At 36.8% G+C, this 72,089-nt stretch overlaps 2 protein-coding genes across 4 annotated transcripts; both read left to right on the forward strand.

Annotated features, from left to right (window-relative positions):
* Positions 1-8,054: 8,054 nt before the first annotated feature.
* chrnb5a (cholinergic receptor, nicotinic, beta 5a) lies at positions 8,055-30,635 on the forward strand. Of its 3 annotated transcripts, none has more exons than XM_055205480.2 (7): positions 8,055-8,671; positions 15,435-15,580; positions 17,597-17,641; positions 17,926-18,035; positions 21,287-22,247; positions 23,195-23,337; positions 30,054-30,635. In XM_055205480.2, the coding sequence occupies exons 1-7, from the start codon at positions 8,620-8,622 to the stop codon at positions 30,061-30,063; spliced, it is 1,467 nt and encodes a 488-aa protein (XP_055061455.1). In that variant the 5' UTR covers positions 8,055-8,619; the 3' UTR covers positions 30,064-30,635. The 3 variants fall into 3 exon arrangements, with proteins under 3 accessions (XP_055061455.1, XP_055061453.2, XP_055061454.1); XM_055205478.2 differs by lacking the exon at positions 30,054-30,635 and adding an exon at positions 25,778-26,167; XM_055205479.2 differs by lacking the exon at positions 30,054-30,635 and adding an exon at positions 23,569-24,108.
* Positions 30,636-40,924: 10,289 nt separating this feature from the next.
* Positions 40,925-59,891, forward strand: chrna6 (cholinergic receptor, nicotinic, alpha 6). The gene is made up of 6 exons (XM_055205482.2): positions 40,925-41,168; positions 48,608-48,747; positions 50,851-50,895; positions 51,474-51,583; positions 52,134-53,187; positions 59,706-59,891. Exons 1-6 carry the CDS (start codon positions 41,111-41,113, stop codon positions 59,829-59,831), a joined length of 1,533 nt encoding a protein of 510 aa, XP_055061457.1. The 5' UTR covers positions 40,925-41,110; the 3' UTR covers positions 59,832-59,891.
* Positions 59,892-72,089: the final 12,198 nt, after the last annotated feature.

The following is a 72,089-nucleotide window of genomic DNA, read 5'->3' on the forward strand; positions in this document are numbered from 1 at the left end:
CCTAGGAAGTGCACTTGAGTTTGGTGGAACTGACATTTTTCTTCCTTGAGAAAAAGGTTGAACTCGTGGAGCTCGTCAAAGTATCTCGGTAACCTGACAGAGATGGTCTGCCATACTCCAGGAGTAGATCAAGATGTCATCAATATACACAAAATAAACAAGTGGTGGAGAAAATCCCGGAGCACCCCGTAAATAGAATCCTGGAATATGGAAGGGGGCATTTGGGAGACCATAAGGCATGACCAAATATTCAAAATGGCCGGTAGGGGTGATAGATTTCCATTCATCCCCCTCACATATTCAGATGAGGTTGTAGATGCTGCGGAGGTCCAGCTTGGTGAAGTAGACAGCTCTGTGCAGATGTTCTAAAGCTGCTGGAGCTAGAAGAAGGGGATAACGAAACTTGAAAGTGATATTGTTAAGAGCATAATAATAAATACATGGTCTCAAACCTCCAGCTTTCTTTATGACAAAGAAGAAACTGGATGCAGTAGGGGACAAAGATGGTCTGAGGTAAGTCTTGTTAAGAGCCTCCCATATTACTCCTCTATGGCCTCTTGTTTAGGGATAGTGAGGATATATATTTTCCTTGGGTACTGGTTCACTCTGAATTAGGTCAGTGGCACAGTCTCATGGCTGATGAGGTGGTACTTGGGATGCTCTCTTGGGGCAGAACACATCCTGAAACTTAGAGTAACATCAGAGATATCCGTTGTTTGATTTATAAGACTTTCTATAGAGGTCTAGCATAAAGGAACATGGAGAGCAGTGAAATGTATTTGCAATGAAAGCATTGGAAAACAAAACTTAAAACAATGTTCTCCCCACATGAGGATTTCTCCAGACTCCCAAGAGAGTTTTAAATTATGTTGGGTAAGCCACGGTCTCCTAATATAATGTCAGCAGTTGTGTTCTGTAGAACCAGAAGACTAATGGTCTCTCAATGCAGACAACTCATTTGTAACTGCAATGATCCAACTTGATGTATTATAAGAACATGGTTAAGAGGCTTCCTGGTTACAGACTTGGCTTGATATAAATTTTCGGTGCTGACCATGGAAATTTGGACTTTGTTGCCAGAGATAAGCTTTTTCATCCCAGCAGCTGGCTGCTGCTAGTGTGCGAAACTTAAGAGCATAATAGTTAATACACATTTTTCCCTGTTTCAGATAAAATAATTGGTTATTGATAGATATATCCCCAGCGTTTCTACCAAAAACAATGGTTTTGTGGTAAAATGATGGTAGGTATAGAAGCAGTGATCGGTGCAGTGACACGTGTGGGGGTGATGATGAGGGATTGCTGAACCGTGTTGACCAGTTCTTAAAAAGGGTCCAGGGATGATGAACTCATGCTGGACTTCTGTCAGGGAAAAAAAGAATGCAAAACAGGAAATGTTGAAGATGTGGGTTTATTGCACACAATGAGTCAAATCACACACAGTGATTACGTGATGCAGTGAGGGTGGTAATGATTAAAACTCATGTGATGGTGAACTTGGTGCTTGAGTAAGGGTGAAGCCTGGCATTTCTGTGACAGAAAGCTATCCATAAGCATTACTATTGATCACAATTAAGAGTTGCTTGAATGCTTAAGGACACGAATCACACAATTGATGTTTGGCTCAAAAAAAGATGCATCTAAATGCATGTAAAGTTATGTCATGACAGTGCTGATTGGCTAATGGTTTCTACAAAAACTCTATATTTCAGTTATTCTCATTGTTTGAAACATTACGTTTTTGACAGAGCTGCCACATTTGAATACCGTAGTGTGTATTGTTTAATTCTTGTACTTTCTTGTACCGGGATCTGTGCATTTCTTTTAAAGGGCACCTATTTCATTGCTAAAAACAACATTATTTTGTGTATTTGGTGTAATCCATTGCGTTTGCGTGGTTTATGGTAAAAAACACATTATTTTCCACATACCGTACATTTTTGTAGCTCCAGATTTCACTCTCTTCCTAAAAACGCACTGATTTGAAAAGCTCTGTGTCCCTGATCTGTAGCTAATCTGTATGTTATGATTGGTATGAATACCGCTGACGTCAGCCAGAAATGTGATTCTCCTTACCATGTTTGAAAGATTCAGTCGCAATGCTAACAGGAGATAACTTACAGGCTGAGTCCGAAAGCGGGAGGAATTATGATAATGTCGGTCTTGTCTACATCACCAATCCCAGGAAGTAAACTGTTGCCTACAATCACTGTGTTTGTTGTAGTCCATAGAAAGAGATTTACGTTGGAGATGATAACTAAAGTCATCGTTCACATTGGGATATGTACCTTTTGCATATCGTTAACATGTAGTAATTAATACACATTTAAACACGAAAGGAAATGAAAAACCGCAAATCGGACAATAGGTGCTCTTTAACTTTTAGAATTCCTTTAAATCTGAAAATAAGAATTGTTTTAGACATACTTGTTGTTGTTATTTAAATGCTAAAATGAAGGAAATTGGGTTAAGTGAGACTGTAACGACAGACACAGAACACCACCTAATTGGATTAATGGGCAATTACTTTTATTTCCTTGGGCAAAGTATTAAAAGACAGTTGCATTAGCTAACATGAACAAAAAATGAACAAGCAAGAATGTACAGCATTTATTAATCTTAGTTCATGTTATATTCAGCATTTACTAATACATTATTTAAATGAAAAGTTATAAAGCATTAACAATGATTAATAAATGATAATAAACTTTATTGTTCATTTTATGTGACGATTCTGTACCATTCGTTTATTTAAATTGTAAAAAAAAAAGAGTATGGAGAGAGACGCTTACAATGTACCATACAACCACCTTGGCCAAATGTTACATTTAGTCAATTGTAAAGCAAAGCACTGCAAAATCTGCATGTGTAAAAACCTGAGGGTGTATATTTGTGTCTGTATGACAGATGTTGTCAGACAGTCCCAGTTAGCCTCATCTCAGCTCTGCGTAGCCCCTAAAATGACCAATGACCTTTAGCAGAGTGGTTGGTCAAGACTGAAACTGACAGGCTTTCCCCTCTCTGTACTCATGCAATCCTGCAGCTATAAACAATAATACTCCTAAACATGTGCAGCATTATTTTTGTTCCATATATTCTATTATTGTTTGCATGTCAGGAATTATATCCTCAAATGGATGGCACACTGTAAAAAGTGTTTCTGTGCCTTAGTAGATTTAACTAAATAAAATGAGTAAACTGTGTTACAATTTTTATTTTTTAATCAATAACATAATAATTTGAATAATTTGAGTAATTCTAAATGAACACATCATTGAGTAAATTCAACTTCATTTCATCATGTATAATCCACTTAAATTTGTAAGAAGGAAATAAACTTAATAATTTTGTGTTGAAACTATGTGATGTTATTATTAAAAATAACTAACTAGGCAGTGGACTCTTAGTTCCCAGCATGCTTTGCACGGGATTGCATTTGGAGAGTATAATTTGAATTTAAACTCTATTTTATGTGTTTTTAACTAAAAACAAAGACTTGTTAGTTTTTAATGTTCATTTATCTTCGAGATTTGGATGAGTTTTTGTTTCATCTTTGAGTTTTGTAGTTTCCATTGTTCAGAAGGCTGGTGCTTGTGCATAGACTGCTGAAGTATGTCGCGCTTACCAGCTGCCCAAAACGAAATTGGGTGGGCGCATTGATTGAATAAACAATTCGTGCCCTCATCTCACAGAAATATGAAGTCTAAATCAATGTTTATGGAAACAACAACAAACCATAAAAAAGCTACAGTACCTGTACCAAGAAAAGTAAATTAAACCAACAGAGTAAAACTAGAACTATTAGTTTACTAAACTTAATTTTGTTGCATTTGTATTAAGTAATATTACAGTGTTTATTATACTTTAAAAAAGGTTGCAAGTTGACTCAACCTAAAACTTCCCATGCAATCACTTGCCTCACTTTTTATAAGTTAGATCTAGGTATTACTTTTTACAGTGTAAAAATTTTGGTTTATAAATAATAGTTTATAGTATTATAAGTATTTGTGCCCTTATTATATTACTAGAACACTCAAGCATGTGCTGTATTGTCAATACAGTCTTGGCTGAAGGGTTCAAGGCTTGTCATTTGGCTATAAATATATTCACTAAAAAAATCATGGCTTTTTATATTTTATTACTTAAATACTCCACTTCTCAATAGTTGTTTAGACAAACCGAAAGTTAACTTATGCAGTCATGCATAATGACTTTTTTAAAAAATCTCTGCCATCTGATTTTCACCAGCTGCTATTTACAAATGTGTGAAAATTCATTCTAAAACCTCATAATTGAGAGATTAGGAACAAGATTAATTTCAGTCATTGATTTCAATCTCTGACATGAATGTTCTTTACAATAAGTAGAGTGATCTTATGTAGAAAACAGTAAATCACAAAAGAAATGACTTTAGGTGGGTTTTCACATTTTTGTAACTACATTATCTTGAAAAAATAAAACTGATGTTGTATGAAAAATCAGTTGCATAACATATCAATCCTAAGTATCACAGACACCCAGAGGTAATGTTTTATAACCCAGGGTCAACTGGGATACCAACCTGATTTCAAATGATATAGGTGAAACAATATATAGGTGAACAACAAAGCAAGGCTAAATAAGATCTTGGTATGCCTTGAAAAACACATTCAACAGGTGTTGTTTTCAGGTCAAAAGGATAAAAAACGGCATGTCTAATGAAACATCTCTTACCCTGTTTGACATCTGCTGTACCTATTCCCCAGATATTACAGATATCTATCTCTGACACACATTGCCCATCAATCTCTTTTACTGTATAGGCCACACACAGGGAAGAGGTGATCCAAGTACATTATGACAGATTGGAATCTCCATCATCCGGTAAATGGTAGTGTGTGTGCGTGTGCGAGAGAGAGAGAGAGAGAGAGAGAGAGAGAGAGAGAGAGAGAGAGAGAGTTCACCCAAAAATGAAAATTCTGTCATCATACTCACTCTCATGTTGTTACAAACCCTATACATTTCTTTGTTCTGATGAACACAAAGGAAGATATTTTGATATATGTTTGTTTGTGGACCCCATTCAATTCCATAGTAGGAAAAAAAGAATACTATAGAAGTAAAAGGGGTCCACAAATGGTTTGGTTCATGCATCAAAGTATCACATCTCTGTGTAGATTTTTAGCACCATCTAGCAGTGAAATTGTGAATTGCAACCAACGGTTCAGTCCACAGCTCACACCTACCTTTCAAAACGCATAGAGAAGCTACAGTAGCCGCCACAGGACAAACATGTCATCGTCTGAGACAACACAGTGACAAAATGCTCTATAATAACAGTTTGTCCATTTAGGGTTACTGTAGAAACATAAATGCAAATAATTTGATCTTTATGCTCCTGAGGCACTAGAAATGCAGTGCATTATTTTCAAATAACTCAGGACCGGATTCAATTATTGGGCTTATACCACAGACGTTGCTAATATATTGCTCTGGTGGTTATTTTAAGACATTTGGCAGTGTGTTTATCGAAAAAATAATGCATACCTGTGGAACATTTCTCAACCAATCAGAATAAAGCATTCAACAGCTATGTGGTATAAATATGTATATGGTACATGGAGCTAGCAATGGCCATACTGTTTCATGGGTTATTCCCAGTGAATGTACGCATGGACGGATAAAATGTATACTTTTAATCCATAATATTTAGCTTTGGATAAAAGTGCCTGCCAAGTGCATACATGTAAATATATGCAGAGAAATTTTCTTCATATAATATACATTTTTAATCCTGTTAATCCATGCATGTTTGTGGATTATTTCTATCTTAAATCTCTCAGTCCCTGTGCAATTCCAGCACATAATACCCAAAAACACCAGCAATATGGTTTCCTGCTAAAATGGTTGTCTTAAGACAGGTGTTCAAAGAGACATCTTCAGACTTAATGAGCATTTATTTATGTGAGTGTATGACAGAGAGAGAGAGAGAGAGAGAGAGAGAGAGAGAGAGAGAGAGAGAGAGAGAGAGAGAGTGTCTCAAATGTACAGGTTTTGTACATGCTGTGAACAAGATTTTGCTTTTAACAGTGGGAATATTTTCTGCTCGTGTAGAAAACAGATCATGGCCTTTAAAATCCCTATCATAAATTTTTTATTTGATAAAAATGTGTGAAGTTTGTATTATATAATATAATGTAGTATAATATAGTTAAAATATAAGCATAGTTATATCATACCTAATACAGTTTACTATAGTAAATAGTGCTCTCTCTATTTGTCTTTAACTATCTGAAGAGATGTGCTGTTTAACATAAAAATGTTTTTAAGGGGACATATCATTAAAATTGGACTTTTTCCATGTTTAAGTGCTATAATTGGGTCCCCAGCAGTGTTGTTTTTTGGCAGCCCTTTTAGTTTTAGTCTTTTGGACGGAAATGCTTTTTAGTTTTAGTCACATTTTAGTCACTTATAAACTAAATAGTTTTAGTCAAGTTTTAGTCGATGAAAACACAAAAAGGTTTTAGTAGATGAAAACGCAAAAAGGTTTCAGTCAAGTTTAAGTCAATTTTAGTAAAGTAGTCTTTAACAAATTATTTTAGGTTAAAAGGTGTGGTGTATTTAATACTATTTAAATGTGCATTAAGGTTGTCCCTCAGGGCTTACCGTTGTTTTAGTCGGTGTGCCTTCTGCGCATGTCATAACCAAAAAGTTAAGCCTGATATACCCTCATGTTGAGTTTGTATACGCTGAGACCTCGCTTATAAAGTTGAGAAACGCATCCCTTGCCGTTTTATTTAAATACACCACAAAAAGTATTGGAAATGGGCTTAGGTTTGACAAGTAGATTCATGTAAAAGCTTACCATGAAATGTGTCACAAGTAAAATTGAATATATATATGATATGTTAACAGCGTGACTTGTTAGTTACCTTTAAAAAATATTAACGTGATGAGCCTTCAGGTGCCGCTTGAGGTTGGTGGTATTCTACCCACCTAGTTTGTGGCCACATTTACCGTCATCTGCCAATATGCATTCCGTTTTTCTTTCTGATGGATTATACTGAAAGTACATCCATAAATCATGTCGTCGTTTCCGTTTATTGGCAGCCAGGTGGTGGGCGTACCCAAAACAAGGAAAGGGGCAACGTTGCCGATACTTTTTTGAGCTAAAAACACAGATTTCACGCAAAATATGCATAAATGACATGCATTGTGAACGTCAGACTTATAATCATTTTCGTTCCGTCTCGTCAACGAAAACTCAAAAGCGTCTTGTCATGTTTTCGTAACCTTAGAGCGTTAGCGTCATAAAAAAAAGGTGCGTCAACAAAATCATTTCGTTATCGTCATCGGTGAAGAAAACAACACTGGTCCCCAGTGCTTCTATCAACCTAGAAAATGTGAAAAAGACCCACACAGTAAACCATTCTCTTCAAGCATGTGAAAAAATAGGTCATTGAATTTTGTCTCCCCTTGTGATGTCAGAAGGGGATAATACAGCCCCTTAATCTGCACTATCCAACCACAGCACTGCCATTTAGTGCAGAGATCAGCTCATTTGCATTTATGGACACACCCAAAATGGCACATTTTTGCTCACCTTCACAAAGTGGGAATTTTAAACATGCTATAATAAATGATATATGAGGTATTTTGTGCTAGACCGTCACATATGTACTTTGGGGACACCAAAGAATTATTTTACATTTTTTAAAAAGTCTTGTAAAATGTGATGTCCCCTTTAATAATTTTGTCATTTTGTATGTAGAACACTATATTGTTAAAAATGCTGTATAAAACATTTCCAAGTTTGTGCTATGTGAAACATTTCCAAGTGTGTTCTCCCGTTTGTAGTCTATATTGTTAAATTCTTTGTACTGTTCTAAAATGTAAGAAACATTAAGAAGCTGTGGAGAAAAGTATTTAACAAAATATGTGCTTGCTTAGATAAAAGCCGCCAATTCAGTCTTCAGTTCTTGCCACAGCACTTAACAGGGCTCAACTCCAGCCCGTAACGATGCGGTTCGTCACGTGGTTCTTCCCGGAGCCGCGTCCCATAGGGGGCATCCACCGCTCCTCACACACGAGACATTGCATCCGCAGCTCTTTCTGCCTGAAAAATTCTTAAAAAAGTGCAATAACATTGGCAATACCTTGTTAACTATGCGAGCTTTAAATATAGCAGATGTCTGGGGTGGATTAAACCGTTCCGACTGAGTATTAAAGCGCACCAGTCATCGTTTAAAAGTTTACGCGGCGCCGGTATATTGGCTTGTCTATTTCCTCGGTGTCGGCAGACAGGAGAAAATGTTTGCAGGGGAACAGCGTAATGTTTTGTAAAGCATGCGTACTTGTGACGACTGTATGAATGGCTCGAGTCTGCTTTAAACTTAAGCGCGCGTATTTGGCTGAAATCCCTGGGCGAACAACTGCCTCTCATACAAAACTTAAACATCTGAGGAAAAAATCTGTCGATAGCTGAATTCTGAGAAAAGAAGAGCACAGAGAAAATCCTCGTATAGCGTTTACCTGACGCGCGCAGACCTTTAACGGACCGAGGTGTGACTGGACTAGAAATCAGCGTGAACCTTCACCTTGGACAGAGAGAGAGAGAGGGAGAGGGTGCTGGGGTCCGAGATGACATCAAATTGGATCTTATGTTTCTGTCTCCTGTTGCTGTATGTGGCAAGTAAGAATTGTTTTTAAATTACACGAGTTTCTAGTTGGTCTTGTAGGTAATTATATTGCTTTCGTAAAGTGGAAAATATGCAATACACTAATTTTATAGCAGAAAATGTGCTGAATGATGGTTTATTTAGATAAAGTAGGACGCTTTTCTATTCAGCTTAATGACATGCCCATCTTAATTTCCCCTTCTCTCTCTCTCTCTCTCTCTCTCTCTCTCTCTCTCTCTCTCTCTCTCTCTCTCTCTCTCTCTCTCTCTAAACTAAAATTTTACTGGTGAAAAGACATACACTTTCCATTGCCAAAGCATATACATATATGTACAATATATATAGACACAAACACTTGAGAAAAGAAAATATATTATGTAATGAAAATGCTATGCTGTATAATGTTATACTTTAGTCGTGGTGGTCTTGTTTCAAAGATTGCTTTTTTGATGGCAGCAGCATTTGACACACCTTGCAGCCAGGTTTGAAATTGTTATCTCTCTTTTTCCCTTCTAATGATTCCCGGCATCATAAATCATGTCTGTGATTGTTTTACAATTATCTATACCGTTTCATGTTTCTACTGTATGTTCCTAAAGTTGTGAACTAGATGTCGACCGATAGTGGATTTTACCGATACTGTTAACTAGGTTGGTCTATACTTGCTGATAACCGATCAATCGACCGATAGTTAAAAAAAACAAACACTCAAAGTAAAACAGTGCTGAAAAGTAATAAAACAACAGTACTGAACTAGCCTGGGTGCCAGCCGATCTTAGCCCCGCCCACAACATTTTGAGAACGGGAAGATCGGTCTGGGGTTTCTGCGTTGAGGAGCTACTATGCTAGACCCAAAGCTGGTCGAACCAATCAAATTGTCAGGGCGGGCTTTATACGATGATGGACAGATGATCAACAGTAACGTAATGAACCACGTCACCAAAGAGCGCGTGTGTTGAATCTGTTTACAACGAAATGGCTGCCACTTTAGAATTCAGATGTGTGGATTCTGACATCGAGTCTGTTCTAAAAGATATCGACAGAGCATTGATTTTAAAAGAGGAACAGAGAAACGCGAGAAAGGCATTTGTTGATGTTTTTGCCGTCCTTCCTACGGGATTCGGCAAAAGTTGGTCGCAACTGAAACTGGTATCAAGGCGATGCAACTCGGTGTGCATGACGAGATGGATATAATTAGCGGTCGTTGCCAGCTTCTTCTTCTTCTGCTCCACACACACAACTCTGATAAGAACTCAGATTACAACTCCCAACTCCTCAGAACTCCATCTCGTATAAGAACTCAGAACATCTCCCAACTCCTAAGAACTCGGGGTGTGTTCTTAGGCAGGGGTCCTAAGATGTAAAGAGGTCATACCTTGAAGAGGTGTCTGACCCAATCAGAGGTCATACTTTTAAAGGGAAAATTAACCTATGGAATTCAATTGGATGTTGAGGTGGAAATGTTACAGAGTTTCATAATATTATTATGAAGAAGAGTTTCCAAAACATAGTGCATATTATCATTTGGGAAATCAAAAATGGAACACATAGATACCAAACAAGGTCTAGAAATGATTGAATAATAATTTTTATTTATATAGCGCCTTTCAACACCCAAGGTCGCTTTACAAGGATAGGACAGGATAATCATATACAAACATGAAAGTCAACAATATTACCAGTCACTTACAAGGATAATGTAAAGGACAGAGAGAGAGAAAAAAAATGTATTAAGTAAGTAATACTAAATATTCATTTAAACTAGTTTGGGTTAATATACTGATACAACATAAACACCAAGAACATAATCCATGATGAGATTAGAAATAGTTGATTAAGACATTTCCCTTATACATTTATAAGTGAATACATGCATGACTAAATGGAAAGTTTCTTTGTCTTTCTCAAAATCTCCCACATTCTTTTGTGGTCATAAAACTCTAATCTTGATATGTGGCCATAGTCACGAGAGATCTGTTCTGCTTTACAGACCCCGGTGCCTAGCCTGCTTGTTGGGTTGAGGGTCTGCAGTTATATTTATGAAATATAAGAAATTACTGTGTGTCTGATCAGGCTCAGTCGTTACAAAATACATGTTTAGGGATGTTTTTGGTTCTTCAAAGACAATTTAGTCAAAGGAACCATTTCTTTATTATCTTTTCATTGTCTAAAGATTTTTCCCCTTAGAAAGGTTCAGTGGATATTAAAGGTTCTTTATGGAACCATACAGCCAAAAATGGTGGTTCTATGGCATTGTGTATCTTCATCCAAATATTTAGCTGCAATAAAGTAGAGGCATTGATATATACAATTGTGTTTATTTTACAAAATTATTATGGTTCCAATCTTTGTGATTTTTAGTATTTAAAACCAGAGAGACTATAGACGTTTCAGCAGGAACATTAAGAAACGGCTTATGTGGACTAAACGCAACTTCCGGTAGACTTCCACATAGAATGAATAACAACTTTTACAAAAAAAGAAAAGTAAATTACCTTTGTTCTTATATCATATCTAACCTTTTCAACCATTACACTGAGCTAACGTTACTGTGTAAAATTAATGTATACAATGTTAGCTACAGGTCCTTGAACTCTGCCAAACCTCTCTGCACAGTTGTGATCCATGCTTGTTGTCTCCCCTCTTCTTTAGCAAACCAAAACATTTTATTTTCAACAAGTTTTTTAAAAAAGATTTTAGAATTTCTCATCTTGCAAAACCGTTTTTGTCACTAACCCAACTACACAGATGATTCAGATATAATAATGTAATGATGACCATAGCAAATCATTTATTTACAGTATCTGTACGTGGATATAATAAGGTTGTTCATTTAGTAATACTTGGATAATACATGATCATAAGACAGTAGTAAAAAACATTATGCAAAATCGATAGAATGAAGGATATAGAAAATGTCCAAGATTTCCATTAAGCTTAGAGTAAAGAGTATAAATAGCCTACAGTCCAGACAGATATAATCGATTCATGTAATCAATGAAATCAGTTCTGTGTTTGTATGTTGTGTCTGCTTCATAGAGATGTTTACCTTCTCAGTACTTCACCTCAGGACTGACCTGGTAAGAACATATCAGTAATTTGTAGAGTATCTCATTGTGTGCCATGGTTATGGTTGTGTGATGTTGTTGTTATACTGTGAGGCAGATCCATTACGTGAGGATGAGAGCACTTAACCCCTACTAACACCCATTAACACCTGGCCAAGCATGACAGAACTGCACAACATTTGACACAACATAGGTAATATAATACTTAGCTTCCGGTAACGACAGCATGATGGACAGACGCCATTAACCGTTTGAGAAAATATATAATAAATAAATAATAAAAATAAATTTATTTCATTTGAAATAAAAAGGTCAACCACACTGAACTAATATAAGTACCCAGAGCAGTACTCATAAGGGGTTTTGGCAACTGTGTATTTTAATCCGTTGCAACCCATATAGACATTGAAAGACTGGCAGATAGAATCGATAAAATGGTGATTACATTTTGAGTTAGATGCTGCTGGATCTGATGTAAGAGGTAAGAGGTCAGACACACATACACATTCACAGATAAGATCATTGATTGGCTTTCCAGAGTTATCACTCTTTACAGATGGAGCTTCTATAGGGTTTCTGTATAGCACTCTAGTTACACACACAAACTGAGATGAAGTGGATCTGAACCCTACATTGCTTAAGGGGACAAGCTATCCAAAATGACTAAGACTCAGCATAGCCACAAAAGCTCAAAGGTGTGCGAGTGTCTTTCTGTGTGGAACAGATCATACCAATTGAATCTGACACAATGTTGGATTCATGACAGTGTGTTGGTCAGTGTTCTGGTTGGAGAGGCAGAGCACAGTCACTAGAGATCTCACTCCACACACGGAGGCTAGCGGTGGGGAATCGCATGTGCATTTTGCTACTGTCTTGGCAAGTCTGTTTTAGCATGTCATTGGCATTGTTTCTCCACATGGTTGGTGGGCTTATGAGTTATGATGGGATGAGATGCAGGGAAAAATGATTCTGACATGTTTGTTTTTTGCTCTGCAGTGAAAGCAGATTACATTCAGCTTAAAAGACATGTTTGGCCTTTTCATGCTTTTTTCTAGAACTTCAATACCTTGAAAAACTGTAGGGGTTCTGCAAGTATAAAGCTTTTCCTTTTTCTTCTTTTTTTTAGCAAGATCACATAATAACATAACTTCGGTGTTGCAGTACTGTATTAATTACATTATTTTGACTACATCCAATATAAGGAATTTTCAAGGAAAGGATATATCTTGAGAGGGGCTTGAAAACATTTTTCTGTACAAAAGGGAGGCCCGGTGGAAAAAGTTTGGGAACCACTGGCTTAAGGTAAAACCAAGACCTTAATTTTTTTCAGAGAATGATTTTGTATCATTTTGAATAAGACAATGGGCACTTTTGTATTTTTTAAACCAATTTTTTTTTCTTAAAACAAACTTTAACAATTTTGTGTTAAGCAGTTCAAAATAAAGTAAACCTGGTTTATATAAGTCTAACTTAATTCTATATACTTAATATTACTGTTGTGCAATTCAAATTATAAAACGGGCAGTTCTGGTCCTTCATTCTGATTGGTTGAAACGCGTTCTAAGCCGTGATAAAATACCCCGGTAACCCCACGGTTCAGACCGCATTACATAAACACTGCGCCAATATTGCCATGTTCTGATTTATGAAAATAAACACCACAGTCTTTAATCATTTTTAAATTTTTCTACATTTGTACAATTAAGGCGATATCCAGATAAATGTCAATACATATTGTTGAGTCATCTCGTCAATAAAGAGAAAACGCTTTCCTGAGGAATTCTTTAACCTCAAATTCATAGGTCCGCTATTATCCACTGGGTGGCGATCTTACCCAACTTAAACACTGACGCATTCACTCAACACTAAAAACATTGTGTTAGTTTTGATCAGGCTCTGAATCTGATCTCTTACAAAAGTTCTTCACAAAAATGGAATTATCTCCGCTTCTAGCTGAAAATTTGAGAGGTGATAAGAGAACAATTATTATTGCTTTTTTATAAAAGCAATAAGCCCCAAGAAGCGTGGGTTACAGTGCATTTTATAACAGCTAAGGGGGTTTTAGGCACTCCACTTCAAGTAATGCCTAACAACGCCCCTTAGCTGTTTTAAAATGCACTGGTAACCCACTGCTTCTTGGGGCTTATTGCTTTATTAAAAACCTTAGGCAATGTTGGGGCATGGGGGCCCAGGTCCTTGGACTTTGCTTAGGGCCCCCAAAATGGTAAACATGCCACTGAATGTATGTTCATGCCATCATACTGCTTCCACTATGTTTTATGGATGATGTTGTATGCTTTGGATCATGAGTTGTTTCAAGCCTTCTCCATTCTTTTTTGTTCCCGTCATTTTGGTACAGATTGAGAAATGGTCCTGAACATATTTGGCTTTTTAGATGTTCTTTGGTAAAGTTTTCGTCCTTTATTTTTGGGGTTTATGAACAGTTTTTTACCTTGTTGTGAACACTTTAAATTTGTTCTCATGAAGTCCAAGCTAGGGCTGCTCAATTATGGGAAAAATCTTTATCCCGATTATTTTGGTCAATATCCTAATCCCGATTATTTAACACGATTACTTAATGACTTTAAAAACATGCACGCGCGCACACACACACAATGCATTTTAAGTGTTGTTGCAGAAGGCAATCGCAATGTGCAAAAATCGAAATTAAAATTAAAAAAACTCTAGTCCAGCTCTAGTCCAAGCTGATAGCGAAAATAAAAGCTTCACAAAAAAGCTCATTCTCCTTCACTACTCCTTTTTGGCGGATTGATCTTCCAGATGCAGTTCGGTGAATCACATTTTTCATAGCATTCAAAAAAACAATTAATAACATATCTTTTCCATAAATACTTGACAAGTAGATGTTGACTTGTGTTCATGCTGCAGAAGGTAGTGAGCCTATTAGCTTTACCGAAGCAAAATCTTCTGTGCCTTTGCTACTACGGTGAGAAACAAATGATTATGGACAACAACAAGATTTATGCGCATGCTCCAAGTCCATTTTTAGTGTATCTCATTGTCAGAATTACAGCATCACATATAGTACTGGTCTGGCATGTATACTACATTGATTTGAATCAGTGGCTTCTTGTGCCATTTCTTGAGACGGGGCTGTGTTTACGGACTGTGTTTTTTTAGAAGGAGGAAAATAAAAGATCAGATAGGGAAAGCTATGGCTTTGTTTGTATGCTGCCTCAATGGCATTACAGAGATAGGAAGAGCCAGGATATAATTTAATATAACTCTAAATGTGTTCAGCTGAGAGAAGTCAAATACATTTTGGATGGCATGAGGGTAAGTAAATACTGGGACTACTGTTGTCATTTCTGAGTGAAATAATCCTAAAAATCACTGAAAGTGTAAACAGAATTATAGGTGCTATATAAACCAGGAAGGTTGGGCGGGTGTGTTTTACTCTTATCATTACTTGGTGTTCAGGAATAATAATAGTATCTATTATACTCACTGTGACTAGGCAGGCCAAATTTCTAAACGCAGAATATGAGTCTTTGATGTGTAAATGTGGGCGGCCATGCGTTAATGATTTTGGGTTTCTGACATCATACATACAAGCTGTATGGCAGCTTGGTTTCTATCTTTTGAACTAAGGAGGAAACAGTATATGTATGAATGACAGTATGATTTCAAAACATTCTTTCAAACTGTTCTTTTTTAAACTTCATGTAGATCTGTCTGTGTGCCTTAGGGTCACTTACCGGTGATGCTGAGGAGAGGCTTGTAGATTTTCTGCTGGGTTCTGAACGCTACAATAAACTTATCCGGCCTGCGGTCAATAAGAGTCAGCAGGTCACTATTGGCATCAAAGTCTCTCTCGCACAGCTCATAAGTGTGGTGAGTTTAACTCATATGCATACAACAACCATGTATTATATTATGTAACATATACTTAATAATGTAAACATGATACAATATGATCAAACAGATGTGAGACTCATATGTGAATACATTAGTGAAGCTAAAGCTCTAGATAAGAGTGTCTGCTGAAGGTCAAATGTAAATTATTATATACCAATAATTGTACAACAATCATTGCATTTATAATAGAGCTTACACACACACGCACGCACACACACAATACATTTGAATGTCACAACACATGATTGCATTATAGTTATGGGACAGCAGCAGCAGCCTGCCCTTGACACGACATTCACATTGACAGTTACTTTTACATGTGACCTAATCAGGCACAATGCAACAAAGTAAGACGCAACATTTGGCCTTTAAATTTTGTCACGGTGTATCATTAGCTTTCAGTGAAATCTCATTGGTTCAAAACATGATCCACATAGCTGTACACGGTGGTGTGAAAAAGTGTTGGCCCCTTCCTGATTTTTCATGTTTTTGCATGAATGTAACACTTTTTTTTAGTGCGATGCTGCTAATGGTCTAATCAGTTTAAATGGATTGTGCTAAGATATGCTAAAAGTGCTAGCGCAAGACCCAGAGATCAGCTGAATGGATTCCAAAATGGTAAGAATCAAATATTGAACTCTAGGGGAGCTGGAAAATGAGCATATTTTCAAAACAAAGTGGAATGTCCCTTTAATGTTTTAGATCATGAAACAAATTTAAATATTAATCAAAGATAACACAAATAAACACAACATGCAGTTTTTAAATGAAGGGAAAACAAAATCCAAACCCACATGACCCTGTGCTTGCCCCCCACCCAGGCCAGATTACTGGCACACCAGTTCGCAATCAAGAAACGACTTAAATAGGACCTGTCTGACAAGTGAAGTAGACCAAAAGATCCTAAAATGCTACACATCGTGTTGAGATCCAAAGAAATTCAGGAACAAATGAGAAAGTAATTGAGTCTGGAAAATGTTATAAAGTCATTTATAAAGCTTTTGGACTCCAGCGAACCACAGTCAGAGCCATTATCCACAAATGGCGAAAACATGGAACAGTGGTGAACCTTCCCAGGAGTGGCCGGCCTCACTTGCCTCAGTTTAGGTCAGTGTTCATGACTCCAACATAAGAAAGAGACTGGGCAAAAATGGTCTGCATGGCAGAGTTCCAAGACGAAAACTGCTGCTGAGCAAAAAGAACATAAAGGCTCGTCTTAGTTTTGCCAGAAAACATCCTGATGATCCCCAAGACTTTTGGGAAAATACTGTGTGGACTGACAAGACAAAAGGTGAACTTTTTGGAAGCTGTGAAATAATAAAAGTAACACCGCATTTCAGAAAAAGAATATCATACCAACAGTAAAATATGATGGTGGTAGTGTGATGGTCTGGGGCTGTTTTGCTGCTTCAGGACCTGGAAGACTTGCTGTGATAAATAGAAACATGAATTCTGCTGTCTACCAAAAAATCCTGAAGGACAACGTCCGGCCATCTGTACGTGACCTCAAAGTGAAGCAAACTTGGGTTTTGCAGCAGGACAATGATCTAAAACACACCAGCAAGTCCACTCCTGAATGGCTGAAGAAAAACAAAATGAAACTTTGGAGTGGCCTAGCCGAAGTCCTGACCTCAATCCTGTGGCATTAAAAATGCGGTTAATGCTCGAAAACCCTCCAATCTGGCTGAATCACAACAATTCTGCAAAAATGGGTGGGCCAAAATTCCTTCACAGCACTGTAACAGACTCATTGCAAGTTATTGCAAATGATTGATTGCAGTTGTTGCTGCTAAGGGTGGCCCAACCAATTATTAAGTTTAGGGGGCAAGCACTTTTTCACACCACTATATATGTACATTAAATATGTTGTGTCACGTCTGGTTGAGAATTAATGGTCCTTGTCACTGCATATCTAATAAAGTAAGAAAGATAAAATAATTAAGAAAAACAATTATGTACAACATATGCAATGTTACTCTGTTACCTTTACAGAATGAGAGGGAGCAAATTATGACAACAAATGTGTGGCTGACTCAGGTAAGATAGGCATATACCTTTCCACTTATCACATATTACAGTTAAATGCCCTAATCACACACATCAATGCAAACAAAGTAAACAAAGCACCGAGCAGATTCAAGTTCACTGTAGTACAGTATACTGTACATTAGGTCATTTCTGTTGTGTGGTGAGAAATCTTTTCAGATTAAGAAATCTTTACAGAATTCAATTAATTGAGCTATTTTAGTATATGGTGGTACATGCTTTAGTAATACAGATTGTCTTTCACTTATTTTAAACTAATTATTACTTTCCTGTAGGAATGGAATGACTACAGACTGATGTGGGACCCAAATGAGTATGAGGGCATCAAAAAACTACGAATACCATCAAAGCACATCTGGCTTCCGGATATAGTGCTTTACAACAAGTATGTCATAGATGTGACCATACATTGGAATAAATCCTCCAACCCATACATTATAGATCATTTTTCAGTTCCCTCAAATATGACGCATACAGTGTTTACTAAGTTAGTGCACTTTTGGCCTTAATCAGGGCTCTAGACTAAAATTTGAGAAGTTCTACAGTTGGTGGTGGCACCGGGAATGAACTTGGTTGCACCAGTGATACGGGTTGGGGCCAGAAAGAAAGAAACACTGAAACTACATCCAAATGTGTTAAATGCATAAATTTATTTATTACAAATTAATACAGAGAAGGTCTTTTATTCAAAAACATCTCTTTCAGCATCTTTACGGTACAATTCTATCCGTGCGTGGGAAATGTGATTGGATTAGCAGCTGGGGCACAAATTTATTATTAATAAGGTAATATTTTTTACACTTTCAATTGAATTTCTTTTGGTCCTGTAGTTTGCGAATATGGGATTAGTTATCACAAAGGTGCTCTCCGTTTATATTTTAAACTTAATTTCATTACGCTGCCTATAAAAGCTGTCCAAATGCGTTTCCTGGAGCACAAACACTGCCTCCGAACTCAATGCCTCATAAGGGGGCGTGCACACCAAAGCATTTACGCCCACGGCCGGTGCATGTTTTCAATTGTTTCCAATGGAAGCTCAGCATTTTCAAATAAGCCAGCAGCTAGCAGTTTTCTTCCACGCTGAAAACCGGTGTTCAGCCTTTTTTCCGTGCTCAGTGCTGAGTGCGAGAGTTGAAAAATATTCAACTTTGGGTGAAAAGCTCCACTCGTCAATGTCAGTTCTCCCATGGCCGTCCAATCACAGTGGAGGAGAGGCGGGACATTACCACAGCAACCAACCGTCTAACAGCTGATGGATCAGAGCTACCAAAGCACTTAGCTGAAGAAAGCTGGCACTCAGCTGAAAAACAGCTGGCATTCGCTGTCCTCCATGCGCTTTCAGCTGCGTTTAAAAACCCAATCAATTGAGCCCATGTGCTGTTGTTTGTGTACGCTCACTGAAAAAAAAATGATTCATTGAATTTAATCAATTTTTTTAAGGTAAGTGGTTGCAATCAATTTATTTAAGCTACACAAGTAATTTTGGGGTGGTTTCCTGGACAGAGATTAGCTTAAGACAGAACTAGACCTTAGTTTAATTAGGAAATATAATTAGTTTAAACAAACATGCCTTACTAAAAACATTACTTGTGTGAATTTTGAGGACAAACTAAAGGCACTGATGTATTTAAAGATATGTCAGTGCAAGATGTTTTCAGTTTGGACAGCTCTTATATTTATTTTAGTCTAGGACTAGTCTAATCCCTGTCTGGGAAAACGCCACATACAATATAAAACTTTTGTTTAAATGTAGCTTAAATTTCTTTATTTTCTTTATTTCTTTATTTCAAGGATAACCCCTTGAGATGAACCATCTCATTTTCGATAAATTTATTGCAACCACTTACCTTAAAAAAATTGATTAAATTCAATGAATCATTTTTTCAGTGGAAAAAGTCTGTTTTTCTTTTAAAGTATCTCGGACTTGAACTCAGTGAAAGGCATCTTGCTTTAAGCAGTAGTTTCCTTGATCAGTTTTGCAGTGGCATCAGTGCAACCGCTTTAAAAAAGTTGAAAAAGATCTCCTCTTAAGGAAATGTGTGGTTTGAATGGTGGTTAACTGTACCTTGAATGGACTGCCAGTCGCTCATTCAAAGCATCTGCCAACAGCATAAATGTAAAAGCAAATTTTGCTAATTAAATATTGGAAAAATTAAAAAGGTTAACATTACATATAAACAAACCAACATTTTGACTGTGGTAGCCATTTTTACAACAGCTGGAGGGTGCTAAACTTTAAAACATAACTATAGGTCACAAAAGTGGTTGTTTTGGAAAGAGGACAGGCTCAGTAAATTGAGATATCTGTCTGACATCAATTTTCAGATCGATACCACATGAGATAGTGATGTGTAGCCTGACGTCTGATGAATAAATGCGTTATTCGGAACAGCTCCAAGCATCGGCTTCAGAATTGCTTACTTGTACCACAGTTAAAGGTCACGTTCTTCCTCATCCCATTTTTCAAACTTTAGTTAGTGTGTAATGTTGCTGTTAGAGCATAAATAACACCTGCAAAATGATAAAGCTCAGCGAACGGCCGGTTTGGACTACAGCCCTCTACTTCCCGATTGAATGACGTCATTAAAACTTAATGTATTTCAGTATACTTCTACAGTCCTTCTACAGTATACCTTTGTTTTTAACAACAGAACCTTTAAGATTAGCTTGTTGAGTTTTTGACTAAACTCCGCCCACTGGAATACGTCAGACGCCAGCTAACCTCAAACGGCTCTACTAAGCTACGCTGCTGTCGAATCACAACCCACTAAACAAACTACACAATCAGAACTCGTTACGTATTTCTGAAGGAGGGACTTCATAGAACAAGGAAGACATCAGCCCGTTTTCAGGACAGTGAAGACAGCGGTATAAACATTTAATTGTGCGTTTCACTCAAAGCTTCAAAAACACAGGAAGAACGGGACCTTTAAGATTTTCAAAGTTGTTTTTCACTTTTCAGTTCATTATAAGGCCGTGAGCCTTGTAAACTTTTGGGATTTTTAAAGCTTTGATGCACAAGTAAGTGTTTAGTGACAACTCAATACAACAAGCAAGCTGTCAGTGTTCCAAGATACTGACTAATTATGCAAGAGAGTTGCCAAAAGCAAAAGCAACCGCTTCCCTTGTTGCTATTCAGGTTGTTCACTTCTGTGCTCTAAAAACTGACAAATAAAGATGTTTCAACAGTTTGATCCGCGCCAGCTGTGTGTTTTCAGTACAACCAATCTGTGAGGGCCAGTTTTATGGCATCATCCGTCAAACGTTGTTATATAATCTGCATTTGCACACGTTTGTCGCTCAAATTGGGCCAGATGAGTCTTTAATTAGAGGCAATTTCTTATGGTGTACAAAGACACGGGAGCATGTAATCCTTTGCTAAGAGCATTGTATTTCAAATTGCTAATTTTAATTGATAAACTGTTTGCTAATAATTTTCTTTAAAAAGGGCACATACAGCAATTCTGGATTAAATATTTCTTAATTAATGCACTTTAATCAGACACATTGTGTAATGAGTAGGCATTCCCTTAACTATGCCTGTTAATACATACTTTTGTCATCATAACTTATTTTATGGGACGACACAGTTTACTCGTATGGATTAATTTAGAGCATTTTTTTCTGTACTTACAGTGCAGACGGTGTGTATGAAGTCTCATTTTACTGCAACGCAGTCGTCTCCAACACTGGTGACATATTTTGGCTCCCCCCTGCTATCTACAAGAGCGCATGTGCTATTGAAGTTCGCAACTTCCCTTTCGATCAACAGAACTGCACACTGAAATTCCGTTCTTGGACGTATGATCGCACTGAACTCGATCTTGTCTTGACTTCTGATTTCGCTAGCCGCGACGACTACACTCCCAGCGGCGAATGGGATATTGTCTCACTCCCTGGTCGGAAAAACGAAGATCCCAATGACATCAAGTACCTGGACGTCACATACGATTTCGTGATCAAGCGCAAACCCCTTTTTTACACAATTAACCTTATTATCCCTTGTGTTCTTATTACCTCTCTAGCAATTTTGGTTTTTTACCTCCCCTCAGACTGTGGTGAAAAAATGACACTTTGCATTTCGGTTCTTCTGGCTCTTACTGTGTTTCTGCTCCTGATCTCCAAGATCGTTCCTCCGACATCTCTGGCGGTTCCATTAATAGGAAAGTATCTGATGTTTACGATGGTTCTGGTCACGTTTTCCATTGTGACAAGTGTGTGCGTGCTCAACGTTCACCATCGTTCTCCGTCGACACATCGTATGCCTGAGTGGGTCAGGTTTGTGTTCTTGCATAAACTTCCAACTTTTCTTCTCATGCGACGACCAGGAAGTTCCAATGTGCGGGAAAGGTTTCGACAGAAGCACCAGCAGAAATCATTCTCCTCAGATGGGAAGAACGTAAAGATGGATGGAGGATCATTCTTCTTGAGTGATGATCCCATGCGTGTGTGTGGGGCATGGAGGGTCGGTGATCTTCCTGAGGGGTCAGAGTTCAGACAGAGAGTGAGGGTCAGACATGACCAAGATGTGGATGAGGCTATAGAGGGCGTGAGGTTCATTGCTGAACATATGAAGATTGAGGATGATGATGAAGGGGTGAGAAATATTTTGCTATTTTATTCATTTATTGACTGTTGATTTTAAGCACTTAAATGATTAGTCCATTTTCTTGAAGAAAATCCAGATAATTTACTCACCACCATGTCATTCAAAATGTTGATGTCTTTCTTTGTTCAGTCGAGAAGAAATTACGTTTTTTGAGGAAACATTCCAGGATTTTTCTCATTTTAATAGACTTTAATGGACCTTATCTAGCGAAACGATTGTCATTTTTGGCAAGAAAAATAAAAAATATGCACTTTTAAACAATAACTTCTCGTCTATCTCCGGTCCTGTGACGCACCAGCGCGACCTCACGTAATACTTCATCACATCAAGAGGTCATGGATGACGTATTGAAACTACGCCCCAGTGTTTACAAGTGTGGAGAAAGAGGACCGTTCCGACGTTACTGTATGTGAAATGATACTAATTAATGTCTTTATGTCAGTTTATTGTTTAAAATGGTCCGCAAAAGTGCGTTTTATATATGTAACAAGTGACCTTTCCACGGCATTACGCAATTACATGAGGTCGCACTGGCTCATCACACAGCCGGAGGAAGAAGAGAAGTTGTGGTTTAAAAGTGCATATTTTTATTTTTCTTGCCAAAAATGACAATTGTTTAGCTAGATAAGACCCTTATGCCTCGTTTGGGATCGTTTAGAGTCCTTTGAAACTGCGATTTTAAGCTGCATTAAAACTGTTATGTGTTGGGGTCCATTAAAATCCATTAAAATGAGAAAAATCCTGGAATGTTTTCCTCAAAAAACAAAATTTCTTCTCGACTGAACAAAGAAAGACATCAACAGTTTGAATGACATGGTGGTGAGTAAATTATCTGGATTTTTTTAAAGAAAATGGACTAATCCTTTGGGTTCTGCAGTTTTCCATCTCTATGACTCTGCATATGTTTGTGATTTATTCTCGTATCTGTCAAGTAGATCATCGAGGATTGGAAATATGTGGCCATGGTGATCGACCGGCTCTTCCTGTGGATTTTTATTCTGGTCTGTGTCACTGGAACTCTTGGACTCTTTGTGCAGCCACTTTTTCAGAGCTACAACACCTCCACGGCCGAGGATGAGTGAGTCACGTCTTTCTCTCTTTTCCCATCTCTTTTATTTATGAGAGAGAAGTGTTTGGAGGTCAGTGCCTTCTGGAGAATTCCCAAGTATTTAACAATAGCTTCACCTTCAATGGGAAAAAGAAAGTCTGTGATCAACTTCGCTAACGTTTACCGACGCTTTACTTCTGTCTTTCCTTACCTGCCTTTCTCTTCTCTTGTGTCTTTGTTCCTGTCTTTTCTCTTTTACAGATATGGGGATTTCTAAAATATCTACTTGGTATTCCCGAACACAGTTTTGACAGACATCAGGGTTGTGTGCTTTTCATAAATGAACTCAAGTTCCAATTTAAATAATATGAGGCCAAAAACAGGATGCAGAATTGTAATTTGAATGAAAATAGAATGTATAATACAGTATATTTCAAATGGAATGATATTGAGAGAATTGCAGTTTTAAAGGAACACGCCCACATTTTGGGTGTTTAGCTTATTCAATGTATCCCCCAGAGTTAGATAAGTCCATACAGACCTTTCTCATCTCCGTGCGTGCTGTAACTCTGTCTGACGCAGCCCCTGCTAGCTTAGCTTAGCACAAAGTCTGGAAGTGAATGGCTCCAGCTAGCATACTGCTCCCAATAAGTGACAAAATAACGCGAACATTTTCCTATTTATGTGTTGTGATTTGTATAGTCACACCGTGTACAAATAACAAGGTCATATGAGACACAGCCATCTTTTAACTGTATACATACTGGAAACTATATTCTCAGAAGGCGAAGCACTGCTACTGGGCGGAGCTAAGCTAGCGAGGGCTGCGTCAGACAGAATTACAGCACGCACTGAGATGAGAGAGGTATGTATATGGACTTATCTAACTCTGGGGGATACGGTGAATAAGCTAAATTCCCAAAATGTGAGCGTGTTCCTTTAAATTAATTGTGGGAGGAGACTGTTCATTCTGTTCTGTCAATCCTCACAAAAGTAATCTATAAGCTATGTGTGGTAAGGCTGTGCTGTATCGTGAATAAACCACAGGATAATGTGAAACAAAGTTACAACACAGTACACATATTAACCGTGTGCCGTCACCAACACATTCCACCAAGCTCAATGCATTTTACTTTAACTCTTTAAACATTTGCGCCATCAAAAAAATAGCGGAAGGGGCGTTTTGAACAGTAGGGCTAAATCACAAAGATCATTAGATTACAGTCCAGCAGATATCAGTGAATGGGGTTAAAAAAGCCTCCTAAATGAAAACTGTGTACATCAGTAACACTAAAATTACTTGTATGCATGTACTACAGTATATTTTTTTAAGTCTAAAATGTTACGTAAATTAAGATTCTTTTGATCACTATATTTTGTATTGTTTCTAAATAAAAACAGTAAAAAAAATAATTTATTAAAAGCCATTTATTGTCAAAATAAAAGATATCTTGCATTGATGATAGCACATTTTGAGATTTGACAGTAAAATAAAATAAAATAAAATAAAGTATAATCTTTTATTTTAAAAGATGTTTTAGACAGATATATTTTTGCATTGGTCAATAACACACAAATGTGGTCTATCAATACCAGGTGGAATTTTAAACAAATGTAAAACGACTTAATTTCACTTTGAACATAAGTTGACCCTTTCAGCTGGAGCGAAAGTAACACACAGTTGGGTCAAAAGTAACACAACAGAACAAGATAGATTTTTGTGTTACACTTGTTTTTAGTAAATATACATGACTATGACCTTGTTAATATGTAACTGCAAACATATTTTCTTGTTTATCTTTGCAAAAAATAATTAAATCACATTTTAATTTTACATTTCAGGTTATCAAATGTTTCAAAAGCAACTCGACAGCACAAAGGATGTGTTACAGCACTAAATAACCTGTAGATTGATCAGTACTGTAACACATAAAACAAGAAATACAACACGTTATAAGAAAAAATTACCGCTTTAGGACCAACCCAACTTTCCGACTTCTCTATTTTAATTCACCTAATTTTGTCCAGTTGTGTATTTCAGATCGAAACTCAGAGGCTTGGAGCTTAAGCTGCCAAATTTGTTTACACTTATATTTAAAAAAAGACTGGTTGAGAATTCAAATTCCAATTTAACATCCTGTGGGGCATGTTGCCGATTGTATTTCAGTTCAAGCTCATGAACAGAAATATGAAGCAAATTCAGAAATTCTTAATTTTTGCCCAACCCTGACATACATAAACAGAACCACAAATACACTATATCTACTTCAGTGTTCATCAGCAGAACATGAAGTTCTGTGTCACGTGACAAACTCTACCCAGTACACTCTATACTGTAAAGAGACGTTCTTTTTTTAACTAATAGCCTTTAAAATCAACTATATGTGTCACTGAATACACAGCCTTGCAAAAAATGTTATATAACTATAAGTTGTTTGTAGTGTTCACTTTTATATTTTTTCATATTTAGCACTATCAAAGACAGTTTACAGGGTTTCAAGAACAGGATGGTTTTTGGAGACCTTGGTACAAGGACTAAAATGCTTGATTTGCTCTTTTGCCCTCACACAAACTGCACAGACACACAAACTGTAGTTCAATCAATATTGTTTGTTATGTAAGATTATGTATTCCTACTGTACATGCAGTCATGCAATTAATAAAAACCACTTCCCTCTACGACAGTGTTTCTCAAACTTTTTCTGCAATTCCCCACTTTGGAGGTAGGGAAGGGTTCCGAGCCCCACCTGTCCCCAATCGCCCCAACAAAATGGTAATCAAAATGGTAATCAACTAGGCTTCAAGATTAACTGTTGAAATGTATTAGTCACATCATATTTTAAAACATTACAGCATTGAACACCTGCAAAAGAGAAAATAAACATGCAAATGTTTTATCATTTTGCATGAAGTAAAACTTTGTGACCAAATTTCCTCTCGTTTGTCACGCCCCACTTGTATTGTTCCTATTCCCCACCAGTGGGGCCCGCCCCACACTTTGAGAAATGCTGCTCTACGATAACATGCAGTTTTTAAATTGGGCATTGTATTTATAAGCATAATACAAATAAAACATGTTTGGTGGTATTTTTTATTTGACATTCTTGTATATTTTCTCTCTTTTTTTTATCTAGCTTCTGTTACTTTTTTATTCTGTTCTCCTTTCTTTGAGCGCCTTGCTTTTCCATGCCTTGTCCACGTTGTCAAAAAGCTATCTAAATAGAGACAGTGACTAAACAGATCAAAGTGGAAAATAGAGAAGCCTGTGGAAGCCAGGGCAACCAATACAATACAGATTTACTATATTATGACAACAGACGTAAATGTGTTTTAACTGGTGTTATGTAAATGGATATTAAAAAATAACTTTGCAAAAACTGAAACTCTGCATGACTTTGTCTGCCAGTAAGACTAATAAAGTCCTGCGTATAAAAGGTCTTGTGATTTTTGCAGCTTCACCTTATCCAAAAATCTCCCACTTAGACAGAAAGATGCAGCCAAAGGCAGGGGCGGGTATACCTGAAGTCGATGGCTGTATTTAAAATGACTCTACTATTTTTTTTTAGCTTATAGTGTGTAATACACTTGAAGAAGTGACTGAATATGAGTGAGTGAATTCAGACACGGAGTTAAAATATGCTAATTTTACAGCTCCACTAGAGTTAAACAATTGATTTTACTGTTTTGGAATCCATTCAGCTGATCTCCGTGTCTGGCGGTACCACTTTTAGCATAGCTTAGCATAATCCATTTAATCTGATTAGACATTTAGCATCGCGCTTAAAAATAACCAAAGAGTTTAGATATTTTTACCCTTGGTAACATTCAATAGCAGAGGACTATTTTCGGGCAGTGCGTAAATATCATTGCGCCTGCTGCAGCCATGTTACGGCAGCAAAGTTCTTGATTATTACGCCAGAATGAGAGTATAGTTCCTAGCCATACAGCGGGGAAAATAAGTATTTCACACATTAGCATTTTTATCAGTAAGGGGATTTCTAAGTGGGCATTGCCACAACATTTCCGCCAAATATTGAATTCATACAAAGAAATCAGAACATTTAAGTATACAAGTTGAGTCATAATAAATAAAGTGAAATGACATAGGGAATAAGTATAGAACACTTGAACACAAGGTGCAAAATGGCACAGAAAGCCAGGAGATCACCTGAAATCTGTCAGTATTGAGAAAGAAACCCTGCCACCTATCAGTACTCATTGATGGCCTATAAAGGCTCCTCATTACCCAAGAAGCACACAGGAAAGACTTAATGATGGGTTAAAGCAAAGAACTCTCTCAAGATCTTTGTAATCTTATCGTTGAAAAGCATTTTGATGGGATTGGTTATAGGCGCATTTCCAGAATGCTGAATGTTCCTGTGTGCACTGTGGGGCCACTAACCGGAAATGAAAAGAGCATCACTTCACCATAAACTGGCCACAATAAGGTGCTCCATGTAAGATCCCTGTCAGAGGAGTCCAAAGAATAATCAGGAGAGTTCTCCAAGAGCCAAGAACCATTTGGGCAGAACTTCAGGAAGACCTTGCATCAGCAGGTACTGTTGTTTCAAAGAAAACTATAAGCAATGCACTGAACTGCCATGGCATCCATGCTTTACCACGAAAGATTCCATTGCTGAACAAAAAGCATGTTGAGGCTCGGTTTAAAAATGAGCATTTGGTGAAGCCTGTGATTATTGGGAGACTATAGTATGGTCAGATGAAAGCAAAATTGAACTTTTTGGCAGTCATTCCACACACCATGTTTGGAGAAGAAATGTCCCACCACCCCAAGAACACCATACCAACAGTAAAGTTTGGGGGTGGAAACATCAAGGTTTGGGGCTGCTTTTCAGCAAGGGGTACTGGCAGACTTCATATTATTGAAGGCAGGATGAATGGAGAAATGTACGGGGACATTCTGGATAAAAATCTGCTCCCATCTACCAGAAAGCTGAAAATGAAAAGAGGGTGGACATTTCAGCAAGACAATGATCCCAAACACAAGGCCAAGGAAACAATGAAGTGGCCCAGTCAATCACCTCACCTGACCTAAATTGCATAGAAAATCTATGGAGCAAACTGAAGATCAATGTTCATAAAAGAGGCCCTATGAACTTTCAAGATTTAAGACCATTTGTGTGGAAGAATGGGCCAGAATCACTCATGAGCAATGCAGACGACTGGTCTCTCCATACAAGAGGCATCTAGAAGTTGTAATCACCAACAAAGGCTTTTCTACAAAGTATTAAATAAAGTGTGTTCAATACTTATCCCCTGTGTCATTACACTTTATTTATTATGACTCAACTTGCATACTTAAATGTTCTTGATGGCTACATCTGTTGGAAATTTTGTGTCAATAGCCCATTTAGAAATCCCCTAACTGATAAAAATGCTGATGTGTCAAATACTTATTTTCCCTGCTGTATCTGCCTAGAAAATCGCAACTTTAAATTTTCTGTCGGTCTTAGTACACAATGTAACTACAGAAGAGTCAAGTTTTAAATAGGAAAAATATCTAAACTCTTTGGTCATTTTTGAGCGCGATGCTAAATGGTCTAATCAGATTCAATGGATTATACTAAGCTATGCAAAAAGTGGTACCGCCAGACCTGGAGATCGGCTAAATGGATTCAAAAACGGTACAATAATGAAATGTTTAACTCTAGGGGAGGTGGAAAATTAGCATATTTAAATAGTGTCCCTTTAATGCTATTACTGCAGTTAAATCCTTCAGTCACTTGCAGGTGCTGAGCAACAGGATAAATGTAGAGGCCTATTTCTCCTCAATAATACGTTGTTATTTATTTGTATATATAAATTGAACATTTTATGCAGAATGTGAAAATAATTATTACAAGGTTTTGTGTAAAGGCCATTTAGGATTTGACTGTGCAGTATTACTTTTTGTAAAAAGTGGTCTTATGTTTTCAATGCAATGTTACTGTAAACAACTCATTAAGCTTAGGAAATGCACAAGTGTTTTCAATGGTTTCTTGAATGCAAGAGGATTTCTGCCATGAGGCAGTATGCTAGACAAATTACACATCTGAGTAAAAATTGGCACCAGGGTTTTGATCCAATACGACAGAGACTAATGCATGTATGATTCATGATTCATTCATTACTTTGGTTGTTTATAAATGGATTGAGCTTCTCTTTGGAGTCCTGCTTCCATGGTTACACTGATCTTTTCCAATCCAAGTTATTTCCCCTCTTCTCCCCTCCTCCATTGTTTGTATGTTTGTGTGTCTGCACATAACCACACTATTCATTAACACTTTGTTGTGATTCGGCATTCGTTTAATTGCTCATCTCTCTGTGAGTGGCTTTATGAACACATAAAACATATGAAGCTTAATGGAATGTCCTTTCTCTCTACTCATCTGTACTCATGCAATCTATCAGGACAAGTAATAACCATTTTTCAATGCAGATGTAAAACATTACCACTGTATTGTTTAAATCACTGTCAAGCATTCAAAATATTGTCTGGAAATCTTCTAGAAGTGAAAATGAAATTGGCTGATTTGTATTTCATTTGCTAAAATATTTAATACTTAAGTTGTTCAGGAGGTAATTAGAGCTAGCATGAGATTAATGTGGCCATAAATTAAGGAGAACCAAAGAAAATCAATAAAATGTGTTTTTTTTGTGGATGCATAAGAATGACAAGTCAAGAGAATATTTTTTTTGAGGTGTCAAATCCTTATTTATTTATTTATTTGCACGTATATTTCCAGCTGCCCATAGCGGTGATGTCGGGGGGAAGATTTAACATGGCAACTTCATCGCATCAGCAGAGACCGTCGCTGCCGTTGTCTGCAATGCTGCTGATCAGCAGAAATGCCCCTCCATTGCTTATAGCACACTGAGATATTGACATCTTTCATATTTACCGTTCACATACACACTGCTGCAGTGTACATTTGTGAGAAAGGGGGAATGTGTTTGTTCTTATTAGTGCACATCCTGGATTAAATATTTAACATGAATGTTATATCTTTTATAATATAATTTTTTAAATAATCATTCATTTGTATTCACTTTTTCTTGTATATGGAAAATCTAGATGGTAAAAACATGGGATAAACTTTCTGTGTGTGTAAAAGGGAGAAAATTTGGGCTTTGATTCAGGTTTGGTACTTGTGGAAAAAGTGTGTTTTGTCTTTATCCTTTTGTTTAATTTCAGTTTCACAATTCTTAACTACTTGAACACTTTGTTTGCAAATTATTATTTCATTATTCACATTTAGCACAAAAACATGAATTATACCATAAGTAGCACTGGTTTTCATATTTCCTCTGCAGCACAAAACAATGAATTGTGTTTTTCAGAGTGTGACTTGTTTAACTATCAATGCAAAATTAAATTTGATATCAACTATGGAAGTCAAGAGCATGTGTATTTTTAAAAATTGTTTAATATAAACAATTAGATTTAAACATTTAATAATATAACATGCTTAAAATTAGTAGTTAATTTATTTTTTAAGAATATTACATTTAAAAATAAAAATGTCACTTTTTAAAATAAATGTACTTCTAATGTAATCAGATCATTGTGTAGATTAATCTCTCCTTTGACAAGTTTAGAAAATTATAAAGCAGAAACAGAGAAATATTGCTAACAAAGGTTTTTTATTTAGATTTATAACCAAGGACTTGACTTAGATCTTGAAAGCCTTGAGACTTATTTGAAAAACTTGAGACTTGACTTAGACCTGGCCTTATAAGGCTTGAGACTTGACTCAGACATGGCCTTAAAAGACTTGAGGCTAAGACATTGCTTTGATAAAAATCAGATTTAACTTAGACCTAGCCTTAAAAAAGACTTGAAACTTGACTTAGACATGGCCTTTAAAATGCTGAATTGCCACTGTCAGAAAACTATCGTAGGCTATCTTTGGTCGCAAGACCGGGAAAACAGCCGCCTTTGAACCTCTCTCACTGCACGACATAGGACCACTGATGAAGAGCCACAATCACAGAAATCGCAAAGATTGTTTCACAATGACAATGAAAATCGTGCAGTGTATCCCGGGCTTTAGACCTGGCCCCAAAAGACTTGAGACCTGACCTAGACCTGGCCCCAAAAGACTTGTGGCTTGACCTAGACCTGGCCCCAAAAACTTTGAGACTTGACGTGGACAAGACTTAAGACTTATACATGCAATTGAAAAGCTTCATAAAAGAGGCCCAAGGAATTTTCAAGATTTAAAGACCATTTGTGTGGAAGAATGGGCCAGAATCTCTCATGAGCAATGAAGACGACTGGTCTCTCCATACAATAGTTGTCTAGAAGCTGTTATCACCAACAAAGGCTTTTCTACAAAGTATTAAATAAAGTGTGTTCAATAATTATCCCATGTGTCATTACACTTTATTTATTATGACTCAACTTGTATACTTAAATGTTCTGATTTCTTTGTATGAATTCAATATTTGGCTTGAAGCCTACAACTGTTGGAAATTTTGTGTCAATAGCCCACTTAGAAATCCCCCTACTAATAAAAATGCTGATGTGTCAAATACTTATTTTCCCTACTGTATCTGCCTAGAAAATCGCAACTTTAAATTTTCTGTCGGTCTTAGTACACAATGTAACTACGGGTAGGCTATCTTTAGTCACAAGACCAGGAAAACAGCCGCCTTTGAACCTCTCTCACTGCACGACATAGGACCACTGATGAAAAGCCACAATCACAGAAATCGCAAAGATTGTTTCACAATGACAATGAAAATCGTGCAGTGTATCCCGGGCTTTAGACCTTGCCCCAAAAGACTTGAGACCTGACCTAGACCTGGCTCCAAAAGATTCGAGACTTGACGTTGACAAGACTTGAGACTTAAACATGCAATTGAAAAGCTTGAGACTTAGACATAGTCAGAACATAAGGATCTTAAAGGAGATAAAATGTAGATCTATCAGTGTTTACCTTGAATAAGGTTAAGGAATGTGTTGGGGAGAATTAATAGTGCATACTTGATTCAGATACAAGCAATACACTGGTGATGAATAGTGAAAATGTAAATGAAGAGAGTACATGAAGAGTGAAATAAACCACTTTTTCTTAAGTGTAGTGTCATTTTCATTCTGACTAACGGTTTGGCCTCTAGTTTAAACGTGTGGACTTGGTTACTATGGAGACAACAGCGTCAGTGAAGAACATGCTTGAGATTAAACTGAGATGTGATGTGCAAAGTGAAGAAATTACGGAATATTTCCATGTGCGTCATTCCCAAACAAGCTGTCATTTTGTTAAATTACATGCGTAAATATTTTGCATGCTTTATTAAGCTTGAAAAGTGTGTTTTCTACAGAATGCATTTGTTCTAGAATAAAATAAAAGTTTTGACATAAGCTAAAATTTAGCAAAAAACGCAGACATTATACTAAACCTGCCATTATTTGATGTTTTGGATTTTGACTATAGAACAGAAAGAGTTTGGGAGAGTATGCTTACATACTTCTGGTATTAAATGACTGCCGTGTATGGTTAGTGTTTGCAGTAACTGTCATTGCACTGTTATTTTAATCTTTGGTGGCAGCAAGAGTGATCAAAGGCAAGCACAGCTAGTCTCTCCATAAGCCTTTGGGGACGTGCGACCTTAAGACAATATTTAATGAGCGATATCTAAGAGAGGTTCCCAAGCTAATGAAATTATATGTGTGGCTTGTATTCAAATAACAGTTACTCTACCTCTGTGTAGCTATTTTTAGTTTTCTTTATTTGCATTTTCTCTGTTTTTTGTTCTCTCTCAGTTTAAGACAGAAGGTGTCCCAGCAAAACAACAGACAGAGGGCTGTGTGGTTATGCTGTAGAAGACTGGTTTGGTTCTGAGAATGTTCGTTTTGTTTCTCTTTCAAAGCTAGTGCATTCAATGTGCACATTTGATCCAACCCATTCTCATGAAATGCGTATTGCATGCAGTGTAAAAAAGTTGTGCAATACATACGTCAAATTTCAATTTTGCTTGAATATGATACGCCATTCCTTCTTGTTCACTCAATACAGCGCATCTTTTCGTGTTGTTTTATGATTTAATTTCTCTTTTTTTATCGTTTTTTTTAAACCATTGTCGTTTGGGGTTAGAATTGGGGTTTGGATGTCATTTTATGTACTGTAACAAAAACTTGCTCTTACCCCAATCCCAAATGACAATGGGAAAAAAAATGGGAAAAAAAGACAAAGCAATACATAAAACAACATAAAAAGATGTGCTGTACAGGATAATAAGGACTGGCATATCATATGAATTTGGCATATGCATTGCGTTGTAATGGTGCAATGCTGCGCTGTGATTTGTTGAGCAGATTTATTGCAAAGATGGCAGAATAACATGGTGGATATTGGATTTTGCATAAAATTAAGAATTTACTTTGTAATAATGACCTGAAACAAAACTGATTTTGGTGGTAACTTTTTTTTTTAAATGGCGTTTATCACGTTTTGGAACCAAACTCTTCATATGCTCTCTCAAATAGCCATTGGCAAAAATAGATGTAGGTTAAAAAGGTACAAAATCTAGAGGAAAGTAAAAATTCATTTTCTGACTGTCACTGCCAGTAACATTCTCGGTGCATGGTGCACATCCTGTAAGCTGGTTAAGGGATGGTGAGACTTCAGGCCATAGACTCTGAGTCCTATTATTATGTGTCTGCTATTTGTTTGCTGTCTCTGAGTGTCTCAATAAATGTTGTTAGCCACTATTGCTACTACTGTAGGTGCACCACTTGCACAAGGGATTTTTTATTCAAAAATAGTTTGGGTTTTTAGGTCTTGAGGTGGTGAGGGGACTAAACTTTACATGTTTCTGTAAGCATCTTAAACTAATGGGATTTGAGGGGCTAACTCTAACCATCCACCCATCCAGCCCCCAACCCTCTCCTCTGAAGGGTTGTTTGAGCAAACCCAAACCATGAAAACATTTTTTTGAGGCAATTTTCTAAATTTTCTAAATTGTTTTTTTTGGGGGGAAAAACTTTAACCCAAAACCAGTTTTTACCAGTTTTTTATCAGTTTTTTACCAGTTGGATTTGTGGATCAAAGATGCTTATCTGTAATGGTGGTCTTTGCTTTGTGTGTTATGGTTTTCTACCCAACACCAGGCTTGTGGCATATATTCATAATGGACGAGCAGGCTTCCAGATTTTCCATGCCAATGAATAAAAGCACTCAGGTATCATTGAATAGGTATAGTAGAAATGTGGTTTAAATTATTAACAAGGCCTTAAAAGTACTATTTGGGGATGCAACCTTTATTCCTATTTTTAATATGCACAGAAAGATGGGGAAGAGAGGAAAAGCTTTTAAGGAAGTGTTTGGGAAATGGGATGGTGGAAGTCGAAAGCAGAACACACTGAGATTTGAGAAAGAGAGAGAGAAAAGAGTGAAACATTAATGGATCTGTGAGTCACTACGTCTTGCTTTTAGGCACCCATGAATTAAAGATGGAAGAGAAGAGAGGAAAAGAGGACAGTGAGAAATCATAGTGCAATATTAACGTTCCAATGCTGATTTACAACGGACATATCTCCCATGATGACCTATTCACTCTGTTTACTCCTGCGTCATAACAGAGCAGATGAACTGTGTGTGGTTTTACCTTAATTTGACTCTTAAATTTGAACTTACTTTGAATGTAATGTAGATCTAATTGACTGAGAGTGATTGAACGAAACTTTGTTATTTCACAAAGTTTATCTATTGGTTTGCAGGTGTGGAAGTGTGTTACACTGAGGATGTTTGAGCGCTTGTGCATTTAAATGAGAAGAAAACACAATGTCCCATTCATCCCTACTGTAGATATTTTACATGCTTACCTCATACAGCACCTGCATAAAAAGACTTCAAATTACTGTGGCAGATAAGTTTAATTATAGAAAGTTATATTTATCATATGCAGACCGGGGGCCTGCAGGGCCATTGCAGGTACAAGTAACTGGCTTTTTTATGGAGATTTGTGACCAGCTTCTTAAAGTCTTATCTTGAACTGAACAGAGAAACCAGAAAGTGTATTAAATTAACATTAAATCCCCAGGTTTTCCTCATTTATTAATGCATTAATAGCAAACCACAAGTAAAATTTTTACTGTGTGTTCACACCAGACACGGAAGAGGCAGCAAAACGCTTGAATATTTTGAATTTACTCGCTTCAAATTCTAGTCATTCACGCGTACATTCGTGTTATGGGAGGGGCTTATATAGCTCAAATTGAGTAAACTTACCAGATTGTTTGACTTTCTCCTCCTTTTAATTCCTGCAAAAGTACGAAGATGTCTCGTGTACCGATGATGGTTGTCCTCTATTGTTGTTTTGTTTTTCTGCCTCCGCTCGCTTCCTCGAAATCACATCACTCCTAGAGCAAGCTCCTGATTGGTTAAAGCGGCACGAAAATCCGACAAAGTTCCATTTTTTTCAATCATGTGGATCACGCTGCAACACTCGATTTGCACGGAACGTGCCATCTGCACATTCCCCGCTGCCCCATACGTGCATGCTGCGCTGCAGAATGCCTATTTTTGTCTTTGCATTGACTTAACATGTAAATCACTCTCGCTTGCTGCCTCTTCCACGTCTGGTGTGAACGCACCATTAGTGTTGCATTTATACTTAAGTGAAAAAAGGCTTCTGGGAAGGTCTGCTCAGCCACAACTCAGTTTGAGACTAAAGGTCTGACCTATTTTGATATACATGCTGTTTTGGAATAGTACAATTAGGTCCAAGTTGTCTTTTTTGGCTAATTGGACAGAATAACTACACTGTAACTACACTAAAAAGTTTTCAACTTAACATTTCTCACTTTAAGTAAAAGATTCAAGTTGAGAACATTTAAATATTTAAGGTGTTACCAATTGAAGTCATTTAAAAAAAAATTGTCTTAAGTTTTTCCCTTAAAGTTAGAAAATGTAAGTTTATAAAACTTAATTTTTAAGTGTTACCAATTGAAGTAAGTTTTTTAAGTAGGGAAGCTTTCACTTTTTAAATTTGTAAATATATAAAAAAGCACAACACAATCATTTTAGTCATGACAAAACGTGGTAGTGCAAAATTTCAAAATAGCAATGCTGCTGCTGACGCACACACTTCTTCACTCACGTTACCCACTTACTTATTTAATAAAAGCGATACGTGCTACATTTACAGAACAAAATTGTGTTTACAAACCTGTACCCTAACTGTTAGGGCATGCCATTTGCAATGTCTGGTTTAATTCCCATGGACAGCATAAACTAATGTGATGATATTGTTTGCCTTGAATGCACTGTTAGTAGTTTTGTATAAAACCTACCAAATAATTACATTTAAATCTAAACACAGGCATAAATATTAAAAAGCAAGAACAGAAAAAACACCTCACGTTTGCCACAAAACAAGAAATGTTTTAGCACCATGGACAGCGGCAGTATCACAGCCATAAAATAGTCAAATTCCTTTTTAAGCCCAAAATATTGTAGAAATATTGACTGGCCTGAATGGGTACACATACTGATCACATTAATTCTTTCTCAGAACCATGGACAGGGACAGAGACCCTTTGCTGTTAAGAAGTTTGAGACTTTTGGGGACTTTCTATGATGTTATATATGGTATAATGCCACATATGCTGTAGACAAATAGGCTTTTTAACAGTGTGTCTATTAATATTAGTACTTTAGGGGCACTTTTATTAAAGGTGCCATAGAAGAAAAGCTATTTACCTAGGCATAGATGGATAATAAGAGATCTGTACATGGTAATGACCTATCGTGAGCCTAAAACACACTGTTTCCTCCTTCTTATGTAAACCTATTGCATGCAAAAGACGGCAAATCTCAACATAACTGTCTTTGATGTTACAGTCATGATGTCAGATGTACGCCCCAACATTAAGTTACTGATTAAATTAGTAACAATGTGTTAAATGTTGCTAAACAAAGTTGTGACTGCTGAATTAGCACTGTATGCTAGTTAATGATATATATATATATATATATATATATATATATATATATATATATATATATATATATATATATATATATATATATATATATATATATATATATATATATATATATATATATGATAGCGTTTAGGCTAAAGTTCTACTATTGACGTTACAGTTATGGTTTGCAGGTCCAAGCTGAAAAACACAAACTTAACACTCAGAAACGTCCATTTAAAATCTCTGAATAGTTATTTATTCCTCAAAATCTGTTTATTCATCTAATACACACACACAAAGCTACTGAAATGATCCGCTCTAAGAGACAGCCAATCACAGCGGAGCTTAACATTATTATTCATGACCCGTTCAAATAAGGTGTAATAGACAATTTCATCCTGAGGACACAACATGTAAAACCGTCTCTGGAACATTTTTTTTCCATTTCTCAGTGGCCTGAGGCCGAGATTAAGTGGATTTGAACCGAAAGTATTTGATAAAACATATGTGCCGAGAGCATTCAGTAATATCATTATCTAATCTTTGACAGAGTTTGCGTTTAGCTGCTTTTGCTTCTGAGCTCCTCATATTCTCCGTACCAGATAACACTTCCAAAACTACTACTTCTGTAAAGTCAGATTTCACCATTTCACTCATTTAAATTATTCCTGCCAAAGGCATACAAAAAAGGGGGAGACCGGGTTGGGCTGCTTTAGAGAAGACAAAGAAGAGTTGCTTTAGTAGTGTGCTATTGCCATGTCAAAGACACACTGTTTTTCCTTACCATGACAGATGAATATAAGAAATGAGTATTTTATGTCTACCCCTGAAAAACAAAATCAAGACAAAATAAGGACATAATAGGACCTCTTTAACACAAATTAAATTTAATAAAAGTTACCTAGTGGAAATTACCAGGTAACCAAACCCTAGAAGTTGCATAAAGCTGACTCCAAATGTCTCCAAATTGCAGCACCTGCTCCACCTAGTGTACACATGCCCGCACACAAATATACAGACAGGTTGAATAAACCCAGGTGTAACTCATAATATAAAAACTGCACATAATGTAGTAATTATTATATTATTATTATAATTAGATGTTCATAATGTATAAATTTTCTCATAACTGTCGCTACAATGTAATAAAATTGCTTCAATGTAATAATTTTTTTTCACATAACACACTGTGGCAACTTATAATGTAATCAAAGTCAATTTTAGCAAATAATTTTAAACAACCTTTACAATATAATATTTATTTTTCAATATAAATAGAAAAATGTTACACAGTTTTTGATGCGTGCCATTATGATACATTTCCAGCCATACGTGACTTTGTATTCCTAGTGGTTACGAATTTTCACAAACTTAATAATACTTGTAGTTTCTTTTCCCAAATCTGCACAGTCTCATCTTTTTAATTTTGCAGGTTTATTTTATTTCATTCATTTTTGTTCCCACATTTCTTTGGGCGCCTGGGATGATTTATAGTCTATGCCAGTGTTTCTCAAACTTTTTCAGCCCAAGGACCACTTTATCTTCCAATTTGTTTCTGAGGACCACCTAACAGAATCCCACTTTAACACGCCCCCAAAAAACAACAAAATAGGAAGGATAAGCTAAATTGAAGTTTAATATGCAACTGCTTCAAGTCGAAAACTAATTTTTTAAACACAAATGCAATGCTATGTTCAGAAATTACTATATGAATTTTATTTCATTTGAACAAGTAAATGTGAGATGAGTTGCAGCTTAATATGAACAACAAACTGCACATATGAAAAAAAAACCTGCAATTAAACATAGTATAACAGCCAAGGCCCCACTTAATGTCATTCCAAAGAGCCCTTAGTTTAAAACTGAGGTGGTGGGTATATGAAGTTTATGGTTGTAACTATGGTAACAATAAAATGCTGAAAAAATGTTCCCCTTAATGTCCAAAATCACTGAAATTACAGGGACTTTACACATTAAACAAAAACTAGTACTTTACAAAACTAATAGATCTGTGGATTTTAGCTGCTTTCAGTTGACGCTTGATCCTTCTTTTGACTCCTCTTTGGTTTAGCCACCAATCCATTTTTACGTTATTAAAACAGAATGGCAAGAACTGATATCACAGTTTTGCAAGTGCATTAAAATCTATTTAAATAAGTGACGTTTGTATAAACACTTGCCTAGTTTTGGTAATCTTTTGGCGGACCACTGGGGGGGTTTGACGGACCACTAGTGGTCCGCGGACCACACTTTGAGAATTACTGGTCTATGCTATGCATTTGCTAGGGTACCCGGGGTGGTTGATAAGGTGTTGCTAGGTGGTTGCTATGGTACCGGAAGTGGTTGCTAGGCTGAGTGAATTGGTATCCACCAATGATTACAGTCCATCCCACGAAAGAAATGCGAACACCTACAGGTCTCTACGATGTTCTGATACAGAGATATAGGTCTTGCTAAGTGGTTGCTAGGGTACTCTGTTTGTGTTGGTAGGGAGAGAATTGACATCCACCAATGATTATGCTAAGTGAAACAAGCCCACCCCCATGTTTCTACGATTTATAATAATAGTGATGCTTTGCATAAATGCAAGCACCAATAATACATTTGCAGTGTTTAAGAAGCCTATTACACTTATGACAATGACAACATTTTGGTGAGGTTATAATGTAATACATTTCTCATAATGTAATAAAATTATTACTAAAGGTTTTATTACCCTTTAAAAAAATTATTACACTATGAACATTTCATTACAATAATAATGTAATAATTATTACATTAGTTATTACATTGTGAGTTGCTACAGACAGATGAATAATCACAAGTAATCTAAAGGAAGTAAGCACAACCAAGGATTCTGAAACATAAATTTAAAGCGTAACATGAATATTGGTACATTTCTGGATAATAGGGGATAAGGATAAACATCAAAATGTCCCTATTATAAATGTTTTGTTATCATCACAGTAGGGCTACACATATGATCACACCCATTTGATGGAAACACAAAAAATCACAACACCAGCTGTTGAAACACTTGTGTCCCTCTGGCATGCACATGTGTGCATATGTTTGAATGTAATTTCACACAAATGAAAGACCTTATTTTTTTTGCTTTTTCATTAATATAAAAGTGAGGTACATTTTTGCTATTGTCATTCATAAACATGTTTAATGACGTCAGACAAGTTCATATTTGAGGCTAAATTGAATAAAAAAATTCACCTAAGCTCTATGCTTTCAAAACAAAAGTTGATACTGAAATGTATAAACTTGTTATAAACTTGTTGAACGTTAAATTAAGTAAATATCCAAATGATGCATTATCACGATATTTCATTGTCTCAAAGGTTGTTTGGTAACATGTTGACATAATTATTTTTTGATGGAGCACCAATGCATAGGGAATTTGTTTTTACAGTGTATACACACCAATTCTGTGAAAATGAACTAGGGTTTTACTACAGTAACATGCTTACTACTTTTAATATAATTAAACATGGTTAATTAAAAAAATAAGACTATAGTGTTTTGTATTTGTATTCATTTATTAACATGTGTTTAACATAAATAGCCTAATGTGAAGTGCTAAGGTTGGTGTGTAGCAGAGTACATTAGCGTATTATGAACGAAAACGACCTATATGGTTGGCAATTGTGTGTTTATGACACTCAAGACGCGCGTGTTGGGAAGGATGCACGAGCCCAGGGGGAGGGACAAAGTCAACTCTACCACGCGCGCCTCTCCGTTTGCTGAAGCACAACTCACAACCGGGATCCACAAACAAGCTCTTCACGATTTTTCTTAACTCTTTCAGGAATTTGTACCTTTTCCGGGGGAGACGAACTCCTTACACTGCGACGCTCGATGCATTCTGCTGGCAGAGTCACTTTCACTCTTTTTGTTATTGTCATAGTAACGCAAGGTAAGTCAGTCATTGCAGTAACTTTCATTTACCTGTCTTGTGTCTCTCGTGCCCTTCGAAATGAAATGTATTTTATTCCTTTTTACTCACACGAAGCTGTCAAAGTTTATTTAAGGGCATTTGACTGCGTGGTTGGTAGTGCAAAAATATAATCTTAACGTGTTCGTACATTTAAATAGTGTTTAATGTGTAAGTTGGACTCATTTTATTTTGTAAATCCAACGAAATGTATGTTATTGCCAGTTCTAATTGCCTAATTGTTTTAATAGTTATTTATGCACGTGCACACGCATATTTTTGCGTGGTTACATTATATTTTCCCATGAGTGCGAGATTTTGGCTTGTGTACACTGTATTCGTTTTGCTTTGGAGACACCATTTAAAGCAACATCAAAAATGTGTTTAATTGGTCTAAAAGGACTTTAAACGACCGAAAGTGACTTAGGTTATCCCTGTGACGTTTTCGTAATGCGGGTGCGTCAAAATTACGCTTTTGCGTCATACTGTTGAAATATTTCAGCAGTCATTTGACCTACATGAACATTTCATTTTGGCAAGAACGCAAAGTTTACCAACTTATTGCAGCTTGTTGGCATATCTCTGATAAACATGTGCTGCATCCTATACCTTTTGTTTGCATATTTATACTTTGCCCTAAAATTAGCCTATGTACTGTAGATCAAAATACAACTCCGTTTATTCTAGCTTTTCTTTATTTATTATTTTTCAGGTTTGTTAATATATAATAAAAAAAATGAATTCAATAGCGTCACTAAACTCCTCCCTCTCAGTGAGTTGTGCTATTGGAGTCTGCACCACAAAATTTGACCGGAAATAGTACAGAAGAGATCATCCACTTTAAAACAAATAATTTAAACATAATATGGGACATACTGTACTAATTCTAATTTAGAACAAATAGTTTGCACTTTGAGACATGGTGCATTTAGGACAAATAGTATGGACTTTGAGACATGGTGCATTTAGGAAAAATAGTATGCACTTTGAGAATTACCTTTACTTGCAACTTTCAATAGCAGGGGACTATTTTCGAGCACTGCGTTATATCATTGCGCCTGCTTCAGTGATGGTACGGCAGCAAAGTCCTTGATTATTACGCTGGAATGAGAGTACAGTTCCTAGCCATATAGGCCTAGAAAATCGCAACTTTTAATTTTCCGTCGGTCTTAGTACTACACGATGTACTGTAGAAGAGTCAAGTTTTAAATAGGAAAAATATTGAAACGTTTTGGTCATTTTTGAGCGCGATGCTAATGGTCTAATCAGATTCAATGGATTATGCTAAGTTAAAAGTGGTACCGCCAGATCCGGAGATCGGCTGAATGGATTCAAAAATTGTAAAAATGAATTGTTTAACTCCAGGGAAGCTGGAAAATGAGCATTTTTTCAAAAAAAGTGAAGTGTCCCTTTAAGTCACTTTGTATAAAGTGTCCCCCTAAAAAAATGCTCGATTATTTTCATTTTCTTTAGGTCAAAAAAGGCCCGCTGGGTTGTAATATATCCCATGCTTGGTTGTTTCAACCCAAAATACTTTTTTTAACTGATTGGGTCAAATATAAACATTTTCTGGGATAATTTGAACCTTTTTGACCCAGCGCGGTTGAAAATAACCCAGCATTTTTTAGAGTGATGCAGTTAAATAATAAATTAAAGCTATTTCAATCAAGTGCATCAGAGTCACTAGTGAGTCACACACAGATGGGGACTTAAATTTTTTTTATCCTACAGTAGGACACAAGTGGGCATTCTTCTGTTGATTCTTCCTATACTTTAATTCTTTTCTTCCATCATGAGCGCACAGTATTAGAGTATTAGAAAAGAAGAACTGCCTCGTGGTAAACTTGTGTTCCATTTCAGCAGTCTGCTATTCTTGCCTGCAACAATCCCCAAATGCTGAATGATCATAAACCTAGTGTATGAACTAAAGAGAAGAAATATAGGGGGTGGATACAAAACATATATCTATCCAGATGAGACATTTTTGGTTGTGAAATATTCAGTGAACAATCCCTTCGTTAGCATAATTCATTTAATAGCACAATCTTCAACTTAAAGGGACACTCCACTTTTGAAAATATGCTCATTTTCCAGCTCCCCTAGAGTTAAACATTTGATTTTTACCTTTTTGGAATCCATTCAGCTGATCTCCGGGTCTGGTGGTACCACTTTTAGCATAGCTTAGCATAATCCATTGAATCTGGTTAGACCTTTAGCATTGCGCTAAAAATAACCTGGATATTTCCTATTTAAAACTTGACTCTTCTGTAGTGACATTGTGTACTAAGACCGACAGAAAATTAAAAGTTGCAATTTTGTAGGCAGATATGGTTGGGACTATACTCTCATTCTGGCGTGATAATCAAGGACTTTGCGGCTGTAACATGGCTGCAGGAGGCACAATGATATTACGCAGCAGCCGAAAATAGTCCCCTTAGTAACTTTTAATGGCAGGGGACTATTTTAAGCGCAATGCTAATGGTCTAATCAGATTCAATGGATTATGCTAAGCTATGCTAAAAGTGGTAGCGCCAGACCCAGAGATCAGCTAAATGGATTCCAAAATGGTAAAAATCAAATGTTTAACTCTAGGGGAGCCGGAAAATTAGTATTTTTCAAAAAAGTGTCCCTTTAAATCAGATTTCGACACAACATCAATAAAAAATGTTCACAAAATTTTGTTATCTGTCCACTGAACCATATAGGGTTGTAAAGTAAGCCAAAGGCAATGTGTAGGTATAAAACTCTTATTTTTTTATACAAAAATTTGACCCAGTCTTTTTTAAAGATTTGCTGTTCTACATAAAATCATCCTACATTATCCGAAGAACATTCTGTGAAAATATAATCTTGATAATTTAAATATTGTTTAAGACCATGTCAAAGATTAAAATCAGTCAGTGAAATCAAACTTTGATGCTCTTAATCTCATAATTAGATTATGATACATTAGCCTAGATTTCTAGAGTCACAAATGTATAAGTTCTATTGTAAGACAGTAACATTTAATTGTAAGATACTGGCATGTTTGGTCCATATCACGTATTAAAATGTGACGTGCACAAAACAAAAAATTCCCTTGTGTAAGGATAACCACTGATGTTAGATCGAGCAGTTTCTCAGATCTCTGCAGAGAAACATTGAATTGCACTCTTATCCGCTCAAGTGCTCTTTTTACTTCTTCACATCTGTGTTGTGGAGAGAAATCAATGAAATTCCAGCAGAGAGAAAGAAGTAGTAGGAGGTAAACCTCTCTGCCCCAAAAGACAAGAAGAAGAAAAAACAAGAAACTGAACTTTATTCACCTTATTCGGCATGTGTGTAAATACGCTTCAGTGTGCTACCTATTCTTTTCCTCTTTTCTTCTTATCCCGGATTTGCTACCTCTATTTCCTATGCCTTCCTCAGGCTGACTATAAAATGTGTCAAGGTTCTGGGAGCCCAAGCAGTTGTTCAATTTCATATGTTCCAGTGTGATATGAAGTAATGCTCCAATTCATATGCAGGAGGATTTGGCAGAAGATGAAATCATGATACAAGATGATTGCCCCAAGTTTCCCTTGAGACCATCAGAAAATTCCCTGCTTACAAATCAGTTGGCAAGGCTGGAAATTTGGCGTCTTCCAGGTGGCCGAATGTTACTGCTTCCAGCGTTTGTGACATTGGTCACACACAGAGATGCATACCCGCATGTCCTCTGTACTCTTTGTTCAAGATAGAACTTACACACACATACACGACATGCATGATGACGCATGCCCTGAAAATATCTCATACACACACAGTCTGCTGTGGGGAACAGATGTGTTTGTGTGCTGCTGCAGGCTGAATTCTCTGGGCAACTGAAACAGCTCACCTGTCTGATTGTATCTGTAATGCTTTTCCTCCACTGACGGAGAAACGCTCTTAGTGTCCCTCTCACGTTGAGCGAGAGCATAGAGGAGTTGACACTTTCTCAATCTTATTGGTTCTAGACAAGGGCATGTGTATAGAAGTCATATGGCTTTAAAATAACATATTCCATAGAATTGATTCGCGTTCATTATCATTGCCTCACTGCAGAGGATTTTATTGATCTACAAGCATCTTTTGGAAATGTTTAGCAAGAGGCAGGATAGGATTTTATTTCATTTTCATGCCCTGTTAATATATTTTTAATAACATTTCACGGTGCTGGTGCTTTTAACCAAACCCTCAAAGCTGATTTGTAGAGGTTGATTTATTTTTGTTGCACGTGCCTTACGCATTTAATAACTCCATGTGTAGGAGACAACAAAAAGGCCCCACTGTATAAAGTCTCTAATAGATGATGAAGTGTGCACTAAGTACACACATAATCTCAACGTTTTTATTTCTAGGAAACTAATTTTGGTAAAGAGGGAATAAATTCCACAACTTTTTAATAATGTAATTGCAATTTTAATGGGCTTCAGTGCTGAATCTATTGGACCAAGTCAAATGTGTTGGGCTTAACCATTATGAACTGTAATTTCAACCTAAGAGCTGCAGCTATTTTTGATCAAACCCTCAGTTTCAGCCTCAGTTGTCATCATGCTCACTGACGTTTTCCCTGCAATTAGGCAAATGGTTCAGGAGTGGAAAAATAAAAGTAATGTTTTGGGAGATTTTGTAAATGAAGAGTTTGGTTCCAAAACGCAATGAATCCATTTTGACAAATTTCGGTAAAAACGTGTTTTCTATACCAAGAAAGTGACAAGATGAGAACCACTATTTTCTGTAAAAACATAAAAAATTCAAATCCATAACTTGATTTTCAAAGATTTATTATAAAATCGTATTCTTTTTTTCCACAAAATGCAATAAATCCATGACAGTCATGACAATCTATTTAATCAATGTACAAATGTGCATTCATCTTTGCCATTTGTCATTCATTTAGTTAAACAGTTGCACACACTACTTAAAAAAATAAACATTAATGGCATTAACCAAAACAATTACTTTGTCATATTAAGAACACTGTCATTGCTGCGGTTATACTTGACGTCATCGCTTAGCATTTTTCACTGCGATCAGCTGTAAAATGTTTTGGTCCTGCTCGATTTTCGTTGAATTTGAGTAAAATAATCTAAAGTTTTTTATAAGATCCCCTGGGGTTAATGTGTTAGCATGAGAAGCTTGATGCTGTCGGGAGAACAAGCACCCGAGTGCCTCTCGCGTAAATTATTAGATGTTGATGGCTTACGTTTCTTTTCCGTCACAGAAAACCATCACAGGTTTATCAATGCAATTAAAGTATTATTTTGTTTTGTTTGTTGATCACGAAGTACAAAGTAGATGAGGAAAACTAGGATTCCGTGTACCCAACGCATCGCCATTGTTTGTTTACATTGCGTGGAATGGTGCGCTGTAATTTCTGGAGCGGATTTATTGCAGTGGCGTTTATCGCATTTTGGGGAAAAAGGGAGAAAAGATGACAGAATAACACGGCAGACATTGGATTTTGTATAAAATTAAGAATTTACTGACCTGATATAATACTGATTTTGGCAGTAACTCATTTTTTTTTTCAAAAATGGCGTTTATCACGTTTTGGAACCAAACTCTTCAAATATTCTCTAACCACTGATATTTTAATTGAACATGGCACTCACCTTGATAAGTATTTAGCAAGAATGTAGGAAAACAGACTAGTTATATTTTAAATATTCATCACACTGTCTGATAATACAATCTCTGCATTATTAGAAGTTACCAAGGACGCTGCACTTTGTTAAAAAAATTGTAGTTGCGGAAGAGAATTTTTTCATCAGGGCCATGGCCTTAAAGCTTTATGGTCCGTGTGGATGCCATGCCACTTTAATTTAAAAGGGTTATCTTAAGCTTGATGGGGTTTCGAAAGTAACTCAACTTAAATACTGTGCTTTGTATCTGTATTTCAAAGAGAGTGAAGTCCATTTAATTACTGGAAGGAGGGCCTTGGTATCCTTGGCTAACCTTATTAAGAGGAGAGGCCATTGGAGAGTTAACTAGTGGAAGCAATTAGAAAGGAAAATTAAAACACTGGACATGCACACATGGGACATGAAACACTGAAACCACCAGTGTTTCCAGTTTACAGCAGTTTAACGTACTAATTGTAAGGCTTGCTCTCTTTTACAGTAGATATTACTGCAAAGGTTTACAAAACTTTGAAATGAAAGCTAGAGCTGTGGATCTATACACTCTTATTCTTGTTATGTCTAATGGTTATTGGGAAAGTGCAGCATTAAAGGAACAGTACGTAAGAAATTTATATCAATTAATCATAAAATGGCCCTGATATGTCACTAGACATTAAGAAATCATTTACATTTCAAATACTTATATCACTCACAACAGTGGTCCGGCCAGCATATTGTCATTTAAAAACTGGAGCTGCAGCCCTCAACTGATGTTTATGTTGTAATGTTGTGTATTGGCCACCAGTTGTGAGATTGCAGTGCCAGTTTTGGCCACAATCCTACATATTGTTCTTTTAATAGTTAACATATACCCCTAGTTTCACAGACAAGGCTTAATCCTAGTCCAAGACTAATAGACATTTGAGCTGTCTCAGATGTGCACTGACAGATCTTTCATGTTCAAAGAAAAAAATATTTGGTTATTATATTTATTGGTTCTTCCTAACCCCAAAATAGCTTGTAGGAATCTAAAAAAAAGACAAACCAAAATTGGGTCTTAGGAGGTTACTATATAATACATAACATATGACATAACTGCACAGGTCTTTCTTTGCTTCTAATATGTAGGTTGCTATGGAGCAAATTATCTGCTAAATAAATAAATGTTAAAGCTGATGTATAAGACTTAAAAAAATCTTGGTATTTCTGAAAGTTTTTACATTAACACAACAATTAGATGATGTTAAAAGGAATGCATAGAAATATATATTGCAGTATGTGCCTTTTATAATAGTTTGTAGCCATGCACTTGCTCTTGACTTCTTGCCTTAATGTTCTTTAGTGCATCATTTTAAAGTGGCTCCATTTTACACTTGGCTACATCTGGTCTCCTTGGTAATAGTTGATGATGACCTCTAACCTTAAAAGCTATGCTTTGTGCACTTACAGTGCCTGGCAGGACATTTGCACTTACCCTGAGGAACTTGCTAAAAGCAATAGAGTACACTCACATTCTTAAAGAAACAAACGCTCAAAATACTTTATTTATTTTAAAATATAACTTTACTTTATTATAATTAAAATGAAGACTAAAAGAGAATAATAACACTAATAATGCCAGTATTGCTTATAGCCTTTACACATGTAATATGCTTGCATGTGCCTCTGTCACTTTACAGTTCTTACTTGGGCATCCAGTGTATAATGGATGAAGCCTGGGTCTCTCCCAGTGCATACCAAAATAGATTTCTATGCCAACTATACTCCATCTGTCTTTGTCTGTGTGTGTTTGTGTAGATTGTTTCTCATCTAAGGGAGAAGACAGGCTGTTTCGTCGCTTATTCAGAAGGTATAACCAGTTCATTCGGCCGGTGGAAAATGTTTCCGATCCTGTCACTGTGGAATTTGAGGTCTCCATCTCGCAGCTTGTTAAAGTGGTAAGATAAAGCAATACCTCAGAAACACATGACCTGATTTTGTCCACAAATTGTGTTTAACACACAAAATTATTGATAGGCATAAAGTGTTCTGATTACTTTGTTACTTTGATATCTGTTATAGGGACATTTTCTGCATTATAATCCATTCCAAAATTGCTTACAGCATTGTAGCGATCAAATTTTGTTAAAATGGAAAAAGAAAAATAGCTTTGCTGGTTGTGTCTGATGAGAAAAAGTTTGTAACACTTTCTATGAAGCCCATATTTATAGTGCATTCTTAATGCATTGTAATGCAGACATAATGCCTTATAAAAAAACTTTTAGTATCATCTCATAAATAATTGTGACATCAGTTACAATATATTATAATATGCTTTTAACGTTGTAAGTATGATGATTTCTAACATAAAGTAAGTTAAACTCCACCTATACACTTGTTATAAAAGCCAATGGTAACTACATTCATCATGTGTTATAAATTGTCATACTCTTGAAGGTTATAACCACAAATAGGTAGATATTATAATATATGTGCCCTGAGCTGGCAAATTCAGTCGGAATGCACACTGTCTGCACTCTGCAGCTACAGGCAAAAGAAAGTATAAATGTTGATTTTGGTTGAAATTGAGGTTTTCATAAAAATTAGTAGCTCAATGCTTTAAATAGTCATTAAACATCTAAATTATATATTTTATATTTTTTTAAGAGGTGTACTGTCATACATGCTTAATCTAATACAAAGATGTGTGTCCATACACATGTGTGTCTGAAATTTTGGTTTCGGTTTTAAAACAAGCAGGAATTAAAAATAAAGTGCAAGACTTGCTTGATGTTAAAATAGTTATTAAGAGAGATAAAGTCTGTGACATGATTGATGTTAAAAGAGTTATTAAGACTCGAAAACAATATTTCTCACGCTGACTGACAGATCCGAAGCGCGCACACACGCAACCACGATATACATACACACAGAATTACGGTTTTTAAATTATCAGTTTTGACAAGAATTCACGTAGATTTTGACTTTGTGTGTGCCAACTGCCAAACCTATTGGTTTTACTAGTGATTTTAAGATATGGATGCGGTAAATAAATTTTTTTTAACCTTCAAAAATCTTTAACTTGATTTTTTTAATTTAATATAGAAGGTCAAAATATAAATAACTTATTTTTGAAAATTTGCACATTCCCACTTTGTTTGCCAGCACAGTCACATTCACCATTGTTACGATTATTTATCAGATAATATATACGGGTACACTGAAAAAATGCATCCATTCAATTTACTCAATTTTTTTAAGTAAGTGGTTGCAATCAGTTTATGTTAGCTATATTTAAACAAAAGTTTTTTATTTTATTTTTCTAATTTTTTTGTTTGAATGTAGCTTTAAAAAAATGTATTGCAACCACTTACCTTAAAAAATTAATTGAGTTAATTGAAGGAATCATTTTTTTCAGTGTATATATACATATTATAAAATTATACTTGCATTAATATACAGAAGTACATGTTAAAAACAGGCTTCACAGAAAGTGTTACCGAACATTCTATGCTGTTGTTGTTTGTTTGAGGTTTTGATTCATTTATTGTGGTCACAAAGAGCAATTAGAGTTAAAAGCCTTTGCAGGAAGCCAAGCAGACTCTTATGTTTTCCTGGACGTCATACGAATCAGCACTTCTCTTTTTTAAACTCTCGGATTAAGTTTCCACTTTACCAAGGGAAGCGTTATTATCACCTCACCTTTATTCATTCTTCACCTGAGAGATTAACAAACCATAACCCACCACTCTAGAGAACAGAATTCAGGATTATAGATTATACTTATAGTCTCAATAGAAAATCTGTTTATATAGTTGTTGAATATACTTTGATAAATTAGAAACAAGCTGATAATAACTGATGAGATTTTTGATATAGGACTTTAATCCACTCCATATTTTTTAACTCCAAGGCACAATTCGAATATCATTTTGTCTTCAGACAAAAACAGTATTGATTTTATTGTTAGAACATGCTCCATTCAGACTAAGGATGTTTGTGTTCCTCTCTGATTTTCTCTCTCTGTTTCTGTGATTGTCCTAATCTCTTCCTCTCTACAGGATGAAGTCAATCAGATCATGGAGACCAATTTATGGCTACGACATGTGAGTATGCAGCACAGAGACTTTGTGCATGTGTACAGTACTTGTGAACAGTTGACACATCTCATTCTATTTATGTCCTTGGACATAACAAGAAAATGTGTAAAGCAAATACATACAGCAGGACAGTTGATAAAGCAGAATGGAGTAGGTGGAAACTGGAAATGATGTAAGAAAAATGTTATGTTAAATAAAAAACAAAAAGATAGCAAAAGAGTTACTTAAACAAAAAAAAGAAATCTGTGGATCTGTGGAGCACGCCTCCTTTTTTGCGCTGAACTGCCCAGGGAGGGCAAGTTCATTCCCTAGTTTGCCGACGTGCGTCTGTGGAGGGAAAAACCCGCTGTGCGCCGGTGCAAAATATGAAATGATACATGCGTCACTGACAAAGTCAATTGCGCTGGGTGCAAGATAGGGCCCCAGTTGTTGGTTTGAAAGAAAAAAGAAAGAAAGAAAGGGGGTTGCTGGAGCATGTGTAGTAACGGCTAGATCAAAAATGAATAGATATTGCATTATTTTTAAATAGTTTAAAATTGTATATGATGATATGAGTTGGTGTAATTGTTGTAATTTTGTTGTAGATATGGAATGATTACAAGCTGAAGTGGTCACCACCAGAATTCGATGGAATTGAGTTCATCAGAGTCCCATCAAATAAAATCTGGAGGCCAGACATTGTACTTTACAACAAGTGAGTCAAGACTTAACCTTCAACTATGGCTGCGTCCGAAAACGTAGGCAGCTGTGACTTCGGAGGCATGAAGGCAGCTAAGAGAAATGCTTTCGGACACACTTCAAAGGCAGCGTGTTTTAATTATAAACAGAGAGCGCCTTTGTGATAACTAATCACATATTTAAAAACAAAAATACAAATTTCTTGCTAGAAATGCAATTAAAAGGTGTAAAAAGTGAAAATACATTTATTTACACTAAATTTGTGCTCCAGCCACATTCTTGGCCGCCATTTTATTTTTTCGAACTCGACCAGGCTCGACCAATTACATTCCCCATGAGCGCACACGCATAGAATTGTGGGACAAGACCTCAGGAGTCAGGAAGTAAACCTAACATTGGATTCGGACATGCCTTGATGCCTTCCTGCCTTGAAATGCTGCCGCAGAAGGCAGCAATTTAAAGTTTTCGGACACAACCTATGAATTTCAGATATGAAAATAAATAAATAGAATTTATGAATGCATCACAGGTCATAACATCCACACATGCACCTTTTTCTGACACAGTGCTGTTGGAGATTTCTTAGTGGAAGACAAAACAAAAGCCCTTTTGAAGTTTGATGGAACCATCACTTGGGTCCCTCCGGCAATCTTTAAATCATCCTGCCCTATGGATATCACATACTTCCCGTTTGACTATCAGAACTGCTCTATGAAGTTCGGTTCCTGGACTTACGACAAGGCCAAGATTGACCTGGTGCTCATTGGCTCAAAGGTCAACCTGAAAGACTTCTGGGAGAGTGGAGAGTGGGAGATCATAGATGCACCTGGTTATAAACATGACATCAAGTACAACTGCTGCGAGGAGATCTACCCAGACATAACCTACAGCTTCTACATTCGCAGATTGCCCCTTTTCTACACCATTAACCTTATCATCCCCTGCCTCCTCATCTCATTCCTGACCGTGCTCGTCTTCTACCTTCCATCAGACTGTGGCGAGAAAGTGACGTTGTGCATATCTGTGCTGCTGTCTCTTACTGTGTTTCTCCTTGTCATTACGGAAACCATTCCATCGACCTCGCTTGTGATCCCTTTGATTGGCGAGTACCTTCTCTTCACCATGATTTTCGTTACTCTCTCTATCGTCATCACCGTCTTTGTGCTAAACGTCCACTATCGCACCCCAATGACTCACACCATGCCCGTCTGGGTCCGATCCGTCTTCCTTCATGCTTTACCACGTATAATGTTTATGCGCCGGCCTCTTGACCTATCAGAGTTTTCTGGAAAAGGAGGACTAGAAAGTGGGGGCACAACTGGGAGTGGAACAGGAAAAGATGGAAAGAAGAGGAAAAATAGTGGATCCCAACAGGGAGCGATGAACTCTTTGGAGTTTGGAGAGGGAAAAGCTGCAATAGAGGGAAAGAAAGGAGGATGTCCATGTCACCCAATGAAAGAGGCACCCGAGGGGGATTGTGGGAAAGTGAGCCGTCAGTTGAGCCCGCAGGCCATTAACACAGTTGTGGCTTTTTCCGTGGTGTCACCAGAGATCAAACAGGCTATTGAGAGTGTAAAGTACATCGCTGAAAACATGAGGAGCCGCAACAAAGCAAAAGAGGTAAAGAATTTCAGTACAGTCAGTAAAACCCATAGACAATTGCATTTATACATACAGTAAGCATGCTGCCAAAATTCAATTTTTTTTCCTGTCGGTATGTGTTCGATTTTGTCCAGCTGTATGTGTATACCCTGGCAAGCTCACAGGGATTGACATTGTCAATTCATAATGCCTCCCGGCATCTCATTCATCACATACAGGGAGTCAAGATGGGCAGGATTGTCTCTTGTCAATGGTGATGACAAACACGTCATAACTGGAATGGGGAGCTTTGTGCAATTGTGGTGCAGGCTGCAATGCACAGCAATTATCTAGAATTGCTGGTGGTCTTTCATGTCAGCTCTAAAGTAAGACATCATCTTGTTCTGATAAAAAGCGACAACACAATGATTGTCATGAGCCCTGTTTGAACAAGATTAGGTTTATGTAAAGAGATAAATTAATATATATGGATCCTATAAAACAGCCTTATACAAAACACATAAACAGGAAATCTGCAAAAAGTCAGAGATAAAAAAGAAAAAAATTAAGGAACATTAAAAGCCAGACAGGAAAGTGTGTTTTAAGTCTTGTTTTAAAAATGGAAATAGATGGCAAAAATGGCAAAGGCATGATCACCACGATACTTGAACCTAGACCTGCTGGGGACTCATATTATACCTAACCTAGTCTCAGACTCAGACGTCATGCCCACAGAATGTTGGCTAAACATCTGATGTGTATTGTACACTTAACTGGAAACCCTGTGGGAAGGTCAAAGTCGTCTTCTGATTTGTTGAAATAAACCAGAATTCCGAGAGACACAAGTATCGTGATTATTTTCAGTCCCCCGGGAAACAAAGCTCTGACGTTCGTACGAGGAAGAGAATCAGTTGTGTTTACGTGGCTAATAATGAGCAGTTATCATTATCAGCTAAACTTTGCATTCTCAAAAATATAAAAGTTCCTGATGTAGACTCTCTAAAAGACATCCAAAAGTTTTGCTTGAGGCAGTTAGTGGAGTCAAAAAGATCGCAGCTGGCGTTTGGTTCTCCCGAATTGCTTGTAGGTGTTAAAAAAGTGGAGCGAAATGTTTCAAACAGATGTTTACCCGGGAGCGTCTCATTGGAATGCCTGTTGATAAAGTGCACACCGTTGTTCTATGGTGATTAATGATGTTTATTTAAATGCTATTTGGTTGCGGCTGGTTATTTCAAGACTGTCTTGTTGACAACCGGTTCGTTATTGTGGGGACTCTCCACACTCCGAAACGTGACGCTAGATGAAACGATCTGTGATTGGTTGTTTGACATGTCAGTCAAACGGCCTCGTGGCCGGGCATTGGCCAAAAAAAGCAGCAAAAAAACACACAAGACTATACCCAACCGAATCATGCCCAAGCGCGATTGTCCCCCCTCACTACTTCCCCAGAATCATGCACTCACACTGTACTTTGACCGATCTGAGCCCGGGCACGCTTTCGTCGTTAGGATGTTATTGTTTTTAAGAAAACAGGAAATAAACCCCTTTCTTAACACTGGAGCCCACTATAATGTTAAGTCTGTGTTTTTTTTAAGTGAAGTGCACCCGATCCCACCTCTGCCCCGCTCGGATGCGGTTTGGTTGGGATAATTTGAGCGCGCCCTAAGTAATCCAAGATTTTATGGTAAATGGTACATGGACTGCATTTATATAGCGCTTTCATAGACCTATGGCCATCCAAAGTGCTTTACAATTTGCCTCACATTTACCTATTCACTCACTCATTCATACACCAACGGCGGTGTCAGCCATGCAAGGCGCCATCCAGCTCGTCGGGTTCTTGAGGGAGTATATGGCAACAAGAGTTCAGTCAAATACCGGGAAGCTAGGATATTAAGTGCTTCAATCAATCCTATATTTGATTGTGAGCCAGTGCAGTGAGCACAAAATGGCTGAAGCATGCTCATAATTTGCACTTCCCTGTTAAGAGTTTAGCGGCGACATTCTGTCCTAACTGAAGGTGAGAAATAGAAGACTGAGAGAAACCAGCATACAATAAATTGCAAAAATCCAGGCAAGATATCGCAAATGTGTAAATTGCGATTTTGAATTAGTTCATAGATAAAAAGGGCTCAATTACGGATAGAAGATGATAGAAAAGAATAAACAATGACGTTTGTGAAAAGTCATTGAATTGGCCTTGAGTGACTAATATCTCTAGCTGCGTTTACATGGATACCTTTTAAAATCATTCTGATAAATTCTATCATAGCGTTAATAATGTTATAGGATTGATGTGTGTGTTTATATGGCACAAGCTTCAAATAAGATTTGATCATTTGACATGCGCCCATTGCACAAATAGTTTCGTGCAGTTTCAATATATACATGTTTTTGAGTCCAAACACACGCGTTTGTGGATTAGAGTATAAATCATGGACTGACCGGACAATGCTGTGTCGTATTGGAAGAAGATTAGGAAAACTTAAGAACGACAAGACAGTCACTTCATGTGATTTGCTTGAACAGAACAAGCTTGTGTTCTTTGTAGTGCTGTGACGGATCGCAGTTGATCCGTGATCCGTATGCATGCGATTTGCGTATTAAAACGCAAATTTAAATAGGGAAAATGTAGCATTTGCATATGTTTCAAAGGCTTCCAAATGTTATCATTCAAGTGATTTTAAACAATTTAACTGCAAAAGGCGCAAAAGTGAGCAGTTTTCTGTACGCACAGATGCACATGCGGTTGAATGTGTCTGTTTTAGGTCCAATCAGATGTGATCATCCCTTTAAAGATCAGAACTCTTGATGTATAAACTTGAGAGAGAGTTGCGCTACTGTGTCTCATACTGTAGTCCATTATCATACATTTGCCGAATAGAGCAATAAAAAACAACATGATGTTTTTTATGTGTTTATGCTGCATCTCCTTCCTGAAGCGCCGTTTGGAATTCGCCCTCCATCTGTGTGTGTGTGTGTGCGTGTGCATGCGCGTTTAAGTGCACTCAAAAGTGCACACACGGAGAGACGCATTTCAAAAAGCTAGTGAACATGAAATCTTTCTGTTCTTGACAGGGCACATACAAACAAAATGATCACAGTATTCTTTTTCTAATAAAAACATTTGTTTATGTCTTAAGTGCGTGTATAGATTAGAGTCAAAAACCAGTCTGTGCTTATTTGGTCTTAAAGAAACAGTAACATTAACCTACTTAATGTCTGTGTCATTAATGTTAATCGAACAACCCAAGACAAAGAGAAAATCACTTCTGTATCTCAAAAATATAATAATAATTTTATTTAATTTATACAAAAAAGACAATGTTATGATTAATTTGATTCGATTTCTTTACCTAACACTACTTTTAGACCTTTCTTAATATGTAACTTTGCTCTTTTTTATACATGTTTGTAATTTCTTTATTCTTTATTAGATTTTTCCCACCCCGTTTTTGCTGATTTGTAAAATGATCCGATCCATGTCTCAAAAAGATTTGCATCATACTTAATTACGCCAAATCTACATCAGTGCACATGCGCATATGCTCCACACCCCAGTCTAGTAGGTGGCGGAAATGCACCTTTTAGAGGGTTTGCAACCGCCATTAAAAAGAAGAATAAGATTGCACATGCACAGAGTGTCCCAGTTTCAGTTATCAATCCGATCAAGTTTTTAGATGTACTTTTGAGTGGATTACAAAACGTGTAAACCACCCCTCTGAACCCGATTAGATTTTTATTCGGTTTGGCTCATTTATTCTGATTGAGGTGTTTACATGGAAGATTGAACATTTAAACCATGTAAACACAGCTAATGTCTCTTGAGTTCTCAGAGGGTCTGAAGAGTTTTTCACATGGCGCACGAAGCTGCTGCATAACCCACTTGAAATGCAATTGCAATGAAATGATGTTTCTGAAGTTAAGAGAGTCAAAGCCTCCTCTATGAGAAGTGTTTATTTGAATACTGTCATCAGAGAATATGGCATTTTGCATATTCTAACAAGAACTGTTAGATCAAGGACACTTTTCTTTTGTGTCAGGAAGCATTCAGTGGTGCTTTCCTTTCAAATGTGTACATTGCACACATATGCCTGACTGCATTTACACATCTGACTGGAATTTATATTCAGTGCAACATACATGCAGTCAAGCTATACATGTAATCAGTATGTGTGCTCTCTGGGTTACAAATCCAAAACCTTTGCTCTGCTAACACAATGCTCTGCCAGTTGAACGACAGATAAGCAACTGGTTATTTTGGCCTTTAGAATAGCATTGGCTTGTTTGATCTGGCTTGTGGTTCAGCACCATCTGGATTGTGGAGGCTCTTAGCCATCATAATCGGAGAGATGTATGCACATTTATCTCATGGCATGGCTGCTCAATGGGCACTGTTGAAAGGGGTTTCTGTGGATATTTGTTCTCCATTATTGTTACCAGTCCTACTTGAACCCACTCCGATCGGGACACGAACCAGCGATCGACACAGCATGGGAGTTAGGCACTCGAGATGGCTAAAGGCCATGAGAGATCCATCATTTTGGGTTTCCTGGCTTAATGAGGCTTGGATATAGGTTCTTTGTCAACGTGTTGTATGATTGTCACCACAGATTTATATTTAACTATAATTACATATAACTATGAATGTAACTAATGTTCCTTATAATTTAATTATGATATTAGAAAGCTCACCAATGTTTGATTTCAGTAGTTAATTTCAATCTATGACATGGCCTTACTCAGTCAATGTTAAAGATATCAATATATGTTCACAGAATGTTCTTTACGTTATGTAGATTTAATGTAGAAAACATTAAATTGCAATTTTCACATAAATCACAAGTTTTTTATTATCTTAAGTCACATTGTTATTCATATAGTTACATTTTTGTTACATCATATTTTATGAGTGAAAAAAATGTATTAACTGTAAAAATAAACAAAATATTTTACAGTTTCATTAATCGTCTTAACTAAATTGGTGGTGCCCATTTGGACTCTGATAGACTAAAAGGGTCTAATTGTAATTCCTGTGAGGCTGTAAAATGGACTCTCTCACTGGATTGTAGAGGTTTTAGCAATTTTACAGCAGGGGTGTGTAACGGCCTGAAAGAGCACACACACACACAACTCATCGAATGGCTCATTTATGGGCACTGTTTGAAAGGGTTTTATACACATTTGTTTGATATGCTTATTTATTAATGGACAGTTAAAGTAAAACACCACCGTTTTTCAATATTTTACTATGTTCTTACCTCAACTTTTATTAACGAATTAATACATACCTATCTTTTTTCAATGCTTACACTTAGTCTTTGTTCAGCGCGTCGTGAATGTGTTAGAATTTAGCCTAGCCCCATTCATCCCATAGGATCCAAACAGGATTGAATTTAGAAGTCACCAAACACTTCCATGTTTTCCCTATTTAAAGACTGTTACATGAGTAGTTACACAAGTTAGTATGGTGGCACAAAATAAAATGTGGCGATTTTTAAGCAAATAAAAATGAGAACTATATTGTATGACGGAAGACCACTTAGTTTGCAGCACTTTGACCTGGGCGGGCAGTAACATCATCACTCCTGACTACTCCCCCTCTCACTCAAACTTCCGTCAATATCACTGCGCCCAAGGTCGAAGTGCTGCAAACTAAGTGCTCTTCCAGCATACAATATAGTTCTCAATTTTATTCGCTTAAAATATCGCCACGTTTGTTTTGTGCCACCCTACTTACTCGAGTAACTACTCATGTAATAGTCTTTAAATAGGGAAAACATGGAAGTGTTTGGTGGCTTCTAAATTCATTCCTGTTTGGATCCTAATGAATGAATGGGGCTAGGCTAAATGCTAACACATTCACGACACACTGTACAAAGATTAAGTGCACGCATTAAATAAAGATGGGTATGTATTAATTTGTCTAAGTTGAGGTAAGAACATAGTAAAATATAAAAAAATGGTGGTGTTTTCCTTTAAAATGAGAATGCTGAAAACCTCAAATACCTTCTCAGATTCCACCATCATGCCATGCTTATACTGTAGATAGTTGACTAATGTCCTCACAAGTCAGGTCATGCATCACAGACTGCAAGCTTGTGCAGCTTACAGGAAGAACTCAGCTTCACTCAGTAGAAGCGTTTGAGTGCTTCACTGACAATAAGTGCTTCAGATCCCTCAGCGGAGGCATCCTACTTTGATATGGAAAGTCTCACCATTTCATCTTTCATCTTTACTGTGTGTCTCAGAGCCTTGCTACCAAATCACATTAGCATTGTAATGTATCCAAATATGTGAAGAGAGAATGTTTTGTATAGCTCCACTTTTTGTAGCACAGCCTTAATTTAGATTCTCCCAACGTAGTTAGCGCAACGCTTTCTGGAAAGCTCATCTGTATTCGTCATTTTCCCCTTCATTTACCTTGATTTCAGGTCATCACATTTTTTTTCTTTCTCTTATTTTCTTTCTTGTTACATCTGACCTTTTTATTCTTCACTTATTAACCTTTCCCCTCTCCTCTTTCTTCTGTTTATTGTGTGCTCTTTCTCTCTTAGGTGGAGGATGATTGGAAGTATGTTGCCATGGTGATTGACCGCATCTTCCTTTGGGTCTTTGTGCTGGTGTGTGTGCTTGGAACCATGGGTCTTTTCCTGCAACCTCTCATTGGCTTTTTCTCTTAATTGTCAAAGACACTCGAGCTGCAATCAATTAGAGGCACTGAATATCTGTTGTAACAGTCACTGGCATACTGTGTCATATTTATTTAACACCACGTGTGTTCTGTCATCACGGCAATGCTGTATACCGGTGTCCTTGTGTAAATGCCAATCAGGTGTTCTGTTCTCTTTCCAAATACCTATTATAGACCGTTTCAGCAGTAACAACATAAACAAATGGCCCTTTTAGAGGATTTTATTTCTGGTATCAAGCAAAATAAATAACAAGTAGATATCTTAGTTCAAATCATAGCTAAGCTTATCGAAAACTACACTGCGCTACTGTTAATGTATGATGAAACCGTCTATAGAGACTAAGAGAAGTCACTCTTTGCTTTTTAACAAGCAGTGACTTTGAAGATTCTAATCACTATCCAGTATAGAGCACAATTTCCATCAATAGTCTATTGAGTGACAAATCACTGATTGGTGTTCTGGTTTGATTATAATGGTGTGATACGTACCATATGTAACCACACAAAATGGTTCAGCTGGCACTCAGGAAAATCTGTGTCAGACAGTAGCTTAAAGGATTAGTCCATTTTCTTAAAAAAAAAAAAAATCCAGATAATTTGCTCACCACCGTGTCATCCGGGGTGTTGATGTCTTTCTTTGTTCGGTCGAGAGGAAATTGTGTTTTTTGAGGAAGACATTCATGGATTTTTCTCATTTTGATGGACTTTAATGGACCCCAATACTTAACAGTTTTAATGCAGTTTAAAATTGCAGTTTCAACAGAGTTTCAAAGGACTCTGAGCGATCACAAACAAGGCATACAGGTCATATCTAGCAAAACGATTGTCATTTTTGACAAGAAAAATAAAAAATACACTCTAAAAACAAACGGTGCTATATAGCACCAAAAGTGGTTCTTTGCTCGTGATCATGGAGGAGCCGTTTTTGGTGCCATGTGGCACCGGTGAAGCACCAGTGAAGCGCCTGTGTGGAGCCATATAGTGCTATGTAGAACCATATTTGGTGCTATAGTGGTTCTATATGGCACCTATATGGTTCTACACAGGTGCTTCACTGGTGCTTCACCGGTGCTATATGGCACTGAAAGCGGTTCTTCTATGATTGCGATTCAAGGCAACAGTTTTGGTTCTATATAGCACCGTTTGTTTTTTTAGATTGTATGCACTTTTGGACCACAGCTTCTCGTCTATCTCCGGTCCTGTGAGTGACTCACCAGCGTGATCTCACATAATTGCGTAATGCTGTGGAAAGGTCACGTGTTACATATAGAAAACTTATATTTCCGGACCATTTCAAACAATAAACGGACTCAAAAACATTAATTAGTATCATTCGACACACAACAACGTCGGAACAGTCCTCTTTCTCCGCACTTGTAAACACTGGGGCGTAGTTTCGCATACGTCCTCCGTGACTTCTTGACGTGATGACGTATTGCGTGGGGTCTCGCTGGCGCTTCACAGGACCGGACATGTACGAGAAGTTCTGGTTTGGGGGTGCAGGTTTTTTATTTTTCTTGTCAAAAATGACAATCGTTTCGCTATATGTAGGACCCTTATGCCTCGTTTGGGATCGTTTTGAGTCCTTTGAAACTCTGTTGAGACTGCAAATTTGGACTGCATTGGAGCTGTTACGTGTTGGTGTCCATTAAAGTCTATTAAAATGAGAGAAATCCTGGAATGTTTTCCTCGATAAACGTGGTTTCTTCTCGACTGAGCAAGGAGGGACGTCGGCATTTTGGATGACATGGTGGTGAGTAAATATCTGGATTTTTTTTTTTAGGAAATGGACTAATCCTTTAAGATAAAAATGTGTTGTATGGACCAGTTCACCAGTTCATTGTCTTGATTGTGGGTGATCAATAAAAAACATTGAGTTGTAGCATGGCTACGTTCCAGGACAAAAATGACTAATCAGGTTCCATTTATGCCAAATAATTTGCGTTTAGATTGAGTTTAATTCATTTGTTTTTTACAATCGGTTTCATCCCTTGATAAACATGGTGAATATTTTACATTTTTAATTATTATTTTAATGCAGATGTATTATTTGAGTCTAAATCCTTAACAGTTTTAGTGCAGGCTATTAAAATGACTCACTTTCTGTCACTCTCTCTCTCTCTCACTCTCTCTGGCTCCATCAGACACATAATCCCATTTCCCATAATATCACCATTTCAATTTTTTTCCCACTTCAACTTGTCAGCTTAAGGCCCTTTTGTAACACGTTTTTTAACAGATGTCCTTCAAATAAAAATATGTTTCTCTGTTGTTTCTCTCTCTTACTGCCTGTGTGTTTAACTCGGCAAGTACTCAGTGTGTATGTGTCGTGCTTGTGTGCTTATCATGGCTTGACTGTTCTAGCAGGGGTTGAAAACGTCTTGGTTTTAGGGTTGGTTTTAGTGGAATTAGTAACAGCTTTTGATTATCATTTCCTAAATGTAAAAGCAGTTTTGTGACTTAATTCCAACAGAGTCAGAATGGTGTGCCACTGTTTATGGCGAATGAAAATGAGACTTCTTGCAATTTACAGTAAATGCCACATGTAATGTATTGCAGGTCAATCTGGATAGAGGAATTGTGTAATACAGTTAAACTCGAGTACAGCTGTTAACCAACTGATAAGCTCTGAGTTTCGAAAAATTGGTTGTGACAGAGCAGATACAGTTATTTATTTTTTGGATATTGCCTTACTTATAATAATACAGATTTTGACTGGAATTACCTATTGGCTTTTCCTTTAATCTAACTTTTTGCACAAAATGTTTCATATTTCATATGTTTCAAAGATATCAGTTTTTATGAAAATTACAAAACAGGGCAATTTAAAGGGGACAGATCATGAAAATATGACTTTTCCATGTTTAAAGGTGCAGTGTGTAATTTTTAAAAGGATCTCTTGACAGAAATGCAAAATCATATACAAAACTATATTATCAGTGGTGTATAAAGACCTTTTATAAAGAACTGTTATGTGTTTATTACATTAGAACGAGACCTTTTTATCTACATACAATGAGGGTCCCCTTACATGGAAGTCGCCATTTTGTGCCGCCATTTTTCTACAGAACCCCTTAATGGACAATTTTTTTAGTAAGTTGTCTCCGACGATGACGTGTTTGTCTGGTGGCAGCTTCCATAGCTTCTCTAAAGCAAGGGATGAGCAGTGGACTAAGCCGTTGGTTGCAATTCGCAACCTCACCGCTAGATGCTGCTAAAATTTACACACTGTACCTTTAATTGGTATAATTGGGTGCCCAGTGCTTCTTTCAACATAAAAAATGTGCAAAAGTCAAACCAGTAACTTGGTTTTGGTAAACCATTCTCTGCAAACATGTAAAAATATAGGTCATTGAAATTTGGCTCCCCTTGTGATGTCAGAAGGGGATAATATCGTTCCTTGATCTGCACTGTCCAACCACAGCACTGCCATTTAATACAGATATCAGCTTATTTGCATTTTAAAGGACACACCTAAGCACGGCACATTTTTGCTCACACCTACAGTACTAGGGTGATTCTCACGAAAACTTGGTTTTAAAAATGTCAAGCATGAAAATGTAAAAATTGCTTAAATTTACTTTTTTTCCCACCAGACATTGAAAAACAAAGTTTGGAGTAAATGGGAACATTAATTTAAAAACTTTTACTTATCATTTAACACTTTTTGTAACATAATTTTAAAAATTTGTCCTAAAAAATCTCATTACCGCAACAGTCAGAAAACATCAACACTGACATATTTTCAAAATGACATGACAAACCTGAAAGAACGTAATTTGGAGATTCTGCACATGCATTTAAAATCAAAGTGCTATGCTTCTATTAATTAAATTAACATTTAATAAGCATCTGTTGCGGTAATGATAATCAAAATGTCGTGTAAGCATTCTGACAAGACAATATTTCAAATTAACTGTAAAAAAATGATCTTACCGGGTAGCCATCTTGAAGTAACTGGTCCATGTGCTTGGTCACTCAAAATCAAACTTTATTAAAATTCTGTATGTGTGCTTAAATTGTTCTCAAAAAATGTTGCGGAGGGTGAGAACATCAGGCATGGACACATAATTTTCCTAATTTTTCTTCATTATTATTATACATGAATATTCAGTAAATATTTTTTCTGTCATCTAAAGTAGTCTAGCAAAACATCCATTTATTTTTTTTTCTTAATATTTTTGTGTTAATTTGATTAAATTACAACATAACGCATGTTCAACCACAGCCGGACACATTGCGGTAATGAGAATTTCAGCAGAAAATGAGATAAAATTTCCAATTATAAATTCTTATGTTGAAATCACACATTGTGCCAGGTAGAACACAGTATTGTGTTAATTCTGATGCTTTTTAATGTTACTTTATTACACATTTTAAAGCTAAAATCATTAGTGCCGTGGTGTTTCAATGGTTTCGTGAGAATCACCCACTAAGTGGCAATTTTAACATGCTATAATAAATTATCTATGGGCTATTTTGAGCTAAAACTTTACGTACATACTCTGGGGAGACAAAAGACTTATTTGACATCCTAAAAAAGTCCCCTTTGAAGAAAATAATCAGTTAAAATAAAGAAAATGACGTTGGAAGTGTTCGTATGAGCGTATGGATGTGCATATAAGAGGATTAAATAGTGGAAAAGTCAGCTCTTGTGTATAAGATGAAACCACTCAGAATATTCCCTTGAGTACACGTCAAAGCAGACTGTTTACATCCCATGTCAACTGAATGATGCTTATACCTGGCATATTTAATGAAGTGCTGACAGACAAACCACATAAAAGTGGAATATACTTTATAGATGCTCAGCATTTTTATTTGTTTAATACTTAGATTGCTTTTTCATTAGACAGGTAACATCTATGCTATCTATAAGTTTTGGGTTTGTGTATATTTATTTAGTCAACTGGATGAACAAGAGGTTCATTTTCTTGGAGCTTAGTGGCAAACTCTTCCTTACCCCGTAAATCCTTTGGAAATGTGTGGATGTTGTTCCATATCTATTATTGACATTTGTTTGTGCATTTGCATGTTTTTGCATTTGTATTACTCCTCCTTTGTTCTTTTTTCAGTTTGCTTGTTTATCGAATTAAATGTGTGTGGCTGTAAGATTTGTGCATAAAAACCAGCCTCAAAAGAAATGCATTTACGTTCTTGCAATCCTCTCTCCTAGAAGACAGTATATTGCCATCCTATTTTGCTTTTTACATTTTAAATTTATGACTGGTCATGGTTACCTCACAGCACCAAGTCTTTATCCTTTCTGTATTAGTTGGGTGATATTGTATGGTTATTATTATCTAATTTATTATTGTAGTGATTGTTTATAAGCTCTTTGGTTCTGTGTGATGAGGTCACTATGGTGCCCCATGTCACTGTATATGGAATCTGAAGCTTTTGCCACAGCAAGAGCGACCTGTAATTTAATAGTGCTCCAGTTTTTATTCTGTGCTTTTTATCTAGTGTTTTCAAATACACAGACGAGCTTAGCTGTAACACCTGAACCAGCTATCAGGATTCAAAATTTGTTTAGATAAGCTCCAGGGTTCATTGTGAGTTTGTCCTTGACATGTGACCCATATTGAACTGTGGTTTTATTGCCTCTGTGGGTGTTGCTTTAGAAACTATTTACTTTGTTTGCTTTGACACTGAAACATGTGTCATGTGAGTCCGGGTAGACATTCAGGACCAAGGACAGCAGCTAATAAACCAAAACACTTTTGTGAAGTAAACCCGGCTATTCATAATCTTTTTTATTAATGCCAAACTCAAGGGTATTGATAACATCAAATAAAGTCTGGTTCTCTGTGGGTTGACATTACTTGTAATATTGCTGCTTGCAAGCATTCCAGAAGATTTATTTGCTAAATAAGAACTTACATTTCTTTAATCCCCATTTTAACCGAACTTGCGAATTGGATGTATGTCTAATATGTATTCCAATAGCATGTGCTAATTCTGAAATGTTAAGGGTTTTTAGGATATCTAAGGACAGCCTATCAACCACATTAGCAGAAAGGCAGAAGTTCTTATTCTGTTTCCCCTTTTTCAACAAACTTTTTTCCTTTTTTCTAAACTGGCATGCGGTTTCCTAAGCTTTACTGACTGACTTGGGTTTTATCTCGCTACTGCTGAACTTTCAAGCACATAACTTCATTTTAAACTTGACAGCACTGTACACAGATTTATGCGTGCGTGTGTGTGTGTGTGTGTGTGTGTGTGTGTGTGTACCTGGTAATTATCACGTTGTGGGGACCAATTGTCCCCACAAAGATAGGAATACCAGTGTTTTTGTGACCTTGTGGGGACATTTTGACGTCCCCATGAGGAAACAAGCTTATAAATCAAACAAAATGATGTTTATTGAAAATGTGAAGTAGTAGAAGGGTTTCTGTGATGGTTGTGGTTAGGGAATGGTGTAGGTAAGGGGAATAGAATATACAGTTTGTACGGTATAAAATGCATTACGTCTATGGAATGTCCCCACAAAACATGGAAACCAGAATGTGTGTGTGTGTGTGTGTGTGTGTGTGTGTGTGTGTGTGTGTGTGTGTGTGTGTGTGTGGGTGTGTGTGTGTGTGTGTGTGTGTGTGTGCTGGAGTGTGAAACCTTCTCACTAAGCACACAAGAGGCTCCAACAGATGAACCCTCCAAAATCCCACCTGGGTCTTTGTATATTGTTTGTGCAAACATAATTTTCCTTTTACTGTATGTGTGTTTTTAAAATATTATTTATAAATATATACAATATGCGATATATACCTTGCACACTGCTTTCAGGATAAGCACTATTGATTTATCTGTAAAACATTCCCCCTTCTGAAAAATCCATTAGACATTCAAAAGCTTACTACTCCTTCATTCTCTTACAGCCGTATGTGTGTGTGAAAACAAGCTTTGGTTAATATGGCTTGTAGAAACTAGAAAAGAAACAACAGCATAAAAGCAAAAGACAAAGGCAATGCAAGGAGCACCCTTGGGCAGTGAATAGGTGACAATCGAAGGTTGGGTTTTATGCATTCTTTATACTGGATGTGCACTGTTTGAGTAAAGCCCAACACACACACACACACACACACACACACACACACACACACACACACACACACACACACACACACACACACACACACACACACACACACTGGTTTCCATGTTTTGTGGGGACATTCCATAGACGTAATGCATTTTATACCTTACAGACTGTATATTCTATTCCCCTTACCTACCCTATTCCCTAAACCCAACCATCACAGAAACACTTCTACTACTTCACATTTTCAAGAAACATCATTCTGTTTGATTTATAAGCTTGTTTCCTCATGGGGACATCAAAATGTCCCCACAAGGTCACAAAAACACTGGTATTCCTATCTTTGAAAGAGTTTCGATATTTTTCCTATTTAAAACTTGACTCTTCTGTAGTTACATTGTGTACTAAGACCGGCAGAAAATTAAAAGTTGTAATTTTCTAGGCAGATATGGTTAGGACTATACTCTCATTCTGGCGTAATAATCAAGGAATTTGCTGTCGTAACATGGCTGCAGCAGGCGTAGTGATATTAGAAAATAGTCCCCTGCCATTGAAAGTATCCAAGGGGACTATTTTCGGCACTGTGTAATATCAGTACGCCTGCTGCAGCCATGTTACATCAGCAAAGTTATTGATTATATGCCAGTTTGAGATTATAGTTCCTAGCCATATCTGCCTAGAAAATATCAACTTTTAATTTTCTGTCAGTCTTTGTACACGATGTAACTACAGAAGAGTCCATTTTTAAATAGGAAAAATGTTGTAACTCTTTGGTTATCTTTTAGCGAATCTAATCAGATTCAAAGGATTGTACTAAGCTATGCTAAAAGTGGTAGCACCAGACCTGGAGATCAGCTGAATGGATTTCAAAACGGTAAAAATCAAATGTTTAACTCTTGGGGAGCTGGAAAATTAGCATATTTTCAAAAAAGTGGAATGTCCCTTTAAAAAAATATTTATTGTACTAAATGTTTATATTTAAATTAAATTGATAGATTTGTTCTTTAGACGCAAACTTATGTGCACATTCTTACACAATTGTCAAGGCAGTCAAGTCAACTGGAAGTAAAAAGTAGAGGCTTTCACTCAATAATTCATTCTAGTGTGTAGAGCTTTGGTTAGACTATACTTGTCAGAGACTTAGAGCCACACAGAAGCTTTTGTGTTTCTTACAATACACCCTTAAAAATAAAGGTTTTTCACAGTTATGCCATAGAAGAACTATTTTTGGTTCCACAAAGAAAATTTTTAGTCAAAATAATTTCTTTCTTACCTTTTTATAGAGCCTCACTAAAAAGATTTTTTGTGCAACAGAAAGGTGCTGTGGATGTTAACTTTGGATGGTAACTTTACAGTGTTTAAACAGCTGTATAGTGTTACATTTTCCATTGAGCTATCATATATTAGACGTGCACAAACTATACATTGATTACATTGACCCCCCTATTGACTAGGGGGTCAGCTTTTTAGTTTAACAAGATTATCTAGTTTATGTCATGCAGATGTGTGCTTCAGTGAACCAAGTTAAAACTTAATTGCTATTAAAGATGCTATTGATGTTATAGCTCCAGTAAAGGTCAGGATGATTACTGTCAGATGTCAGGCACCTTGGAGAAACACAACAGCAGTACAGAGCATGAAATGAACATGCAGAAAAGCTGAACGAATGTGCTGGGAAACAAAACAAGAACTACATTGTGTGGCGGAAGAGGACTTCAGCACTTTGACCTCGGCGCGCAGTAACATCCGTCAATACTGCGTCCGAGGTCGAAGTGCTGCAAAGTGCTCTTCTGCCATATATAGTTCTCATCTTTTAGCCACTTAAAAATTTTTGTGCCAGCATACTTACTCGTGTTACTACTCATGTAACAGTCTTTAAATAGGGAAAACATGGAAGTGTTTGGGGGCTTCTAAATTCATCCCTGTTTGGGTCCTAAGGAATGAATGGGGCTAGGCTAAATGCTAACACATTCATGACGCGCTGTACAAAGATTAAGTGTACGTATTGAAAAAAGATAGGGATGTATTAACTTGTCTAAGTTGAGGTAAGAACACGGTGGTGTTTTCCTTTAAAAATATTGTACATAATTAGCCAAACCAGCAGGCATTATTTTATTTTTTCAGCTGTTATTTTAGGTGCTAAAATACGATAAGTAATGTTCATTGTGAATTTTATCTCTGTTTTTCCTCACTTATATAATCTGGCTTCTTCAACTCCCTGACATTTTAATTAGTATTATAGCAGCTTGATTCATTTACACCCAAGTCACCCCAGGACAATATGTAATCATTTCACTTTCAACATTTCATTATGATGTACTGTGAAAAATGTATGCATAGGAAACAGTTAAATTTAGATTCAAACTTAAGATAAAGTCTCTTGCAATCACTTACAGTGTCTCCCTCTTTATCTCAATCAGCCGATTGAGTGCGCAACTGTGTATTTAGCCTCCTGGGCGCACTCATGCAGTGACAATGTTATGACCTATTTTAGGGGTGCTCGTATTTAAATTTACATCTTTTTTACAGATACAGAGCAATGCAAACTATTTTTCACTTATATTACTTGACTACCCTTACAGTTTGTTTTTACACTTTTCAGGGGGGATCAAGCCTTCTTAAAGGGTAAGACCCCCAAAACCCCCTGTAATTCGCACCCTGTATTGATCTGCACATTTATCTTAAGGCAACTTACAATACAGTCAGCGTGTAGACAATTTTTTTTATCAGTAATTGTTTTTCTGTGATTTCAATCCATGACTGGTGGTACTATGCTTGATCAGCTGAGCTACAGGGTCATGTAAATGAAACCCAATCTTTATGAAATCTTTTATCTAAGTACCTCACTCTTGACCTAGAACTCTATGGGCTCTATTATATACCCGGCGCAATGCGTGGCACACATGTTTTTTTGCTAGTTTTAGCCCAGCGCAGTTATCATTTTCACATCCAACGTCTTGTTGTATAAATAGCAAAGCATTTACGCCCATTTGTGTGCCCGTGCTCGTCTGAAAATGAGTTGGTGCATTGTTGGCGCATTGCTATTTTAAGGCAATTAAAATAGACTATGCCATTGACCAACTAAAACCTGGTCTAGTCAATGGCGCAATATTGTTTTTGTTATTTAAAAAGCGCGTTAGTAATATGCGCCTATTAACGAGACTACAACACGTGTTTGCTTATTACACACATGGACAGCACACCAACGCTTTTAAATATAAAAAAATTAAAGGATTAAAATGTAAAAGATTATTATTGAGTCTCTTGGACATAAATGAGTACTGATTATGAGACGTTAGGTGGTGTAATAACTGCTTTATCTGTAGCCTGGTAAGTAATTTAAAAATAATGTTTTGCTTAAAGCAAATGCAAATAATGCATTTATTTTTAAGTTTTTTTTAAATGCTACCCCACTGATTTAGGGCTCTATCTTACACCCGGCGCAATGCAGCGCAATGCGCGACGCAAGTGTCTTTTGCTAGTTTCCACCCTGCGCAATTATAATTTTCACGTTTAGCGCCCCGTTGTTTAAATAGCAAATGCATTTGCGCCCCCTTATGCGCCCATGGGCATTCTGGTCTGAAAACTAAAATAGACTACGCCGTTGAACACCAAAAACCTGGTCTAAAGTCAATGGCGCAATATGTTTTTTTTTTATTTTTAAAGAGCGCATTAGTAATATGCTCCTAAACGGGACGACAACGCGGGTTTGCTTAACACATACATGAATGCGCAACAGCACAAAAACGCTTTTAAATATGAAAGATTAAAGGATTGAATGTAACAGATTATTATTGAGTCTCTTGAACATAAATGAGGACTAATTATGAGACGTTAGAAGGCACAAAGAGCTGCTTCACCTGTAGCCTGCTAAGTAAATAAATGCTTTGCTTTAAACAAATGCATCTGTTTTTAAATGTTTTGTTTTTTTATGCGACCTCACGGATTTATTGTATATAATAACTCTGTACCTGTGGATATGGTGAGATGAGAAACATTTTTAAGTAATGCTTAAAAAAACTGACGCTGTCCAAGTGCTGAACCTTGCGGAGAGCTGTTTGTAAATTCTTTATCTCCTGTTTGTAACAAATAAAGTATTTTTAGAGTACAAACCTTTTCTTACATACTTGTAAATTATTTTTGGATGATACTGGATAGCCATTTAAAGCAATTAAAAGCCTGATTTTTTACTTCCATGAGTAAATGAAAATGGGTTTTAAAGGTTTTAATGAAAAATAACAATTTCAATACAAGTGAAAAACAACACAATTATTTAACATTAATCTTAAACTGGGGATCTTCTTCCTCCGCTTAGTTTTTCACTCCGTTATCTAAATAGGGATTAGACATAGCGCCAGCAACAGCAACAGGCTTTTAAAGGAGATGAGAGCTGAGACTCTCATTGGTTTATTGAACGTTACGCCCAAAATACTCCCATTAATCATAAAAAAATAGGACCAACCCTTTTCGACCATGCGCTCGGCGCACAAACCATTTTTCCCGTCATTAACTTAGCAAAAGTGGATTCGGACATGCCCAGTTAGACGTTGCGCTGTGCGCTTTAGACAATGCGCTTAGATCGTTAAATAGGGCCCATAGTGTTTATGATGACTTTGTACATCTGGATATGGGCAGATGAGAACCTTTTTTAAATAATGCTTTTCAAAATACTCACGGCGCTGTCTGAGTGCTGAAACGTTTCGGCTCTCCACACGTTTGTAAATTCTTTATCTCCTGTTTGTTACAAATAAAGTATTTTTAGAGTGCAAACCTTTCTTGCATATTTTGTAAAGAATTTTGTAAATTCTTTTTTGAGATTACACTGATCATTTAGGCCAGTGGTTCTCAACTCCAGTCCTCGGCCCCCCCCCCCTCCCAGAACATTTTAGATGTCTCCATATATAAAACACCTGATTCAGTTCATCAGCTTGTAAGTGTGTTAATTAAGGAAAAGTTTCAAACATTATGGAAGGAGCCTAATGAGTGGAATCAGGTGTTTTATATAAGGAGACATCTAAAACATTCTGGGAGGGGGGGCCCGAGGACTGGAGTTGAGAACCACTGATTTAGGTTATCCATACATGTAAAACAATTGAAATGACTGAAATAAAACAACTTTAAAAGAGAACTAAAGGTTCTAATAATAATTTCAATACAAATAAAAACAGCACATTTTTTAACATCAATCTTAAACTGGTGGTCTTCCTCCTC

The sequence above is a fragment of the Misgurnus anguillicaudatus genome, chromosome 3, assembly GCF_027580225.2.
Source record: "Misgurnus anguillicaudatus chromosome 3, ASM2758022v2, whole genome shotgun sequence".
NCBI classification, from domain to species: domain Eukaryota; kingdom Metazoa; phylum Chordata; class Actinopteri; order Cypriniformes; family Cobitidae; genus Misgurnus; species Misgurnus anguillicaudatus.

What these genes read in the sequence shown, in the direction of transcription:
- chrna6 (XM_055205482.2), top strand. Translation starts at nt 41,111, where the DNA reads ATGCATTCTGCTGGCAGAGTCACTTTCACTCTTTTTGTTATTGTCATA. An exon ending in TATTGTCATAGTAACGCAAG is followed by an intron (nt 41,169 to 48,607) that starts GTAAGTCAGTCA and finishes GTGTTTGTGTAG; the next exon opens with ATTGTTTCTCATCTAAGGGA. An exon ending in CCAATTTATGGCTACGACAT is followed by an intron (nt 50,896 to 51,473) that starts GTGAGTATGCAG and finishes ATTTTGTTGTAG; the next exon opens with ATATGGAATGATTACAAGCT.
- chrnb5a (XM_055205478.2), top strand. Translation starts at nt 8,620, where the DNA reads ATGACATCAAATTGGATCTTATGTTTCTGTCTCCTGTTGCTGTATGTG. An exon ending in CAAATGTGTGGCTGACTCAG is followed by an intron (nt 17,642 to 17,925) that starts GTAAGATAGGCA and finishes ACTTTCCTGTAG; the next exon opens with GAATGGAATGACTACAGACT. An exon ending in TTGAGGATGATGATGAAGGG is followed by an intron (nt 22,248 to 23,194) that starts GTGAGAAATATT and finishes TCTGTCAAGTAG; the next exon opens with ATCATCGAGGATTGGAAATA.